Genomic DNA, 67,591 nt, shown 5'->3' with positions numbered 1-67,591 from the left:
TCCCATCTCTTGAAGAATTTTCCACAGTTTATCCACTACCTTTTAGAGAAATACAAATCACAACTACAGTGAGGTACCACCTCCCACCAGTCAGAATGGCTGTCACTCTAAAGTCTACAAATAGCAAATGCTGGAGAGGGTGTGGAGAGAGGGGAACACTCCTGAACTATTGGTGGGGTTGCAAATTGGTACAATCACTGTAGAAAACAGTAGGGAGATTCCTTAGAAAACTAAAAATAGAATTTCCATATGATCCAGCAAACTCACTCCTTGGAATTTACCCAGACAAAACTATAATTCAAAAAAATGCATGCACCCTTGCATTCAGAGCAGCACTGCTCACAGCAGCCAAAACATGGAAACAACATAAAAGCCCATCAATAGAGGAATGGATAAAGAAGATATATATACATATGTGTAAATATATATGAATACTACTCAGCCACAAAAAAGAATGAAATAATGGAAATAGTGTAGCAACATGAATTCAACTAGAGATTATCATACTAAGTGAACCCAGTCAGACAGAGAAAGACAAATACCATATAATTTCATATATGTGTAATCTAACATATGGCACAAAAGAACCTATCTACAAAACAGAAACAGACTCACAGTCATGGAGATCAGACTTGTGGTTACCAAGAGGAGCAAGACGGAGAAGGAGGGACTGGGAGTGTGGGGTTGATAGATGCAAACTATTACATTTAGAATGGACAGACAAGGTCCTAATGTATAGTACAGGGAACCGTATTCAGTGTCCTTTGATAAACCATATAGGAAAAGAATATTAAAAAAGAATGTGTATATATGTGTGTGTGTGTATGTATAACTGAGTCACAAGACTGTAAATCAACTATATGTCAATTAAAATATATATTTATATTTTTTATAATCCCATATATGAACATGTTAATCACTCTGTTGTGTCTGACTCTTTGTAATCCCATGGACTGTAACTCACCAGGCTACTCTGTCCATGGAATTCTCCAGCCAAGAATACTGGAGTGGGTTGCCATTTCCTCCTCCAAGGGATCTTCCCAGCCCAGCGATCAAACCTGGGTCTCCTGCCCCACAGGCAGATTCTTTACAGTCTGAGTCATCAGGGAAGCCCTATCCCATATATATATATATATATATATGTATATGTATGCCATATATATATATATGTAATATCATTTAAAAATATATATATGTCATATCATTAAAATATATATATGTCATATCATATATATATATGTCATATCATTAAAAAATATAGTTCCAGTCCTCATAAAAATCAGTCAACTTCAGTTTTCCTAGGATAAATCATTCAGAAGCTAAACCTACTGCACCCAGCTCTCAACTGAGTGAAATACCTCAAATTACCAGATGGACACAAGGGATTCTCAACATTCAACTGCCCATGATATATGTATGTTCAACCCAATTATTTGCACAAAAAGTAGTTGCTTATGATGGTAAGGAAAATATAAAATTAAGTTGGTAATATTTTTTTTAAAAAAAAGAATGCAATTAATGCTTCTACCTTCCCTTTCCATCACCCTTTGTTCAGGAGAGTCAAAAACCAACTTAAAACCAGCTATTTAGCAGAGAAGGAGCCTATTGATAGTATTTACAAAGGAGAGGCTAAACATGGTTACTCTTAGAAGAACGTCAATGAACTTTGTTTTCAAATTAGAAATCTCAGGTACCATGATTTGTATATTTAGAGCAAATATTTACACATAGGCAGGTAAGTACATCAGCGACTTGCTAAGCACCTGCTCAGTAAAAGTTGTTCAGGGGCAGTTAAACCATCTTCTGTGCGTTTTTAATTCTCCCGAGTTCAAAGTTTGAATCAGTCACTCCCAAATAATTGGCCAACATGTGTGAAATGATTTCCGGGAATGGGGAGCAAATTCAGTAAAGAGAAAGAGAAAATAATTGTGTAGTTTTTGTAATGTCCACTACGTGCCAAACACCGTGCTAGGGTTGTACAAAGGTTCATAGGTTTTTGGTCCTCTGAGGACTGACGCTGCACTTGCTGGTGGTTGACAGAGCTAAAGTATAACCCAGACTCTCACTCTAAGTCCTTGCTCTCTCTCCTACAGAGCCTGCCTTGTGTTTCCCAGCTGGTAGACTGCAGTAACATCCTAGGAGATAACAGGTCCTGGCACAGAGCTCTTGAAACCCTTGTAATGTCTTAAGTGATTAGAGTGTTGGGATGGGACTTCCCTGGTGGCCCAGTGGTTAAGACTTCACTTTCTAGTACAGGGGGCACAGGTTCGATCCCAGGTCAGGGAGCTAAGATCCCACATGCCTTGTAGCCAAAAAACAAAACATAAAACAGAAGCAATATTGTAACGAATTCAATAAAGGCTTTAAAAATGGTCCATGTCAAAGGGTGCTGAGAACATCTTTTGTTCTAATATTTGGCCTTTGACCCCAGCCCCGACACAACTCCTGAAAGCCCTGTCATTTGCTGGATGACAGGAGTGTCTTTTGTTCTAATAAGGCAACTCTGGGTGGGTCCTGGCTGAGGAACGGTCACTGGAAAGAATAAGCCATGATTAGACCCTTGGGGTTTTCAGCCCCACCCCCACAATTCTCTGGTGAAGGGAGCATGGCTGAGAATGGGCTTAAAGACGGATCTTGCCGGTGTGATGGAGCCTCCACATGCACCCCATAGTATGGCATCCAACGAGGCTGCAGGTCGGTGACTGAGGGGAGGTGCGGGGAGGTACTGAGAAAGTGGGGGACACTCAGAGGGCACAAGGGCTCTGCACCCCTCCCCACACACTGTGCCCGACACGCCTCTTCATCTGGCTGTTCATCTGTGTTTTTAAAAGAACTGGTAAATATAAGTAAGTGTGTCTCTGAGTTCTGTGAACTGCTCTAGCGAGTAATTGAACTGAGGAGGGGGGCATAGGAGTCTCCAATCTGTAGCCAAATCAGACAGAAGTTGTGGGTGACCAGAGGAACTATGATGGCAATTGGTGTCTGAGGGGTGGGGAGCAGGCCCATGGGGCTGAGTCTCAACCCGGGGAATCTGATGTGATCTCCAGGTAGACAGAGTCAGAATCCAGTTAAGTCGTAGGACAGACACCTGTTGGCGTCCAGTTTTCCTTTTCCTTCCTTGTGGGTGCTTTCTGTCCTTGCCCCTCTCATGGTTTTTGGGGGGAGCTCTTGGTGGTTTCTGCACCTGCTGCTCTGGGGCGGAGACCCTGCCTGTGAGGGCCACCGTCCGCAGCAGCCCCGTCTGGGGAAACAGCCTGGCCCCTGGCTGGTCACCTCCCTTCTGCTTAGTCTTCAGGTTAATTTGCTGCCCACCCTCTTTCTGCCCTGGCCCCACATCCAAGGTGGGGTTTGAAGTCTGCATTGGTGTAACACCAGTTATCAGTAATTCCAGAGGGAAAAAAGAGAACTGCTTGGCGTGGGGGGAAAACCTGTACACAGCTGGTGACGGGAAGTAAACTGCTCTGTGAAAAGTAAAGGACTCACAATAGGTGAAACCCTGAGTTTCTTTTTCTTTTTACATACCTTTACAGATTCTCCACTTTATCAAGGATCAGGTTCCATGTTTCTCATCTCTGTAAATCTAGGAATATCTTCAGTTATCTTATACTGTAAAGAAATCAGTTTTCATGATCATGATTTGCTGGCTTGACTTTGATTTTAACCTTGATCGTATTAATACTACATGATAAAATTGCAGTATCCAGAGTCTGACCTGTAAGGTAAGTTTATTAGTTTCTCCAGGAAGTAAGTCATGCTATTCTCTTTCACTAGTTCCAAATTTGCTTCAAGGCTTGAGTCTGTTTAAACAGCCAAATTAAAAGTAATGCATCCATGAGACAAGTGCTCAGGGCTGGTGCACTGGGAAGACCCAGAGGGATGGGGTGGGGAGGGAGGCGGGAGGGGGGATCGGGATGGGGAACACAGGTAAATCCATGGCTGATTCATGTCAATGTATAGCAAAAACCACTACAATATTGTAAAGTAATTAGCCTCCAACTAATAAAAATAAATTAAAAAATAAATAAATAAATAAAAGTAATTCATCCAAACTGAATGGGATGATCTATCACTAGGACACCCAAAGATTTACAGCTCTGGTGTAAAAACTCATGTGCAGTATTTTCTACACAGAATTTTTATCTCATAAAATCCTAGGTATTTAAAATACAGCCTGGGTTTCAAAAGTTAAAATCACTTAGTTTATCGTCTGTCCAACAGTGGAAAATCCTTTAAAATAGAAATAATCTTAAATGTTAACTAAAACTACCTTATTATAAGTTCATTTAAAATTATACTAAAAATTCATTCAATCAGAATAGTGAGCATGGTGACTATGTTATAAACAGTGTTCTAAGCTCAAGGGTTAAAGTGATGGGCAGAACAGAAAATATCTATGTAATAAGGTTAATACCCTTAGTAAGAAAAAATGACAATAAAAATTAAGACAAATTGATAAAGATGAAAATTTTAGATCACAATGGATAAAATAAAACAAGTTCATGAGACAAGGCTTGGAACACTTGATTGATAAGGGAAGGCCGTCCGAGAGGTGTCATCCATGAGCCCAAATGGTACCAAGGAGTCAGCCAGGCCCAGATCTGGGTGAACAAAATAAATGTAAGGATGCTTGAGTCTTGTATATTTTAACTCCAAAGCAAATCTATAAAAACTTACACATAAGACTGCTCATATCCAAAAAAGTTAAATTCACACAGGTAATTTAATATCTGTTGATAGCATGTGCTTGGCCCTAGGGTGACTGCCTACACTTGTTTCAAGGCAGGTCTTCCGAGTGTTGCTTGTCAACAGTGATGAGGCTGCGTGATGCCGCCATCCTTCCAACACTTCTGTCTGTTCACACAATTGGGAAAGATCTGTTCCAGCAGAGCACAGGGATGGCATTTTTTTTTTTTAGCTTTTACTCTTTTATTGGAGTCACACTTCTTACATAACTGTGTCTGTTGGCTTTTCACAACAACATGGTACAGTGTTCCAGGTGATTAGATGTCCACAGTGTTCAGAAGTGCTGTCTCCTATTCCATCACGGCCCTCTGCAGCTGCAGATGGCGTTGTAGCTAGCACCTCCACAGTGCCCTAATCACCAGGTAAGGAGGCTGGAACACTCTCTATGTGCCTGGTGTGAACAAGTAGATACCCATTCAGTTCACCTGCATTCTTGTCTCATTTGCCCAGGACAGATGTAAGGTTATGGATGATAACATGAATATAAACACGAATGCACAGCTCCCTGTATCATGGATGAGATGTGACCAGAGCCTTCCTCTGTTTGCATAGGAAGCATCTTCAAGGCTAGGATGGAGGGTTAAGAAGATTCCTCTCAAGCCTGACCTATCACAGTTGAATGTTCTCTCCATGAGCAGGTGCAGGACAGTTAGCTGGAATTCGGAACAGAAAGAATGCAAAACTATTGCCCTTTAATAGGAATAAATAACTTACTTTTCATAAACAGATTCTCAATCCTTTGGCATGCTATTTTCTGAGGAATTTAAGATATAGAAGTTTAATGAAAATGCCATTTTAAAACGAAAACTTTTTCGAAAGAATTTAAAAATCTATTTCAAACTACTCATTCCACTTCAGATGTTGGGACTGAATCATCAGTGAGTCTATGTTTAGAAACAATAATTCTGATTAAATGAAAATTTCTTCTTAACAGCTCTGTAAGAGATGTCTGTTTAAATGGCCACCACACTGCGAGCTAACTCCAGTTGTCCACGTGTCCTAGACCAGCACTATTTCTACACGACACCAGACAAAAGCCAGTGCCACTTCATTCTCTTCCTTCTCCAGAGGGCCGTGCAAGTTGCATTTTCCCTCTCAGTCAAACTCCTTGGCTTGCAGTTCTTAACCTAGGCCATTTATTTCTAACCATCTCACTTCACAGATGGGAAAATGAAGGCTCAGAGAATTCCAAAATATGGCTTAAATGCAACATCTACTTAGAGACAGGATTGAAGTAAAACCATTTAAAAATCTTCTGCCTCCAAGAAGGGAATAATCATTCTCCTGTGTTACATTGCTTCTCTAAAAGGAGACTGGGTTAACTAAACAAAACACATGCAGGAAGTGGAATAAAATCTAGTTATTTATTTATTATGTGTTTATACCTCTCATTCCAAAAGAAAAAAAACTTTCAGGCAATTTATAATATATGTTCAATGAGCATGAAAAAATAGCTAAAATTAGACAGAGAACAGGGCAAAAAGAGAATGAATGTAGGAAAACAAGATTAAGCCAGAAATGACAGTATCATAAGGCAAGCTGTAAGAATCTAGACAGGTTTTTTAAGAGAGGGAGCCAAAATTTACTTCTAAGTTTTCTAGCAGCCAATGCAAAGAAGGAAGTTAGATAAGTACACAAGTCACAGTTTTGTTAAAATGAAGATAAGTGAGTTATTTAGGAAATCCACAAACAGTCCTGGTAATGAAACAGAGAAACACCCTTTGTTCTAGTAAACAGAGGTTCCCCGGTGTAGGTAGGAAGCTGCGGGGGGCGGGGCTAAGCCAGGACTCATCTCGATCAGGAGATGTTTCATTGAGGGTTATGAGTCCCTGAACAGCATATGAAGCTGTATTAATACCTTGCAGTTTCAACCCATCACTTTAGTGGGCGTCTGGGACAGAATTGCCCTCACTGATTTCATGAGAGTCATCAAAATAAAGGTTTCGGTCATCAAATGCTGGCTGTACACACACAGGCTTAGATTCTGCAAGGCTTTTTTTTTTCCATCTGGACACATGGTGTGAAGGGAAAGGTTGGATGAACTGGGAGATTAGGTTTGACATAACTGCACTAGCATGTGTAAAATATTTACTATATAGCTAGTGGGAAAAGATACCACATGTCCAGAGACAAAGAAGAAGGGATGGGCACAACCAGGATAAAATCAAATCCCATTCAGACTGTAGAAAAACAATACCAAAGAAGTTCTCACACTGTTGTGAAGGTTCTGAACCCCATGTCAGGCTTCCCAGCCTGGGGATCTGACAAAGGGACTGGGAATCCCCAGGGAATCTGATCTTGAAGGTCAGCAGGATTTGATTAAAAGACTTCCACAGGCCTGGGAAAAACAGAGACTCCAATCTTGGAGAGCACAAATAAAACCTTGCACACCAAGACTCAGAGGAAAGGAGCAGTTACCCAACAGGAGACTGAACCAAAATTACCTGCTAATGTTGGAGAGAGTCTGCCGTGGAGGTGTGGGTCAGCAGGGCTCACCCCCGGAATGGGGGCATTGGTGGCAGCAGTCTGGGAAGGTCCCCTTGGCATAAACCCTCTTGGAGGTCACCATTAACCTGATCATAGAGCCCATAGACTCAAGGTCTGGGCCACCTCAGGCCAAAAATCTACCAGGGAGGGAGTGCAACTCACCTGTTGGCAGATAAATAGATTAAAGTCTTACTAAGAAAGGCCCTACCCACCAGAGCAAGTCCCAGTTTTTCCCACCTCTAGGCCTTTCCATCAGGAACTTTACACAAGCTTCTTAGCCTACTCCATCAGAGGGCAGACAGAAGAAGCAAAAAGAACCACAGTCTTACAACAACTAAAACAAAAACCACATTACAGAAAGTTAATCAGCATGGAAAAGCAGAAAGTTATGTCCCCAATGAAGGGACAAGATAAAACCCCAGAAACACAGCTAAATGAAGTGGAGATAAGCAGTCTTCCAGAAAAGAATTCAGAATAATGATAGTGAAGATGATTGAGAAGATGCAAGAAATGTTTACCAAAGACCTACAAGAACTAAAGAACAAACAAAGAGAGATAAATAATACACTAGAAGGAACTGATAACAGAATAACTGAGGCAGAATAATGGATAAATGATCTAGATGACAGAAAGGTGACAATCACTGCCACAGAACAGAATATAGAAAAAAGAAGGAAAAGTAATAAAGACAGCCTAAGAGACCTCTGGGACAACAATAAATCCAACAATATTCACATTATACGGGTCCCAGAAGGAAAAGAGAGAGAGAAAGGGCCTGAGAAAATATTTGAAGAGATAATAGCTGAAAACTTCCCTAACAAGGGAAAGGAAATAGTCAACCAAGTCCAGGAAGCACAGAGAGTCCCGGGCAGGATAAACCCAAGGAGGAACACACTGAGACACATAGTAATCAAACTGATAAAAATTAAAGACAGAGACAAAATATTAAAAGCAACGAGGGAAAAAAGATAAATAACGTACAAGGGAACCCCCATCAGGCTATCAGCTGATTTCTCAACAGAAACCCTACAAGCCAGAAGGGAATGGCATGCTATATTTAAAGTGATGAAAGGAAAGAAACTACAACCAAGAATTCCCTACCCAGCAAGACTCTCATTCAGATTTGATGGAGAAATCCAACAGCTTTCCAAACAAACAAAAGTTAAGAGAATTCAGCACCACCCAAGCATCTTTACAACAAATGGTAAAGGAACTTCTCTAGGCGGGAAGCAAGAGAAGGAAAAGACCTACTTATAGAAAATAAACCCAAAACAATTAAGAAAATGTAAGAGGATGGTACATGTCAATAGTTACCTTAAATATAAGTGGATTAATGCACCAACCAAAAGAAATAGATGGCTGAGCAGATGCAAACACATGCATGTATGCACTTCCACTTACCAGGTCACTCTGCTTGAACCCAAAAATAACAATGTAATTATATTACATTGTTAGAGCAATCACATTCCAAGCATGGCTTGCAATTGTAATTATCTTTTATTTTTTGTCTGGCTATTGACTGTGAGGATTCCTTGGTGGCTCAGAAGGTAAAGAGTCTGCCTGCAATGTGGGAGACCCGGAAACAATCCCTGGGTCTGGAAGATCCCCTGGAGAAGGAAATGGCAACCCACTCCAGTGTTCTTGCCTGGAAAATCCCATGGATGGAAGAGCCTGGCAGGCTACAGTCCATGGGGTCGCAAAGAGTCAGACATGACTGAGCCACTGAACTTTCTATTGACTGTGAAAACTGATAAATGTCTTTTACTATTGTGATTATGTAACTATTACTCACTTAATAACATTGTATCATGATTGGTCAACAGAAAAATAATAGAATTCTATATCACCAAAACTACCATTTAACAGAAAAACCTGCAATCACTTTTAAAATCCAGATTCATATCAGAATTATCTTGAAATTTTTTGAAAAATATAAATGCTCAGGTATTGCTTTTTTTCCTCCAGAGCTCCAGATATTTTTCTAATGAGCAGCTATGTTTAAAAACAACTGAAATATTTTAAAATCTTTTACTTTTATCTAGTTTTTTTCACTTTTTCTATTTCATATTCAGTGCTTCTATTTCATTTAGTTTATTTTTTCCAATTTTTCCATCTCTTTTTTTTTATGTTCTTTCTCAAGCCTTTATCAAGCATAGTAGAAAAGTTTTTGCATATATATATAATATGTATAATATATATTTTATAAAACATGAATTTTTGGCTAACTGAAAAATTTATGGCATTTTGATTCCACTTTGAGTTAGTATGAGTAGAATGCTAGCTTTCTAATTTAAAATAATAGATATGCAACAAGCAACAAAGGTTTACTGTACAGCATAGCAAACTATAGTCAATATCTTGTGATTGACTATTGAACTATAGTCATACCTTGTAATAACTATAATGGAAAATAATTTCAAAAATGGTATATGTGTATATGTATAACTGTATCACACAAAAAAGAATTCTACTTTTTGAAATTTTGTAATGTTTATCTTTTTCCTGTTTTTGTAAATGTCCTATGGAAATCTAATAACAACCTATGAGATATAAAATTTAAATTATATTTATGTAGGATATAAGATTAATATAAGTATAAACTATTATATTTAAATTATTAGTGACGTCATTCAAGATACTTCTGTTCTTATTTTTTCTGCACTTGATAAAATATTCTCAGGGGAATGCTAATATGTCTCACTATGATTATATTTTTTTCCTTATATTTCTTCTGATTTTTGCTTTACATACCTTTGTTTCTTTGCTGTTAGATGTCTAATGGTTTATGAGGTCTATATTCTTTGTTAATTGCACCTTTCACCATTAAAAATATTCATCTTTGTTACATTTTAAAATTAATTAGTTAATTAATTTTTCGAAAAGATACATGTACCCTTATGTTCATAGAAGCACTATTCACCATAGCCAAAATATGGAAACAACTTAAATGCCCATCAACAGATGAATGGATAAAGAAGATGTGGCATAAATATATCATACAGTGGAATATTACATAGCCATAAGAAGGGATGAAATAATGTCATATGCAGCAACATCTAGAGAGTGTACCAAGTGAAGTAAGTCATATAGAGAAAGACAGATATAATATGATATCTCATATATGGAACCTATAATATGACACAAATGAACTTATCTACAAAACAGAAATAGACTCACACACAGATTGTGGTTGCAATGGTGAGGAGGGTTGGAGGGGGATGAATTAGAAATTTGGGATTAGTAGATGTAAGCTATTATGTATATTATAGATAGGAGGCCTATACAACAAGATGTTACTCTATAGCACAGGAAACTGTGTTCGATATCCTGTGATGAACCATAATGAAAAAGAAAAAATACATTATTTATGTTGAAAAAATAATGGCAGCTTTAAACTTTTTGCTAAATTCAAATTATCATACAGACTTGAGTGCGTAGTGGCTCATTTTAAAGCTGTCAGTCACCTCAAGCTTAAAAGGCTACCGTAAAAAGCCATGGACCCTGCAAACCATGGCTGCTGCCCCCAGCCAAGGGTAGATCTCAGGTCACAGAAGGAAAGGAACCATGGTTGTCTCCTCAATTGTGAGATTAATTTAGCACATGGATAGAGATTCCTCAGCAGTCCTGAGCAAACACTGATCCCAACAGAGAACAGCTGTGGTCAGCCACCTGCTTTGGTGTTTTGTCTGTCCTGGTGAAGTCTGATTTAGCTCATGTACAAAGAATGCTCAGGATTGTTGCAGAAGGCAGGAAAAGCATGTTCCTTGACACTTTGAGGGTACCTGGCTGCTTCTGAAAATCAAACTGACAAAGACAGATTAATAGAAGAAAATTACACAAATGTTACAGAATTTATACATGTACACAGGAGCCTCCATAAGGGAGTGAAAACCTGGAAGGAATCATTTGTATTTTTTGGACCAAGAAACAACAAATTTGTGAAGAATTAACAAGACAAAGAGGTCTGGTGTAGTAAAGAGTGAAGAAGTAACTCAGGATATAAAGGCTAAGGGAAAAAGGTTTGTTTGCAGAGTCCTCAGCTGACTTTATCTGGGCTGATAAGAGTCTGACTCCAGCAAAAAGGGAAAATTCCTGCTTTATGCAGAAAAATAGGGAGCTTTTCCTGCATTTACTGCTTCTTAATTGCCTTCAACTCGACATAATTTTTATGTCAAAGAAGCATATTTGTGGGTGACACAGCCTGGGGTTTCCTTCTTTATTAAATACTTGCTAAGTGTGGCTCTCCTTTGTATTATCTAACACGGTATTATACACACACACAAACACACACAGAACAATGTTATTCAATTATTTTTTTAAAATCCCATGTTTTCTTCAGGAGAGAGATTATATAAAACTAAACGAACTCCAAGAAAAAAATAGGCCTTTGGATTTTTCTTTATTCCTACAAAAATGTACACATTGTGAAACATTATCAGTATAAAACAGCAGCAACTCAAAAATGAAGGCTACCAGGGCTCCACTTCCCAGAAAGAACCAATCTTTAACTTGAGTCAAATATTCCCGTATCTAGAAAAATAATTATTTTTAATATTATAAATTTAGTCAAATCTGTTTACCTATGTTGAAAAATGCAAATATGTGTGTATTTGACTAGTTTTATTATGAAATTTTTCAACCCCAGCAAAAACAAGCTCATCTCTTAACAGCTGTAAGCAAACCAGTGTCTCTTGATTTAACTGGTTCATTTCACTGTCCTGAAAATCTCCCCAAAGTTACTCATCCCCACAGAAGCCCTCTCCAATATGCCTGCTTCTTCTCTCTGCATCTCTTTCACCATGGCCAGGGATAGAAGTACTACTCACTTTTTTAAATTTAATTTTTATCTTATATTGTGGTATAGTTGAGTTACAATATTTTGTTAGTTTCAGGTGTATAGCAAACTGATTTAGTTTTTTTTTTTTTTTTCACTTTTCAATATTTTTTATTGTTTGACAGGCATTTACAACAAACCTTTTATGATTTAGTTTTATATATACAATAATATAGATATATATCTGTTCAGTTCAGTCACTCAGTCGTATGACTCTTTGTGATCCCATGGACGGCAGCACGCCAGGTTTCCCTGTCCATTACGGGCTCCTGGAGCTTACTCAAACTCATACCCATTGAGTCGGTGATGCCATCCAACCATCTCATCCTTTGCCATCCCCTTCTCCTCCTGCCTTCAATCTTTCCCAGCATCAGGGTCTTTTCCAGTGAGTCAGTTCTTTGCATCAGGTGGCCCAAGTACTGGAGTTTCAGCTTTAGCATTAGTCCTTCCAATGAATATTCAGGACTGATTTCCTTTAGGATTGACTGGTTTGATCTCTTTGCAGTCCAAGGGACTCTCAAGAGTCCTCCAACACCAAAGTTCAAAAGCATCAATTCTTTGGTGTTCAGCTTTCTTTATGGTTCAACTCTCACATCTACACGTGACTACTGGGAAAACCGTAGCGTTGACTATACAGACCTTTGTAGGTAAAGTAATGTCTCTGGCTTTTTAACATGCTGTCTAGGTTTGTCATAGCTTTTCTTCCAAGGTGCAAGGGTCTTTTAATTTCATGGTTGAGGTCACCATCTGCAGTGATTTTGGAGCCCAAGAAAATAAAGTCTGTCACTGTTTCCATTGTTTCCCCATATATTTGCCATAAAGTGATGGGACCAGAAGCCATGATCTTAGTTTTTTGAATGTTGAGTTTTAAGCCAGGTTTTTCCATTCTCCTCTTTCACTTTTATCAAGAGGCTGCTTAGTTCTTCAGTATCCTGTGATGAACCGTAATGGTCTCTGGGGCCTGGTAAGCACAAGGCTTGTTTTAGCCCTCTGAGTGTCTGTAGCAGGTATGGGGTTTGATTCTAAATGTGATTTTGCCCCTCCTACCATCTTGTTGGGGCTTCTCCTTTGCCTTTGGACATGGGGTCTCTTTTTTTGGTAGAATCCAGCTTTCTCCTGTTGATGGTTGTTCAGTGGTTAGTTGCAATTTTGGAATTCTCACAGGAGAAGATGAGCTCATGTCCTTCTATTCTGCCATCTTCTTTGAGGTCTTCCAGGTCACTCCTTATAAAAAGTCAAGGACTCAAGGAGAATGGAATCTTATGAAAAAAGGGTGAAGGCAAAGCCAGAAAGAAGGGAGTTTCCAAGGGCACCTCCTTGAAAGGATATATATATACACACATACACACATATTCTTTTTCAGAGTCCTTTACAGCCTATAACCTGTAATATAGGTTATTACAGAATGCTGAGTAGAGTTCCCTGTTCTATGAGTAGGTCCTTGTTCTTTATCTATTTCTTATACATATATTAATGTGTACAAGGTCTTTATAGTCAAAACTATGGTTTTCTAGTAGTCATGTACAGTTGAGAGAGTTGGACCATAAATAAGGCTAAGCACTGAAGAACTGATGTTTTCAAATTGTGGTGCTGGACAAGACTCTTGAGAGTCCCTTGGACTGCAAGGAGATCAAACCAGTCAATCCTAAGGAAAACCAACCCTGACTATTCATTGGAAGGACTAATGATGAAGCTGAAGCCCCAATACTTTGACCACCTAATGAGAAGAGCTCACTCATTGGAAAAGACCATGATGCTGGAAAAGACTGAAGGCAAAAGAAGACAGGAGCATCTGAGGATGAGCTGGCTAGATAACATCACCAATTCAATGAAGCTTGAGCAAATTCCAGGAGATGGTGGGGGACAGAGGAGCCTGATGTGCTGCAGTCCATGGGGTCTCTGAGAGTTGGACATGACTCAGTGAGCGAACAAGAACAACAGCAAAGTGTGTACATGTTAATCCCAATCTCCTAAATTACCTCCCCACACCCTTCCCCTTTGTTAACCATATGTTTGTTTTCTATGTCTGTGTGTCTATTTCTGTTTTGTAAATATGTTCATTTGTATCATCTTTTTAGATTCCATATATAAGTGAAATCATATTGCATTTTCTTTTTCTTTCTCTTTCTGACTTACTTCACTCAGTAGGTCCATCCATGTTGCTGCAAATGGTATTATTTCAATTCTTTTCTACAGCTGTCTACTCACTTCTTCTTGTTTCCAGACTATTCTTTGTTTCTCTCTGAAAACTACATCACTCCTCACTGTTGATAGGAAGGACAGAATCCTGCATAGTCCTTTCATGTTTCCCAGGGATTCTACCTACCTGCAGGTTGGCTTTCCCTTCAGAGGTTGTCCTTTGTTTATTCTTGAAACTTTGAGTGCATGTAGACTACCCTATGTGCAGCCTGTCCAATCTCTCCTCTGGTCTCTCCATCTCCTCTAAGAATCTTGAACTCCCTTTTCTCTCAGCCAGTCAGCCCCGGAGCCACCACCTGCCCTTGCACCACCCACACAGTAGCCATCAGATACATGTGGCTATTGACCACTTGAAGTGTTCTTGGTCCAAACAGAGATGTGACTATAAAATATACACCAGATTTTGAAGTTCAAGCACGAAGAGTGGGAAAATGTCTCTTTAATAATTATGTTGACAACAAGTCCAAATAATATACTAGTTATTTTGTTGCATGAGATATATGATTAAAACCAATTTCACCTGTTTCTCCTGTTTTAAAGCCTATAAGAAAATTTTAAAAGCTATACATGTGTTTTGTTCTTGTGTCATTCTACTGAACTCACTTTGAAATCATCACCATGAACCTCAGCTGGGCTGTTCACCTTATTTTCATCTTCTCTCTTCCCCAGCCCTAGAGCACAGAGTTAACACAAAAGGAACAGATTCAATATGGAGTCAGGTTTATTCTTTCCTGTTACACACTGACTGCCCCAGCATCATCCACACCATCTCCTCAGACTGAGGACCCTTGATCTCTCCTGCATGTTCTACCACTTTTTCTTCTCTAGCACAGTTCCTTCTCTAACTCATTATGTAATTTACTTACTGATTAGGTTTACTGTCATCTCCTGCTAAACTAGCACCTCCACAAAATCATCTCCATTTTGCCCACAGATGCCTCTTACAGAGCTGGGAGCAGCATCTGAACCACAGCAGGTGTCCAGACTTTGTTGAATTAAGACAACTATCCCCACAGATTTAATGCTAAACCCGAGTATGGTGTAAAAGTATTTCTCATTGTTCTTGACTTATTGAAAGCCTTGCAGAGATTTTGGTCTTTTGTTGTGACATAGTTTTCATGAAGCATTTATCAATATCTTCAATATCTTTCCTGGCATTCATCTGGATTGTCACATTTGTTTGCTATAGAGTTGCGAAGAGTTTCATCTCGCATACAAACTTACTGTTCACTTCTGAAAACTAGGCTTTATCATGAGGCTTAGTTGCCAAGGAATCTAACAACTTTTTTACAAATCCAGTTAGAAATCCACCAGATATCTCTTCATTGTGTGTATGAGTTTGTTCTTGTTGTTGCTGTTTAGTGGCTAAGTCGTGTCCAACTCCTTTGTGATTCCATGGACTGTAGCCTGCCAGGCTCCTCTGTCCATAGGATTTTCCAGGCAAGAATACTGGAGTGGGTTGCCATTTCTTTCTCCAGGGGATCTTCCTGACCCAAGGACACCCTACATCTCTGCCATTGGCAGGCAGATCTTTACCACTAAGCTACCAGGGAAGCCCACGAGTTTTTAGAACTGCTAAAATAATATACCACAAATACGGTGGCTTAAAAGAACAGAAACTTATTTTCACTCAATTCTCCCGGAATCCTAATTTAAGGTGCTGCCAGGATCAGGCTCCCACCAAAGCTCCAGGGAAGATTCCTTCCTGCCTCCTCCAGCTGCTGGAGGCTCCCAAAGATCCTCGGCAGAGGCACAGCGTCCCTCCAATCACTGCCTCCATCTCCCATGGCTTCCTTTCTGTGTCCAAAATCCTGATGATTTCATCTTGAGATCCTTAATGGATCACATCTATGAAGACTCTATTTCTAAATAAGGTCATATTGAAGTTTCCAGTGGACATGATTTTTTTTTTTTAGTTTACCTCCCTCTAGTGTGTGAAATTCACATGAGAAAAATTAAATCATTCCTATTATTCCTGACAATTTATGCCTGTTGAATGTTCAATTTTAAAAATTCACCATCTTTGAGTTTGTTTTGCCTTCTTTCTTGAAGATACTCTAAGCACACAACTTATGACCTTTTTTAGAATAGTTCCCAAATGTATGAAAATTGTGAGGAATCACTATTTTTCCTCTAAGTAGTTGGAAGGCAGGTAAATTTCTCCCAAATATGCCACTGCACAGAGATAAGAGATCAGAGTTGAGAAAAGAAACAGGGACATAAAATCCTCAGTAGAATGTTTGGATAAATTGACCCTATCCAGGTAACCTTGACCCCAGCATCATGAACTATATGGACACATAGTTTCACAACCTCCTGGGCCTGCAGGTTAAGCATTAGTAGAGTCCTTCCCCTAGTTTGGCCAATAACAGGAACATGTTCAGTGCTGTGAGGAAAACCCAGAGGTGTTTAAACAGAGACCGTTTCCCTTGTGGCGTGGCAGGGGCTGAGAGACAAACAAACCTCCCACAGACTGGACCAATGGCAGGCTGTAGCAGAGCTGGAGTCCCCAGAACCCTCCATTTTCAGAAGGCTGAGCATGCCAGCTGGGGGTGGGCTTTTTCAACATACAAATAATGAGGGTGTCATTGAGGCACATTTAATACACGTCTATTAACGATGGTATTACAGATATGTGACATTTTCCTGTCTATCTTACTGCTCTGTGTAGAAAACAGTAGCTTCCTCTATTTAAAAATTGAAGGATGGGCATTTCATTCAATCAAAGCACAAAATTGCAATTCAGAATTGTTTGGATAACAAGGTCAACATCTTATTAAGTGTCAAGAGATAAAGAAACAGGGAGTCTGTGATTCAATTTTGTGTTTAGCCAAGAGGCTTTGTTTCTAGTATATCTAGAAACAAAGATAAATAAATTTATTTATCTTTATTTATTGCAAAATAAAGACTGAAAGGAAATTGAGTTATTTAAAAGGAACACCCAAAAGTTAGTCTGTCTACATATTACCTTACCACTCTTTTGATAGCCACCCAAATAACTGAGTGCTAAAATAATTATGAATCCTATCTCTTTCCTAAAGCTAAGTATTTTGGTGCTTTAAATTAATTGATCTAAGTAGAAAACATCACAAGTTTTTATTCTCAGATTAACACTTTTTTGTCTAAAGTGTATTTTTTAATTTCTAATTTTTAATAGATACTTATGGAAGATGAGACAGTAGTAAATGCAGCAAACATATTTCAATTAGTCCTTCCAGAAAAGTCACTAATTTAAAGAATTTTTTAAAAAGTAGTAACCACAGAAATAAGTTTTAATGTATACAACAATTCAAAACTAATTTTAAAAAAATAAGGGAAATCACAAGATAAAGCTCTTCTTTATAGAAGAATAGTAACAAAAAATATAGCAAGAATAAAGAACGAGAATATCATCTTATAAACTCCATAGCTGTAATTAATTCAGATGAGACTCATTGATTTTTGCTAAAATCAGTGGGTGAACAGTTGGGAACAAGAATCTAACTTCCTTCGGGTTACTTATTAATTACAAAGGGAAAAGGTGCATTTACAAAGAAGGAATATGACTGGCATGCCTTAACCAGGCGATCAGCCTTCCTGCCGTCAGTGATACAAGAGACTGAGGTCACATGCTCCTTGATCTGATGCTTTGTGAGGAACACCAATCCCCAAGTGGTTCCCCAGGGACCTTAAGTACCTGACCTAAGACTAATTACGAAGGAGAAACTGTACAGTCCCGACCTGAGAGACATTATGCAAAACATCTGGAATGAATTCCTCAAAACAGCAATATAAGAAGACAAAAAAATAAACTAATGGCTAGGGAACTGTTCTGGATTAAAAGTGAATGAATAAAAATGATAAGGAAATAAGACCCATGATCCTTGAAGGGATTTTGGATTAAGAAATAGAATATTATAAAATTTGACTGGGGAAAAATTTGGAAATGTTCAGTATTGAGTGAGTATTAAATTATACTGTTGTGTCAAAATTAAGTTTCCTGAGTTTGATTTTTACATCGTATTTACACAGGAAGATGTCCTTTTTCTTAAGTAATAAGAGGATGGTTTAATTCACAAGGAAGAAAAAGCAAATGTGAGAAAATGTTAAAAATGAATGAGTAGAGTATATAGGTACTCATCGCACAATTTATGCAACTTTAAGTTTGTACTTTTCAAAATAAAAGTACAAAATTAAAGACAATAATTTTCTTGTATCATGATAGCATGTGCATAATGAAAAAAGTACAAGGCTAGGACAGACTTTGTATTCATTCAGCATATTCATTGAATATGTTGAATTCTTACTTACCAGTTATTTTTCTACCCAGTTGGGTAAACAACAACAGCAAAAAAAACAAAGAACCCTGCTATCATGGACTTTACTTCTCCTCTTGTCTGGGTGAGGGTAGGGGTAGCAATGAGGCTTGGACTTGGTGGTAACATAAGTTTCCTTTCTGCGACAAATGCTATCATTTTAAATCTGTGAATTTATTTGCTTTGAATAGATATGATACAGTAGCTAGTTACTTTCACTTAGTGTTTTATAAAAAAAACAATATACTGTAACAAATACAAAAACACTAACCCACAATGCTTACACACAGGGGGCAGCAGAAAATAGCAGCTCTGTTTTTGTGTTAATACAAAGCCGGAGCAAAACAGAATTATTTATTGTTGTTGTTCAGTCAGTCGAGTCTGATTCTTTGTGACCCCATGGACTGCTGCATGCCAGGTTTCCCTGTACTTCAGCATCTCCCTGAGTTTGCTCAAACTTACGTCCATTGAGTCGGTGATGACATCCAACCATCTCATCCTCTGTGGCCTCCTTCTCCTCCTGCCCTCAATCTTTCCCAGCATCAGAGTCTTTTCCAATGAGTCAGTTCTTTGCATTGGGTGGCCAAAATACTGGAGCTTCAGCTTCAGCATCAGTCCTTCCAATCAATATATAGGGTTCATTTTCTTTAGGATTGACTGGTTTGATCTCCTTGCAGTCCAAGGGACTCTCAAGAGTCTTCTTCAACACCACAGTTTGAAAACATCAGTTCTTCAGTGCTCAGCCTTCTTTATGGTCCAACTCTCACATCTGTACATGACTACTGGAAAAACCACAGCTTTGACTAGACGAAATTTCTTGGCAAAGTGATGTGTCTGCTTTTTAATATGCTATTAAGATTATCATAGCTTTTCTTCCAAAGAGCAAGCGTCTTAACATCATAGCTGAATTAACTATCTGCAGTGATTTTGGAGCCAAAGAAAATGAAATCTGTTTCTACTTTTTCCGCATGTATTTGCCATGAAGTGATGGGATCGGATGTCATAATCTTAGTTTTTTGAACGTTGAGTTTTAAGCCAGCTTTTTCACTCTCCTCTTTCACCCTCATCAAGAGGCTCTTTTGTTACTCTGCACTTTCTGCCATTAGAATGGTATCATCTGCATATCTGAGGTTGTTGATATTTCTCCCAGCAATCTTGATTCCAGCTGTGCTCCATCTAGCCTGGCATTCTGCATAATGTACTCTGCATTTAAGTTAAATAAGCAGGGTGATAATAAACAGCCTTGACATACTCCTTTCCCAATTTGGAACCAGCCAGTTGTTCCATGTCTGGTTCAAACTTTCGCTTCTTGACCTACATACAAGTTGGTCAGGAGGCAAGTAAACTGGTCTGGTACTCCCATTTCTTGAAGAATTTTCCACAGTTTGTTGTGATCCACCCAGTCAAAGTCTTTAGTGTAGTCAGTGAAGCAGATGTTTTTCTGGAATTCCTTTGCTTTTTCTGTGATCTCAAGAATGTTTGCAATTCCATCTCTGGTTCCTCTGCCTTTTGTAAATCCAGCTTATACATTTGGAAGTTCTCTCTTCACATACTGCTAAAGCCTACTTTGAAGGATTTTGAGCATTACCTTGCTAGCATGTGAAATGAGTGCAATTATGTGGTAGTTTGAACATTCTTTGGCATTGTCTTTCTTTAGGATTGGAATGAAAACTGACCTTTCCTAGTCCTGTGCCCACTGCTGAGTTTTCCAAATTTGCTGTCATATTGAATGCAGCATTTTAAAAGCATCACCTTCTAGGATTTTAAATAGCTCAGCTGGAATTCCATCTGCTCCACTAACTTGGTTTATAGTAATGCTTCCTAAGGCTTCCCTGGTGGCTCAGATGGTAAAGCGTCTGCCTGCAATGCGCGAGACCCGGGTTTGACCCCTGGGTCAGGAAGATCCCCTGGAGAAGGAAATGGCAGCCCACTCCAGTATTCTTGCCTAGAGAATTCCATGGACAGAGAAGCCTGGTGCAGGCTACACTCCATGGGTAGCAAAGAGTCAGACATGACTGAGCCACTTTACTTTCACTTTCTCTCAATGCTTCCTAAGGCCCACTTGACTTCACACTCCAGGTTGTCTGGCTCTAGGTGAGTGACTATATCATCGTGGTTATCTGGGTCATTAAGACTTTCTTGAATAGTTCTTCTGTGTATTCTTGCTACGTCTTCTTAACCTTTTCTGCTTCTGTTAGGTCCTTGCCATTTCTGTTCTTTATTGTGCCCGTCTTTGCATGAAATGTTCACTTGTTATCTCCAGTTTTCTTGAGGAGATCTTTTTTTTTTCTTTTTTATTTTATTTTATTTTTTTCAATTAGTTGGAGGCTAATTACTTCACAACATTTCAGTGGGTTTTGTCATACATTGATATGAATCAGCCATAGATTTACACGTATTCCCCATCCCGATCCCCCCTCCCACCTCCCTCTCCACCCGATTCCTCTGGGTCTTCCCAGTGCACCAGGCCCGAGCATTTGTCTCATGCATCCAACCTGGGCTGGTGATCTGTTTCACCGTAGATAGTATACATGCTGTTCTTTTGAAACATCCCACCCTCACCTTCTCCCACAGAGTTCAAAAGTCTGTTCTGTATTTCTGTGTCTCTTTCTCTGTTTTGCATATAGGGTTATCGTTACCATCTTTCTAAATTCCATATATATGTGTTAGTATGCTGTAATGTTCTTTATCTTTCTGGCTTACTTCACTCTGTATAATGGGCTCCAGTTTCATCCATCTCATTAGGACTGATTCAAATGAATTCTTTTTAACGGCTGAGTAATATTCCATGGTGTATATGTACCACAGCTTCCTTATCCATTCATCTGCTGATGGGCATCTAGGTTGCTTCCATGTCCTGGCTATTATAAACAGTGCTGCAATGAACATTGGGGTGCACGTGTCTCTTTCAGATCTGGTTTCCTCAGTGTGTATGCCCAGAAGTGGGATTGCTGGGTCATATGGCAGTTCTATTTCCAGTTTTTTAAGAAATCTCCACACTGTTTTCCAGAGCGGCTGTACTAGTTTGCATTCCCACCAACAGTGTAAGAGGGTTCCCTTTTCTCCACACCCTCTCCAGCATTTATTGCTTGTAGACTTTTGGATAGCAGCCATCCTGACTGGCGTGTAATGGTACCTCATTGTGGTTTTGATTTGCATTTCTCTAATAATGAGTGATGTTGAGCATCTTTTCATGTGTTTTTCCCATTCTATGGTTTTCCTCTATTTATTTGCAGTGTTCACTTCAGAAAGCTTTCTTATCTCTCCTTACTATTCTCTAGAACTCCACATTCAGGTGAGTATATCTTTCTTTTGTCCTTTGCCTTTCACTTCTCTTCTTTGCTCAGCTGTTTTTAAGGACTCCTCAGACAACCACTTTGCCTTCTTGCATTTCTTTTTCTTTGAGAAAGTTTTGGTCACCACCTCCGGTACAATGTTACAAAGTTCTGTCCATAGTTTCTCTGGCTGTCTGTCTACCAGATCTAATCTCTTGAATCTATCCTCACCTCCAGTGTATAATCATAAAGGATTTTATTTAGGTCATACCTGAATGATATTTTCCCTACTTTCTTCAATTTAAGCCCGAATTTTGCAACAAGGAGCTGATGATCTGAGCCAGAGTCAGCTCCAGGTCTTATTTTTCCTGACTATATAGAGCTTCTTCACCTTCAGCTGCAAAGAATATAATCAACCTGATTTCATTATCAACCATTTAGTGATGTCAATATGTAGAGTCATCTCTTGTGTTGTTGAAAGAAGGTGTCTGCTATGACCAGTGTGTTCTCTTGGCAAAACTCTGTTAGCATTTGCCCTGCTTCACTTTGTACTCCAAGGCCAAACTTGCCTTTTACTCCAGGTATCTCTTGAATTCTTACTTTCGCCTTCCAATTCCCTATGATGAAAAGGACATCTTTTTTTGTCTTAATTTTAGAAGGTCTGGTAGGTCTTCATAGAACCATTCAACTTCAGCTTCTTTGGCATTAGTGGTTGGGGCATAGACTTGGGCATAGACTTACTGTGATGCAGAATGGTTTCCCTTGGAAATGAACCAAGATAATTCTGTCTTTTTTGAGACTGCACCCAAGTACTGCATTTTGGACTCTTTTTTTACTAAGGGGGCTATTCCATTTCTTCTAAGGGATTCTTACCCTCAATAATAGATATAATGAGAGAAAGTAATTGTTAAGAAATGCTAAGCTGTTAGTTAGCTTAATTTTTTTCTTTCCAAGATTATTAGGAAGAGTGTCTTAAAATAATACAAGAAAAGGTATTTTTTACATTGTCTTCCTTTTCAGAACGTATAGTCATTATCAGATCTGTCTAAATCTAAAAAAGTTGTGCTTTACTATTAATGGTTATGCATTTCCCTAAAGAGAAAGTAAAAGTTTTAATTCAAAGGTAAATTTAAAAGTAGTAGCTAAACATGATCTTTTTGATACCTTTAGATGTAGGTCGATTCAATGAGATCAAAAATTTCATTAGAAACACATAAGATTTGGGGCTTCTCTGGCGGTCCACCAGTTAAGACTCCACGCTTCCCATGCAGGGGGTTCAGGTTCAATCCCCGGCCAAGAAACTAAGACCCCACATGCTGTGTGGCCAAAAAACAAACAACAACAACAACAAAACCACATAAGATATTTTTTAAAAATAGAATAAAAATGTGTCTGTACAACGAATGTGGTGCCAGAATATACTTCTCTAGACACTGCATAAAAATTTTAATGTTGCTTATGCTCTGAATTCAAATGCAAGGGCAGAGAAAATATTCCACCCATCCACTCTCTTTATTTCACCTTTTGTGTTTATTAGTAGTAATGAATGGTTTTCTGCTGCTGATACTATTGGTGCAAGTGTGGTAGATAACAATAATTTAGAAACCTCTGGACTCGCCCTGAATTTGATTTTGTCTGTTTGTGAACATGTTAAGGGGCAGTGATGGGAGAAATCTGGAGATTGATCTTTTGCCAAAGGCCCTTGCTCTGCAAATCAAGGGTAGTGAGCAGGGCAAGCAGAAAGGAGGGAGTGGGAAGTTCTGTGTGTTTACTGAGCTGCTTAAAGAGGTACATTAATTAACAAAGGAGAAACCAGAGGCACTTGTGAGATGGATGGTGGGCTTAGATTTCACACAGGGGTGTGATGAAGCAAATGGTGGCATTTCCTCACCAAAGACTGAGTTCAAATTTACTACCAGCTGCTCATAGAGGAAAGTGACAGTGAAATATTTTTAAAACTGAGCAGTCTTCCCAGTGCACCAGCCCTGAGCACTTGTCTCGTGCATCCAACCTGGGCTGGTGATCTGTTTTGAGGGATCGGATGGGGAAGGGGGCGGGAGGGGGGGTCGGGATGGGGAACACATGTAAATCCATGGCTGATTCATGTCAATGTATGGCAAAAACCACTACAATATTGTAAAGTAATTAGCCTTCAACTAATAAAAATAAATGAAAATAAATAAATTTTAAAAAAATAAATAAAATAAAATAAAACTGAGCAGAGAAGGAGAAAACGAAGCAATGTTGGAAAGGCGATCCTAAAGTAGAAGAGAGAGGAGGAGGTGTCAGAGCAGGCAGGCCAGAGCAAACACAGTCTTCAATTGTGTCACATGTGAGGAATACACATGAAGATAAGAGGCTTTTAAAATGCTATTCTCTATCAAGTAAAAAGTAGGCAAGACAGGCAAGGTCTTGCCAACCTTCTTTCCTTCCTATCTGTTCCACTCTTCTTTCCTCTTTGCACTAAGCTCTTATGTTGAAGTAACCAGAAGTTGTGAGGAAGAGGGAGAGGAAGTGAATACATGAAAGGGACTTTAGGAACGTTCTAGTGGGGATTTCCCTGGTGGTCCAGTTGTTAAGACTGTGTCTTCCAATGCAAGAGGTGAAGGTTTGATCCCTGATCAGGGAACTAAGGTCTCACATTGCCGGGCCTGCCGGCTAGATGAACAGGTCAAGGACGCAATCACCAGTGCACCTGAGAAATAAAAGACTAAGAAAGATGGGGTTGAGAGGGACGGAGTCAGCTTGTGACTGATTCCGACGACTTTATTGAGGGGTAACATACATATATATACTAACAGGATTCACCAAATTTTAGATCAAAGACTTGCATACGTGCAGAACTGCAGATACTAGTTTTAGGAGTTTTATCTTAACTCCAGCAGAGCATGGCACCAGCGTCTTACAATCAGGTAAAGACTACCTAGACATAAGCCATTCACAGGAGCCCGATAATCTTATCAGAGTCAGGAAAATGGGCAAATGGTGGCTGCAGCGATTTCCTTGAGGGAGGTGAGAAAGGCCAATTTGCACTTTAACAAATCAGGGGTGGCGGGACAGAGAGGGACCTTTTGATCTCTCTCAGGGCCGAGAAGGGGCCTGAGCAGTCAGGCCCGGCTCCCCGCATCACATGTCTTGGGATCAAAAAAAAAAAAAAAGAAACAGAAGCAATATTATAAAAAATTCAATAAAGACTTGAAAAAAATGTTCCACGTCAAAAAATTTTAAAAATAAAAAAAAAAAAAAAAATTTCTACTTATGCCTGTGTGCAAGCTCAGTCACTTCAGTTCTGTCTGACTCCTTGCTGCCCCATGGACTGTAGTCCCCCAGGCTTCTCGGTCCATGGGATTCTCCAGACAAGAATACTGGAGCTGGTTGCCATGTCCTCCTTCAGGGGATCTTCCTGACCCAGGGGTTGAAGGCATGGCCCCTGTGTCTCTTGCATTGGCAGGAAGATTCTTTCCTGCTGAGCCACCAGGGAAGCCCTGGTTATGCCTGAGCCTTTGTTAAATTATGATGCAGATAAAATGTGGCTTTGGAGGCTCTCTTTCTCTCTCTTGATTTCCCTTCCAGCATTTCCCCCTTCCAGGGCACCCGCGCCCATTTTTATTACTGCCCCCCACCTGGCCTGCCCTTTTCATGTTGGCCCCATCACCTACCAGGCTGTTCCCAAACTGAAATCACCCAGTGAGTCTGTCCCTAAAAGTTCAGACAGTGAGCAACTGACAGGATATGAACAGGTAACCTCCAGGAATCCTGCGGAAAGATGCTCAGAAGAAGAAAAGGAGGAGGACATGCAGGGGAAGGAAGAGTGATCAGGTTAAGTGAGGAGCACCTGGATTTTAACAGACTGTAACTGAAGCTGTCATTAACCCCAAAGGAAGCCCTCTAAGGGAGAAATTCATACATTAAGATTGACCCTCTTCCTGAAATCTTTAATTTCATGGTTAGGGAAGTCTTCCCAGGAGTTTTATTTACATCTCTTGAAATTTCTTAGTTTGCTTCCATATAAGAATAGTTTCCAGAAGGAAAAACACCAATACAGTATACTAATGCATATATATGGAATTTAGAAAGAAGGTAATGATAACCCTATATGAGAGACAGCAAAAGAGACACAGATGTATTGAACAGTTTTTTGGACTCTGTGGGAGAGGGTGAGGGTGGGATGATATGGGAGAATGGCATTGAAACATGTAAAATATCATATGTGAAACGAATTGCCAGTCCAGGTTTGATGCATGATATAGGGTGCTCTGGGCTGGTGCACTGGGATGACCCAGAGGGGTGGGATGGGGAGGGAGGTGGGAGGGGGGTTCAGGATGGGGAACACATGTAAATCCATGGCTGATTCATGTCAATGTATGGCAAAACCAATGCAATATTGTAAAGTAAAATAAACTAATTAATTAATTTAAAAAAACTCAAAAAAAAAGAATGGTTTCAACTTAGAGTCCTGAGCTTCCAAAAAAATACATGTAGCACATATCTAACTATGTTAAAGGTTGGTGATCATATGAAATGTTACCATGGCAACTCTAAAAGACTTTAAGTAGTGATACAGGCAGTTCCTCAGTTCTATCAAGAGATGGTGCCGTTTAAACACAACAATGCATAGTCTCCAGTTTATTATTTAATATAATAAATTCTTATAATTTCTCAGAATTGTTCCTATGAACATATAACCAGCTTTGTGCTCAATTGAGTTTGAATGCTTTCAACAACCATTTCCTGTCAAGGAGATATTTTTCTGGAGTTTTATTTTGTCATTTTCATTTGATTACTATTTCTGTTCAAAACCTTCATCTGTTATTTAGAAAGAAAATTCAACAAAGAAAAGACATCTTTATCCCCACAAATTTCACTCTAACTGCATTTTGATTCAAAGCGATGTAAAGAGAGGTGGAAATAAAGACCAAGGAGACTTTCTCCCAGGTGCGTCTTCAGAGTCACTTAGCCTGTTCAGGGGGATTCTAAAACCACAAATATTTGTAGGGATCATCCCTTTAGTTCTGAGAAAATGGTTTCCTTAATTATGTTTTTTGGTTTCACTCTGACAGCTTCTCATGAGTCCATGGAGGCCCATAGCTGGTTCTGCCACTGTGTTCAGTTTGCAGATTATGCACTTTATTAGGCAAAACATAGCAACACAAACATTTAAATTGCTCCCACGTTTTATAGCCTCAACTGCTGTATTTTATATAAAGGCCACAAAATGAGTAAGGTTGATGGGAATTGGTTAGACCTCAAGGACTCCTGCTTATTGAAATTGGAGATGGAGCAGTTTGAGAAATCAGACACCCAGGCTAAGAAAGGTGGGTAAGGAGTAAAATCCTCAGAACAGGTAGAATTTTTATCTCTAAAAGCCAGAAATTAACAAAGGAAAAGGAGGTTATATTTTCATTGGGGAAATTTGATTTCCAATATTACTTGGATATACTATAAGTAATACAGTTTCTGTTACTTAGGAAAAGTGTTATTTTGTATGCAGGAGTCAAATATATGTGGCTTTAAAATATCCTTGTACATCAGAATCTGTTTTTGTAGTTTTATTTGGTTTTGTTTCTGTTTATCATGTGCCTACAATTTTTATATTAAAATACAGCAAAACTTGTTTGATGTTCTTTAGAATGCTTCTGTCAAGATCACTATTCAATGCAAGGGCCACTTGAAATAATTACAAAGTATCCATTTCAGTGGGAAAGTAAGAAGTTTCTTGCTTTGTGCTCTAATTAAACAAATTCTAATCTTCCTCACAGTAATACATGACCTTGTTGCTTCACTATCCATCCAAAAATATTTTTAAGAATTCTTTTTAAACCCTAGCAAATGATGGAGAGTCAGAGCAGTTGTCAAGAAGTAGATTTATAATAAATGAGCTGAGCTTTGGCAGAGCTACTTAAAACTCACATTTTTCAGAGTAATGTTTACAGCCATAAACACTGCAGTTGGCCAATTACCGATTTCTAGATCACTCTTCCCTTGTGGATGGAAGGGCATCAGATTCCCTGAGACTGAGTTGTCCTGTCAGTCAATTCTCCACATGTATTGTAGCTAATGGATAAATAGTATGTAAACAAGCATTATTAAATTTATTTTGCTCATGAATTGTTGGTCCTTTAATGGACCGGAACCTGGTGGTCTGGAGTCGATGATAAGAAAGTAAGAGAGAGAAAGAGGCTGATAGCGCTTGTTGGTCCTTTAATGGACCAGAACCTGGTGGCCCGGAGAGTAAGAAAAAGAGAGAGAGAGAGAGAGAGAGAGAAGGAATAGAAAGAAAGAAAGAAAGAAAGGCACGGGGACCAAAGCTCTGATGGAGCAAAGGTGTTTTAATCAACATGGCGTGGGCATATATACTGTCTTACAAGGTGGTTATTCTCAGCAAAGACAAAGATTAAAATTCCAGACTTACAAAGCGTAAGATGATCCCTATCAAAGAGAGAGAGTTGCAAACAATCACCTTTTACCATTTGGCTCATAAAAAGGAAGAGGGTACTTATCACTGTAATGAGAAATGCCTGGATTCCTCAGCCCCGGGAAAGGCGTGCCTCTCCTCTTAATTCCTGAATATTCAGGAATCAATAAGGGCCAGAGGGTTCCTGACAGATCCAAAACAGCACACAGGAAGCCTCTTGTTAAATGCTTCCTGACAATGAATAATAATAACAAAAGCTTTTCATATATTTCTGATTTGCTCTGGAGCTGTGCAGTTACTCTAAATACATATATTTAGGGACTTCCCTGGCAGTCCTGGAAGTTAAAATTCTGTGGTTCCACTGCAGGTGGCATGAGTTTGATCCCTTGTCAGGAAGCCGAGATTCCACATGTAGGAATATATATATACATAAAGAAAATGTGAAAAGAAAAAGAAAATGTGTTGTGCTTAGTAGTCAGTCATGTCCAACTCTTTGCGACCTGTGAACTGTAGCCTGCCGGGCTCCTCTGTCCATTGGATTCTCCCGGCAAGAATACTGGAGAGTGTTGCTGTGCCCTCCTCCAGGGGATCTTCCTGACCCAAGAATTGAACCCATATCTCCAGTGCCTCCTGCACCACAAGCAGGTTCTTTAGCCACTGACACCTGGGAACCCCCATATATATATATAATAAGTATGTGTTAATATAGAACCACATGACAGGATATGTATATTATATATGTGTATACATAACCTGTTTAAAATTCAAACAATTTTATTTTTATTTTTTATTTATTTATTTATTTATTTTATTAGTTGGAGGCTAATTACTTCACAACAAAATTCAAACAAGTTTAAAAAACTGTTCATGGAGATACTATAAAATCTTAGTACAAAATCAAGCTAATCAGACTAATACATAATTTCCTGATCAGTGTACAATATGTGTAAAACAATCATAAAATAATTTGTAATTGTGCCCTAATGCTTTGCAGATGAGACAGAGTCCCTTAAAAAATGTTCATTGGTGTCTTTATGTATCATTGTACATCCCATAACTTAAACTTAGTTAATTGATTAGAGACCTGGGGAATATTAACTAATGATTTAATGAAACCTTTTGGAAGTAAATTAATGCTGATTAGTTGACAGAAAGAATACTTCCTGAATTGAAACAAAGGATATAAAAGTGAATTCAGCTAATCATGAGCATTTGCGAGACTTAGAACTCATCTCTCTTGATTTATTTCTTTATTTTTGGCTGCCCTGGGTCTTTGTTGCTGTCTGGCCTTTTCTCTAGTTGCAGTACGTGGGCTTCTCATTGCAGCAGTTTCTCTTGTTGTGAAGCATGGGCTCTAGCGTGCGCAGCATGTTGAGTTCAGGAGTCACATGTCCCAGACTCCGGAGCGCGGGCTCAGTAGTTGTGACAGAAGGGCTTAGTTGCTCCGCGGCATGTAGCCTCTTCTCAGATCAGGACTGTGCCCATGTGTCCTGCACTGACAGGCAGATTCTTTACCACTGAGCCACCAGGGAAGCCCCAAGAACTCATTTCTTAAATGAGAGTTTTAGACATGAAACTTTTCCATCTACCACATCACTACCAAATAAATAGAAAAACACAAGTTGCTAACATGAATTGAGTACTTATCATGGTCTGGGTGAGGTGCCAAGCTATCCCCAGTTGCTATTTTATTTAAGACAACCAACTCATGAGGCAGAGAATGTTTTTCCCATTTGACTAAAGAGAAACACACTATTAGAGTAAGAAATGGGCTAAAGTAGGTTTGCATTAACTAGAAGCATTCTCTCATGAGAGGCCTCACATACTTATTAGATCTCTGTAGTAGACACGTGTTGACTCCTGAAGAATCTGTGCAACTCAAGATGAATTTTGAGTCCTTATGTGTCCACATAAAAGGGAAGCATGTTTAAAGTCATGTGAGTTGTGTTTTTCACATACAGTGTTAGGTTTTCCTAACTCATTGCTTGTTTTGTCTTTGGTTGAATTTAAGGACTCTTGGAAAAGATCAAGCTCTACCTTTCAAAGAGAACTTCGCCACCTCACACTGACCGTAGGAAGTTTGACCATGACTTTGCCGTCTCCACCTCCTTCCACGGAGTCCACAACATTGTCCGGAATCCGAGTAGGATTCGCAAGGTGGTCTGGTTGCTGGTGGTCCTGGGCTCCATCAGCCTCCTTGTCTGGCAGGTATATAGCCGTCTCGTCAACTACTTCAGATGGCCCACCACGACATCTATGGAGGTACAGTATGTGGAGAGGATAGAGTTTCCGGCTGTGACCTTCTGCAATTTAAACAGGTAAAAACTACACTTTTAGTAATAAATCTCTGTAACTTTGCTAGGTATAAACTTTCTTGGATGACTGAAATAGTTTATTGTGTGCTATTTAATATACACAAAACCACTCGTGGTCTTAAATTGTCTTAAAAACAGAAATGTTGGGGGCTAAGAAGCTTATTGATTTCTTCTCTATTTTCCTTTTGTCTTCCTTTTTTCCTTCCTTTTTTTCCTCCACAATTATATGCTAGGCTAAGCACCAAACCCTGTGGCTACATAGATGTACAAGTCTTTATCCTTGCATTTAAAAAGTTTGTTTCAATCAGCCAAAAAGAGAGAAACATCAGCAATCACAATGCAATATATATGGTGACTGTAGATTACATGAAAGGTATGTGCAAGGACTCTGCGAGCACAGAGGACAGACAGGTGATGGTCCCTGTCTAGGTCTCAGGGAGTGTGATTGTCAAAATGTGGCCAGGCTGTTTGTAGGGGGAGAAAAGGAATAACTTGAAGATATAGGAAAGCACTGTGCTAAAGTTGGAGGTGTGAAATGTTCCCATGTGTTCAGGATGAGATGTTTACTGTAATAGGAATGTGCCCGGCTCCATGGGCATGTGACCTGTGCGCACAATTGGTTTAGCACTCTGTTCCTATTGCACCCTTGTCCAAACCTCCCTCCAGAGATCCGCAAATCCCTGTCTGTGTACCAGGTCTCCTGTGGGGGGTAGGGAGGGAACTTCCCCATGAGGCCATCCATGAAAACCCTTGTTATTGCCTGTGGTCAAGCCTGAAATCCTGTACATGGGATTTTCACCTAGCGGGTGGGGGAGGTGGCTTCCTTCAGATCCACCACTAATCAGCTATTTGGCCATGGACAAATCACTTCACCTTTTAAAGTTTCAACTCCTGTGTGTACAAAATGATATAATATCTATTTAATGTATTTTCGGTTGCATTAGTTCAGGAAGCATATACACCATTTTGTCTCATCCCTGGGGTGGTTCTTTGGACAGGTGTTCAATGTGTGTGTGTCAGTCACTCAGTTGTGTCTGACTCTTTGCGACTCCATGGACTGTAGCCTGCCAGACTCCTCTGTCCATGGACTTCTCCAGGCACAAAGGAGGGTTGCCATTCCCTTCTCCAGGGGATCTTCCCAACCCAGGGATTGAACCTGGGTCTCCCACATTGCAGGCAGATTCCTTACCATCTGAGCCACAGGGGAAGCACAGGGGTTCAATATGTAGTTGATATTATAGCATATATAGTAACTATTACAGCATGTGTAATTGTTAGACTTATTTCAAGATATGTGTCAAGGTTCCAAAGAGTAAAAATCAATCAAATACCCCACAAAGGTATTCAATACAGTTACACCATACTATTTTAAAGGGCATGTGTTTTTTTAAAAAATGTTATTTATTTGAAAATTTTTTAATTTATCTACTTATTTTTGGTGGCACCAGGTCTTCATTGCTGTGTGTGGGTTTTCCCTAGTTGCAGCCAATGGGAGGCTATTCTCTAGTTGTGGTGCACAGACTTCTCATTGTTGTGTCTTCTCTTGTTGTGAAGCACAGGCTCTAGGGTGAATGTGCTCAGTGGTTACATCTTGTGGGCTCCAGAGCGTGGCCTCAGTAGTTGTGATGCATGGGCTTAGCTGTCCTCCAGCATGTGGGATCTTCCTGGAACAAGAATTGAATTCACGTCTTCTGCATTGGCAGGCAGTTTTTAAACCATTGGACCACCAGGGAAGTCTAAATGGTATATATTCTAACAAAAGCAAAGGCTGGTTGAAGATGGTCATTATTAAAAAGAAATTGCCTATATCATTTTGAGTATGCCAGTGTGAGGACCCTCACAGAAATTTTCCCCAGAGAAAATTTTACTCAAAAAATCTATGCTGTAATGTTCTTTATCTTTCTGGCTTACTTCACTCTGTATAAGGGGCTCCAGCTTCATCCATCTCATTAGGACTGGTTCAAATGAATTCTTTTTAATGGCTGAGTAATATTCCATGGTGTATATGTACCACAGCTTCCTTATCCATTCATCTGCTGATGGGCATCTAGGTTGCTTCCATGTCCTGGCTATTATAAACAGTGCTGCGATGAACATTGGGGTGCACGTGTCTCTTTCAGATCTGGTTTCCTCAGTGTGTATTCCCAGAAGTGGGATTGTTGGGTCATATGGCAGTTCTATTTCCAGTTTTTTAAGAAATCTCCACACTGTTTTCCAGAGCGGCTGTACTAGTTTGCATTCCCACCAACAGTGTAAGAGGATTCCCTTTTCTCCACACCCTCTCCAGCATTTATTGCTTGTAGACTTTTGGATAGCAGCCATCCTGACTGGCGTGTAATGGTACCTCATTGTGGTTTTGATTTGCATTTCTCTAATAATGAGTGATGTTGAGCATCTTTTCATGTGTTTGTTAGCCATCTGTATGTCTTCTTTGGAGAAATGTCTGTTTAGTTCTTTGGCCCATTTTTTGATTGGGTCATTTATTTTTCTGGAATTGAGCTGCAGGAGTTGCTTGTATATTTTTGAGATTAATCCTTTGTCTGTTTCTTCATTTGCTATTATTTTCTCCCAATCTGAGGGCTGTCTTTTCACCTTACTTATAGTTTCCTTTGTAGTGCAAAAGCTTTTAAGTTCATCGCAGCACTGTTTATAATAGCCAGGACATGGAAGCAACCTAGATGCCCATCAGCAGATGAATGGATAAGGAAGCTGTGGTACATATACACCATGGAATATTACTCAGCCGTTAAAAAGAATTCATTTGAACCAGTCCTAATGAGATGGATGAAGCTGGAGCCCCTTATACAGAGTGAAGTAAGCCAGAAAGATAAAGAACATTACAGCATACTAACACATATATATGGAATTTAGAAAGATGGTAACAATAACCCTATATGCAAAACAGAAAAAGAAACACAGAGATACAGAACAGACTTTTGAACTCTGTGGGAGAATGTGAGGGTGGGATATTTCAAAAGAACAGCATGTATACTATCTATGGTGAAACAGATCACCAGCCCAGGTGGGATGCATGAGACAAGTGCTCGGGCCTGGTGCACTGGGAATACCCAGAGGAATCGGGTGGAGAGGGAGGTGGGAGCGGGGATCGGGATGGGGAATACGTGTAAATCCATGGCTGATTCATATCAATGTTTAACAAAACCCAAAAAAAAAATAAATAAATAAAAAAAATCAACCATTCACAAGCTAATCACCAAAATACAGAAGGAACTCTTACAACTCAGTGAAATATTATTTAATGGTAAAAAAAAAAAATGAGCTATCAAGTCATAAAAAGATGGAGGAATCTTAAATCACAGTCAACAGAAGTTTCCCAACTTAGATATCAGACATCAGAGCAGCTATTATAAAGAACTGAAGAAACTGTGGTTAAAAACATAAGGGAATTATGGCAGTTCTATTTCCAGTTTTTTAAGAAATCTCCACACTGTTTTCCATAGCGGCTGTACCAGTTTGCATTCCCACCAACAGTGTAAGAGGGTTCCCTTTTCTCCACACCCTCTCCAGCATAATGTCTCATCAAGCAAACAATATCAATAAGGACAGAAATTATACAAAGAACCAAAGGGGCATACTGATTTTGAAAAGTGTAATAGTTGAAGTGAAAAACTCACTACATCCACTAAAGGGACTCAGCAGTAGGTTTGAAGTGGCTGAGGAAAGAATCAGTGAGTTTGAAGATAAATTAACAAAGTATGTGATCTGAGAAACAGAGAGAAAAACTAATGAAGGAAAATGAAAAGAGCCTCGGAGAAATGGGAGATACTAAAAAACATAAAAATATATGTAAAATGGGAGTACCGGAAGAGGAGAGAAAATAAAGTAGAAAAATATTTTTTTAATATAATGTGTCAAAACTCACCAAATTTGCACAAAAATGTTCTTTAAAATGAAGATAAAATAAAAACATTCAGAGAGAATTCATTCTAGCAGACCCATCATACAAGAAACACTAAAAAGTTCTTCAGACTTAAAACAAGTGAACTCAGAGAGTTTTCAAATCCATATGAAAAACTAAAAGCACCTGTAAATATACTTCTGCAATTTTAAAAGACATTATAAATGTGTGTTTATTTTTCTTTCTTCTCTTGCTTGTTTTAAAATGCAACTGTATAATACTTAGGCCCATAATACCTATAGATCACTCTACGTAACAGCAGATTACACACTCTTCACATGAGCACATGGAACACTTTCTAGGGCAAGTTGTAGCAAGACCATAAAGCAAGCTTCAATACAGTTAGAATATTTGCAATCATTCAGAGTATGTTTATCAACTACAACAGAGTGAAATAAGCAGTCAATAATAGGAAGAAATTTGGGATATTAACAAATATATAGATATTAAACAGCACACACTAAATAACCAGCGAAAGAAAAAAGTCACATGGTATTAGACAACACTCTGAGATGAATGAAAAAACACACAGCGTACCTAAACTTACATTTGCAACTCAAGCAGTGCTGACATAGAAATGCATGAATTAAAATAGAAGAATGATCTCAAGGAAAATATTTAATACCCTATAATTTAAGTACTTTCATGTTTTCATTGAATTTTGATTTGTATAAAAGTTTATTTTGCATAATTCAAATCTCAAATCAATGATTTAAACTCTGGTGTCAGATGGTGGCATTAAGAAAAAACTGATAGTGTACCCTGAAGTTAGATATAGTTAATATCCAGATGAGAAATGAGATTCAATAGTGTAGAAACTAAAATTGTAGAAGAGGAAAATTATTAATTATAAGGAAATTACTCTTTCTTAGGTAACATCTAATACATCATTAATACTGTGGTGGTTAGAGACATCTTCAACTCTCAAAGTCTGATTTTACAAATAGATACTTTGAATGTCAGTTCACCAGCATCTCACGAACATTGTTTAGCAAATGACTGATGGATCATGAAAAGAACTTAGGTTGTCCACTCCCCTGTTCTCACAGCCAGTAGTCTTCAAACATTTTCCTTCATGTTCCATATAAAGGAAGTTTAAAAAACTATGTATTTCAGTTGCATTTTTTAAACTGGCAGCTAAAATATAAACTATAGCTTTAAATAACTTTATGTCTTAGTTTTAGGAGATCAAAAATAAATATTATGAGATAAAATATGATAAGGATTGACTATTAGGAATAAATATTTATTATTTTATAATGGGAGGGGGGATCGGGATGGGGAATACATGTAAATCCATGGCTGATTCATGTCAATGTATGACGAAAACCACTACAATATTGTAATTAGCCTCCAACTAATAAAAATAAATGGAAAAAAAATTTAATTACTTCATTGATAAAAATCATGTAAATTTTAACCTGTGTACATTTTTTAATTGGAGAAGGAAATGGCAACCCACTCCAGTACTCATGCCTGGAAAATCCCATGGATGGAGGAGCCTGGTAGGCTACAGTTCATGGGGTTGCAAAGAGTCAGACACGACTGAGTGTGTTCACTTCACTTCACTCACATGTTTTAATATTGCAATAATCTGGAATTTGCACACAACAACCCAGTTTCATTTAAAATAATGTGCAGGAAAACCAAAAAAGAAGCAGTATGTATATACACATACAGGTAATTTGCTTTTGTGTACAGTAGAAATTAACAAAATGTTATAAAGCAACTGTACTTCAATAAAAATTTTAAAACCCTATTTTTTAACAACTCAGAAAAATAAAAATGAAATGACAAATTTTATCGTATTACTTCAACTTTTCTCAATTCAGAGGGTCCAGTAGGGGCTCAAATACCCTATGTTTAATGCCAAGCTTCACCCTAGCCAGAAAGATGTGCGTAACAGGAAAAGACAAAGTTTGAGGAGTTTTGATTAATACTTAGATGAGTCTTCCATTAGTGTTTGCCTTTGCTAGGGGCCTTGAGATTGCTATACACCAGGTGCATTATATGCTAAGATTTGTAATGATTGACAGGTAAAAACTCTTTCATAAATTGGAGAAGAATCCTTGTGGGTGTTTCTTTTTAAATGCTGAGTTAAGGCAGAGGATCTGGAAATTGATTCCAACACACATACACTTGGATCTATTTTGATGGAGCTCAGCAAAGGACTGAGTGAGGCATCAACATGGACTTGAAATGAAGCTTACTCATTTGGGTCATATAATTAGGGAAAATGTACTTAGAGGTACTAACACACCTAAGAAAGACGGGCTTAGTAATTGGTTATCAGTTATTAAGCTGTTTAAATATATCAATGCATTTTTATTATTTTGTTTTACTAGACTTATCAGTATAGGAAATGAAAGAGTAAGACAAGCTATCACTAAACAAGGTTTCTGAAAAATCATATTTGGAAGAGTTTTGGAGCTTGAATTAAAGTTGAAAGTAAACTTGGAGCAAAACAGTTAGATTTTATGCTAAACAAAAATGTCTCACAAAATTTATCACTTCCTTTGTTCCAAATACTGTTGGACTTTATTCACAAAGTTTAATCCATCCACCTAAATTACCCCATGGTCTAACTATTAATAGTATAAAAACAAAAGTTCTAAAATAATATTCTAAAATACTCTCCTCTTTAACCTTTTAATGTATTGTGCTCAGACCTCCTACACCTGTAATAATTTCTTCATTTCTCTGCATAATCATCATGAAAAGAATCCAGTGAACATTGGTATGAGATGGTGTGGGTTCAATCTGTGTAGGATTCCAAGGTCGCAGGGCTTTGGAGCAGACCCTTGGTCCCCTGTTGGTCAAAGAGTTAGAAACCTGAAGTCAACTAAAAGTTCATCCCTCAGTTTAGAGCAAACACTTCTTCTTCACAAAATCTGTTACTAGTGTAAGTTTTTAACTCCCCAAAAGATCACTAAAAACACTTTTGCCCAAGAAAATCAAAGTTGTTAAATATATTCCAATTAGATAAAATACCACGAGGGTGGAGGTTTAATAGTGTCTCTGAAGAAAAAGGAGGTCAAAGAGAATATTTACAGGGTTCTGGGACCTGGGTCAGTGGTTTTAAGAGAGGTCTTGCAAGGCTTAGAGCTAGTTACATAAGGTATTCTATTAATCACTGGTCCAAAAAAGCTGTTTTGCATCTCTAAAAGGATATGGTGTTGGTTTGTTTTTTTTTCCCTGTTTTTGGTTTTGTGTATGTCCCACCTTGACTGAAAAAGGGTTTAATGTGACTGTCATGAGAATAAAAAGTTACATTACAGATAATACAAAAGGAAAATGAAAATAAAATACAGAATTTGTGACATAGAGGAAGTCCAGTAGCAAATTCACACACAAACCATGCACCGCATAGTCCTGTATGATCACCAAGAATGAAATGAAAGTCGCTCTCTGCGACCCCATGGATTATACAGTTCATGGAATTCTCCAGGCCAGAATACTGGAGTGGGTAGCTGTTCCCTGCACCAGGGGATCTTCCCAACCCAGGGATCGAACCCAGGTCTCCCACATTGCCGGCAGATTCTTTACCAGCTGGGTATGTAATATTCTATGCTGCCTGGCATCTGATTTGAGGAGAGGAAGTTTGTACCATTTCAAATTGTATAATAATATAATATCCAAAATATAAAAATCACATTTTGAAAGAAGTTAAAGTATGAAAATAAAGAACCATACAGAATGCAAAACAGAAATTGCTCAGCAAAATAAAAGAATTACGAGGCACTTATCAAGAAAGAGGCAAACACATTACTTCTGCTTTGATTGCCAGCAAGTTGCTTTGCAATAATGAGGCATTTATTTAATAAATATTTACCTTACACTCTTCCAAATATGTTAGGAAAAACAGTATAATCACCAAAATGATTGTTTGATGTAAGTGGTATTAAAATATATCAATATATTAACCTTCATCATTGGTGTATTAACAAATACCAGTTTCATAATTCAGGAAACTGTGTGACAGTGAGATGAAGAATTGCACTGTCATAGCCTTAATTGGCTGTGACAATCAGGGCTCCATCCAAGAAGCAGAACCACTGAATGACAGAGAACAAGGGATTGATCATAGGGATTCAGCCCATTGAATCACAGGAGCTGGGTAAGCAGTCTCTGTAGGGCTGTTGCCTCTGTTTCTGGTGCTGGATCTGAAGTCAGCAGGATCCATGATTAGAAACGAAGATAGATTTGAAACGAAGGAAACAAATATGAGCAGGGAATGCATGTTTCAGCTCCGATCCTGGTGGCGCTGGTGACCTGCAGGGGGACTTGGCATCTTTTTCAGGTTGCACCCTTGCTTGACCCAGGAGCAGAAGCTGTCTGAGCAGACTGGACAGGGCTGGGGGAACTGCCCAGTGCAGACAAGCTGGGGTCACAGATGCATATACACAACGTACAGAACAACCACAACTCCACTCTGCAATGAACTGCAGGTTGTAACCAGATCCAGACAAGAGGGAGGGGTTTAGCAACGCAGCTGAGGCAGCCACACGGATTCAGCATAAAGCACAGCAGGGCTTGGATGTGAACCCTGGAAATCTGGGTCCTATAGTGTTAACAATTCCTAACACCTCTCTCTCAGAGTTGGGTTGTGAAGATCCATTTGGATGTATCCAGAGCAAGGTCTGGAAGGTATTCTAGGTAAATGAAACTGTATGTAGAAATTCAAAGTAGAGTGCAGCAGGTGACAAAGACCTCTTAGTAATCCAATTTTGCTTGAATGTATTACAAATGAGGGAAAATATAGGAGATAGGAGGAGAGGATGATAGAGTTCAGATCCCATCTTCGAGATAACAACAAGTGTTTATTATTCTAAATAGTGCCTTTATTTCCGCAAATAGGTTCCAAGCAGAAGCTGCAGCCACATTTAGTGTTATTTTTTTCTTATGGAATATTGTATCCAAAGTCCTTCATCTTCAGGAAATCAGTACCAATTCCACCAGCTCTAAAGAGGCTATTGATTTCCTCGCAAGTGAGCGAAACTTCAGCATTACAGAGTTTGTCAAGGAAAATGGTTTTTATCTCAACAGCAGCACATTGTTAGAATGTGAATTTTTTGGAAAGCCATGTGGCCCAGAGGTAATGTTGCAATATTTCTTCAAATTTCATCAATATAACAAGCTACTTCTTTGTATCATTTTGCATTGAGGTAAAGTTTACTCCCATGAGTAATCAGTTTAAATTTGCTCCAAGATCACATGTCCTTAGCTCAGCCTTATGGTATCAAGAGGTGTGAATACACATGGGACATGCCTCCTTTTTCATACAGTTAGATAAGGAAAGATAGAAGACAGAAACCTTTGGTGATATTTCTTTCAGGATTGTCCTTAAAGGGAAAACCCCTATCTGTGGTTCCAAGTCCCAGCTAAGGATTCCAGCAACCACAGGTTGAGCTGTACTGTGGTGGGTATTTATTTTAAAACAATGAGTCTATGCAGTTCAAATCCCTGTTGTTCAAGGGTCAACTGCATATGAAAATGTCTCAACTAGATCATCAGATACAAATTGGCAAGTGCATTTTACCAAAAAAAATGAAAACTGCTTTTGGAATACAGACTAAAATCGCCAGATTTCTATTCTCCCTGCTGTTTTTGCCTTCTCACTCAGCACTATGATTAAGCAAAGAAAGTTATAGGCATTTAAACTTTGAAAGGATCAAAATACTCACCTGATTGTGTTTTCTTTGGTTTATTTTCATATTGGAGGATTTTGCACATGTCTTCACTGAATATGGAAACTGTTTTACCTTTAATCATGGTGAAACTATCCAAGCGAAGGAAAAAGTGAGTGTTTCTGGAAGAGGCTTACACTTGCTCTTCAATGTCAAACAGGTATTGAATTTCTTCAAACTTCACCAGGGTTCAAGGCAAACAAGAATGCACAGGAGTTTCAGGACGCTGTGCCCTGTTGAATCGTTCCCACATATTTGTCTGTTTGTTTGTTTGTTTTTTAACTAATTTAGTCAAGACTCCCATGATGAAACTACGGACTTGGATATTGAAAAGGCACAGTTTAGAGGAATAACCTGGACATTTTTAGCTATATTACTTACTGTCATTTTTATGATGCTGGAAATATTCATGTCACAAAACAAGGAAACTAAAGATTTCTAAATCTCAATGTATATAGTAATTTAAGAAGACCTATGAACTTTTAATGTTCAGATAATGTTTAGATTTTCATGAAAATAGGCAATATGTTTTAGAAAGAAGCCATACAGAAATATTTGACAAACCATAGAAATCTATAGTCTGAAAAGGTGATGAAAAATATTGTTATGCAGAAATATTGTATCAGTGGGCTTTGCCTAAGCCAGTTTTGTAAATCTGTAATTGACGTAAGTAGATTCTAAGTGTTTAGACCTAGGTGGCAGCTGTCCAGGCTCCTAAGAAATTCAGAGGTGTTCCTTCAAGACTACCTAGTGTAACTCTCACCCAAGGCTAATCCTCACCCTCTGTCTTGCACAATCATTTGTAGTGTTACACAGAGGTATTCTACTCTGTTGTTATGATTTTGTAAATGAAGAATAGCATTTTGAAATGCTATTGAATGAAGTATTCAGAATCACACAATTAATGGCAGAGATGAGAAATAAAAGTAGCATCCCCGAATTTCACCAAACTACTTCCCAATCCAAGTGAACAAGGCGATTGGTTACTTTTCAGGAACTTCTCCTAAGCCACGCTTCATGGTTTCCCCTGTATTCCATTCAAGAGTCCACAGCACTGCACATTGAGATACACACAGCCAGGCTTGTATATCTAGTTCATTGATAGTTTCAAGTTATTTAAATATAAGCCATATGTTCACTTCAAATATTATATAATAGCTTTTACAAGCTAGAATTTCCCCCAGTGTTTTTAGAGTGCAGTTAAAATCTGCAAATTCAGTGCAAAGTTCAGTAAGTAAATAGAGCTGAGATATTTCTCCAGACTAACAGTTAAGTGTTCCTTAGAGAGTTACAGAGGGGCTAGGAGAAATAGGGTCCTGAGCATCAAACGCAAGACCGTTTGTTTATTGTTGTTACATGTGCAGTTAACCCATTCACAAGAAAAACCATCCTAGTACCTCATCAAGGCCACCCCTTCTCCTTATAGCCTGAAATTATAACTAATAAAGTCACCAGAAGTTTGATCTTAAATTTCATGTGCCTCTCTGACAAACTGGCTGCTTCGGGTCCTGCCTTTTGGAAGTGGAACTGCGTCTGGTGTTCATGTCTGCACTGCTGGAGTTCCTTCCAGCTGTGCTCACCGCTGCGGGTTGGGGAAACAGGCTCACTCTGACCCCTCCCTGGGAGTGTGCTCTTCCTGCCTCAGAGTCGCAGGAATAAACGCAGCATGCCTCCAAAGGCCCTTTCTGATCCTGATCATGAAGAACTACTGGCTTCTCAGGAAAAAAAAGAGAAACGATAAATCAGAAATTTGGTTTTGTGATAATGTATGAAAGTCAACCAAGAAACTCAACCAGTAAAGCAAAACTTGAGCTCCTGAAATGTATGCTTTTATGTAATGAACAATTATATATATATATATATATATATATATTTGTTTTCTTGTAAAAAATTCTTTATCTGACACAAGAGTTACAAAAGAAAAGCACTAGTGCTAAAGAAGTAGTGCAAATCTTCACTTTTAGGAGAAAATAAATTTGAATTTTAAGTCAGGCCGAATATTTTAATTGCAAAGAGAAGCAGAGGGCCAAAGGATTTTCTGAGACAAATAAGTAAAGAGAATAGCCAAGGAGAAAGAAACTAAAGAGGCAGATGAGGAGAGGGCCAGGGGAATCAGGTGGCTGACAGTCAGGGTACGATCCATATTTCTACTCAAATTGCCTCAGGCAAGAGGTGACCCGGAGAAAATGGTCCAGGCCTTGATGTGTAGTTTAACCGTGAAAAGTAGGTCTTTAGGTGTTTAATTTTCACAGCTTTTATGTAAAAAGAGATCTCATATTGATATGAAGTATTTGATTTTTAAGTTATTCAAATGCTATCATGAGATGATAAAAATCAGTCTTAAACTCTGCACAAAATTCTGCACAATCTCATCTTGTGCATAATTGACATCAATTCATAATCTGGGAATAAATACTTGTTTATTTCAGGAGGAATTTACAGATGACCCAACCCTTGGCTTTGTCGACGCTGGGATCACCTTTGTTATCCATTCGCCCATGAAGGTGCCGCAGTTTGATGGTCTGGGCTTGTCCTCACCAGTGGGAATGCATACACGGGTGACCATCCGCCAGGTGAAGGTAAATATCAAATAAAGACACACATATAATCACAAAATTCAGAATCTGAGGGAACTCTGACCTCCAGCTGCTTGGAGGAATGCAAAACTTGGCACATCAAGAAGCAGGGCGGATGTCTGCCGTTCCTTCTTCCTGGTAAACAGAGGCTGTGTCCCTCAGTGGGGTAATGATCCCATAAATACATAATAACACATTTCACTAGACACTCTTTTCTCTCCTGCATTTCAAACATCACCAGAAATTCAACAGTTTCAGTTCAGATACTTTTCCATTACTGGGAGGCTCAAAAACAGCAAATTCACAAATACAGTGTGAGTGAGTGCTGAGAAGCCCAGCAAACCCAAGTCAACTTTGAATTTTATTTGAGTTGAAAATGGACATTAAGAAGGAAGTCCATGTGGCTGAACTGTGCTTTTTCTCAACAGGACTTTCTAGGAAGGATAAAGTCAGTGGGCAGAGCAGTCTTAGAATCCCAGTGTCTGACAGGTTTCCACTTGGCAGCCCCTTGCTCTGTAATTTTCTGGATTAACTTTCTGAATTTCCACCTCCTGAGGACCAGGGGCTAATACTTCCTTTCAGTTATTCTGTTGTTCAGTCCCTCAGTCGTGTCTGACTCTTTGTGACCCCATGCATTGCAGCATTCCAGGCTGTCCTTCACCATCTCTCGGAGCTTGCTCAAACTCATGTCCATTGAGTTGGTGGTGCCATCCAACCATCTCAACCTCTGATACCATCCAACCATCTTCTCCTGGCCTCAATCTTTTCCAGCATCAGGGTCTTTTCCAATGAGTCGGCTCTTCGCATCATGTGGCCAAATCACAGTTACTCTGAGGTTTAAGTGAAATAATATAAAGAAAACATTACCATATTGCCTGGCACATAATAGGTCCTTAGTAAAGGATCTTTTCTTAATTGAGGTTTAGTTGATTTACAATGTTGTGTTAATTTCTGCTGTAAAGTGATTCAGTTATACATATATATCTATATACATTATTTTTTGCATTCTTTTCCATTATGATATATCATGGGATATTGAATATAGTTCTCTGCATTGCACAGTGGGACCTTGTTGTTTATCCATCCTATATATACTACTTTGTATCTGCTAATCCCAAGCTCTCAGCCCATTTTCCCCACAACCTTGGCAACCACAAGTCTGTTCTCATGTTTTGATTCTGATTTAAAGGATCTTTTTGTGTGTGTAATTTTGGTTGCTGTTTTGTGACTGGGTTGATGAATATGCTACAATATGTCAATAAATGATATTTTTTTCCTTGTAGGAGTTCAGTTTTAGAGCACCTTGTCTGATTTTATTGATTCACTACAGGTACAGGCATCACTGACTCAGTTGACACAAGTTTGAGCACACTCCAGGAGATGGTGAAGGACAGGGAAGCTTGTTCTGCTGCAGTCCATGAGGTCGCAGAGTCAGACAGGACTGAAAAATTGAACGACACAGAGCATTTGAGATGGATATTAAAGGCCAAAGAGTAGATTTAACTTCGGGGGTTTTCAGGTTAATAGAGTAGGCATAGTAGACAAATGTAGTCAGCTAAAGAATATCAAAGGCTTGAGAGAAAAGGAAACGGATATATTGAGTCAGACAGATCTTCTGACCCAGGTGTTTATTTTGTCTTAAGACAGTCCATCAGGAATACCCGTGGGGAGAATGTAATCCCCACATGAAACTGCAGAACTTCAGGACCTACAGCACCTCCGGCTGCTTGCAGGAATGCAAAGCTTGGCACATCAAGAAGCAGTGCGGATGTCTGCCTTTCCTTCTTCCTGGTAAATAGAGGCTGTGTCCCATTCTGTAACTCTTTACTTAATCTGAAACATGGAAATAAATGTATCAGAAAGCTGTTTCACATTCTTAAGAAATTCTATGCTGGAAAACCATCCACCTGACAAATAAACCTCCTAGCAGAGATGTCTGGAAAAGAAAAGAGCCTTGTGTTGTGTGAGCCGGTCCCCAAATCTGATTTCAACATTTTCAACTGGGTGCTCTTAAGCTGCTCATCAAGATTTTCTCAGTTTGAAAGAAACAGTAGATCTTCTTACCAATGCTTAATATTTCTTTATTGAGACCTTTTTGTTGTTGTTAGAAAGACTCTGTAGTCTCCCTTTGCATCCGGTCTGAAATGCTTTCAGAACCACAGATGTCTGAGCCAAGCCCTGGACAGGGCATTGGAGCAGGGTGGATGCAGCTGGCCTTGCACTTAACTTCTGCAGCTCCTGGAAAGAAAGGAGCATCACGTGTATCCAACCCACGTGGCCTGACACGTTATAACAGGGCTGGAGTGAGCATGCAGGTGGTCTCAAAACTGCTTGATGCAGAACTCACTCCATGTAACAGCTGGATATTTCTATTCAGATTTCCTTCACCCCATTCTCCAGTGTATTTATGAAGAAGTGTAGAGTGATTTAAGGGATGAAACCAGTCTGGTCCTACAAGTTTACCAGTTCCACACATGATGGTCCATCACACATCACATGCGCACACACACATAGACACTCATGCACACCACACACACACTCACACATGGATATGCTGATGTTGCCCCTATAACAAAGGTTGCAACTTGGCAAACTGCTCCTCAGAAATTTTGAGCATCATCACTTCCTTCTTTCTAGAATTTTTATTTTTGGTCTGTGGCTCCTGCAAAACTGGCATTCTGTAAAGCTGCTAACTCTGGCTCTGATTCTCATTCCTAATTACAGAAAATTCCAAAGTTACAGGAAAGGGTCTAAACTGATATACGAAAAATAATGTTACAGTTTTAAAATGTATCATTTCTGACAAAATAAAAAAAAAATGAAATAACTAATAAGAACCAGACACTAGGCAAAATGAAATGTGAAACACAAAGCAAGACATTTGCACAAACTTTGGGGTGCTTATAGAAATATATCTTATTTGATTTGATCCTTAGTTATCCCTGTAAGTCTGCTTACAGATGAGGAAACTGAGATTTATACACATTAAACGAACTAGCTGAAGAACTCCCTCTAGCAAATTGTAGAGGCAGTTTTAAAAACCAGCCTTTCAGAAGTGGGTCATTTCCAAAATTTCATCGTTCTTGATGTGTGTATGCTCAGCCGCTTGAGTCATGTCTGACTCTTTGCGACCCTATGGACTGTAGCCTGCCAGGCTCCTCAGTCCATGGGATTTCCCAGGCAAGAATACTGGAATGGGTTGCTGTGCCTTCCTCCAGGGGATCTTCCCCACCTGGGGATTGAACCCGCGTCTCCTGCATCGCAGGCAGACTCTTTACCACTGAGCCACCTGGGAAGCACATTGTTCTTGGGATTAAGAAATATCATTCAAGAAGTAAGACACAGTGTGGTAAAAGACACTTCTTGCAGACTCAGTGTTCAAGGTAGAGTTTTCTTTTTCATTTTCACTTCACAAAGCACGCTTCCCCCTTGTCAGCTGAACTTCTCCACAAACTGTAAGTGACACTCTCTCTTGTTTTCAGGACCATTGAATAAACATTGAGCTCACCCCAGAGATACATGGATTATAGCAAGAGGCAAGTGCTGCATTAAGGTGCAAAGACTGAAGTTTTAGAATCAGCCTGGGATGAAACCCAGCTCTGAACGAGATTGATTTTGTCCCAAGGTTCACAGCAGGTGCTCCACAGAGAGTGCTACTTCCCTGCCCCATCCTACCGCTAGATAGGCAGCCCCACCAGGTGCATGGGTTTATGTATATTTAAATCAATGGATATAAGGAATTGGATAGAAGATGAAGAGATCAATCTAAGCTCCCTAACTGCTTAGGCAAGCCACTTTCTGAAACTTGGTTTCTCCATCTGTAAAATGGTGGTTGGCACATCTTAAAATTACCATAGAAAAAAATGAGATGACAAATGTAAAAGTGAGTTCAAATTCCAAAGATATGAACAGTTGAAAATTATTATTCTTACTTTCAGTTCAGTTCAGTTGCTCAGTCACATCCAATTCTTTGTGACCCCATAGACTGCAGCACGCCAGGCTTCCCTACCCGTCGCCAACTCCTGGAACTTGCTCAAACTCATGTCCATCGAGTCAGTGATGCCATCCAACCATCTCATCCTCTGTCATCCCCTTCTCCTCCTGCCTTCAGTCTTTTCCAGCATCAGGGTCTTAAGATTTTAAATGATATGGACAAATGGAACGAAACATGGAAGGATACAAAAACATTATTTTCTTCCTCCCAGTGTGCATTTTCATTGGGTATTGTGTTTTCATACTAGTTTTTGCAAAAGGATAGATGGAGAGTGTTTTTGTCATTATTTCACTCATTTCATAAAATGGAAAGTCTCTATATTTACCCTTTTTATTTTTAAGGAAACGGGATAGAGTGTGACCTACAAAAGTTTTACAACTGTGTGTCTCCTATACTCGGTAAGTGGCTTAATTTATTTCTCTATTTTCAAGACTTATATGAAAGTTGCTCAGAATCACACAAGACTTTAAATCATACTATAGACAGTTCAGAAATGAAACAAGAGAGACTATAAGAGGTAGTTTTTCAATGTTCTTAAATTTAATAACGATAGCTTACACAGTAAAACACAACGAAAAGCCTTTCTTATTTCACGATACATCTGAATCAAAGATATGCACTATCAAAGTGACAATAAGAGAGTTGTAGTTTTTACTTCTAATTTTTTTAAACTGTAAACATTTTTATAATGAAAGTAGCTTTGTTGGTTTTTCTTATTACATACATGAAACACACTTGTTGTGATTAGTTCAAACATTACAGAATAGGAAAGAATCACTTGAAAATCAATAGAAATAGCATCACTTTGAAAATTACTGTCACAATTTAGGTGACCATTCTTTTCCTCATTCATTTCATTATATGTAACTTATATATAAATGTGTATGGATAGTTTTTACATAAGTGAAATCACAACATACATGACACATATACTGGGGACAACTTCCTCTTAAACAGTGTTTTTCACTTATTTATCTCTTACCTTAACTCTCAAACAATGTTAACACTCCAGTATGTTCTACAATAATTCTTTCCACAAATATAGCTTTCTATTTATGATTTTAAGTCATTGGTTATTTTATTAAAATGGAATCATACTATATACCTTTCTATGAAACTTGCTTATCTAACCCGTTGCAGAAATATCTCTAGGACAACAGGACTAGATTTCAGAGACTCCTTTTAATGGCTATAAAATATTTCGTGGAATGGGCATGGGTAGAAAAGATCTGATATTTTTAAACAGATTTACAAGCTGAATATGCAGAAGTCACATTACTAAGTGAGGAGTTAAAGTTAAATTGTCAAATTTCTTGTCATTTTCTATCCCTGAAAAAGGATGAATGTGAAGTTTGGGGAAACATCATGCATGCAGTTACTTCTTGGGGGAGTTTTATGGGAAAATGGGATCAGAAGAGTGCATGGGTGTGTGTATGTGCATGTATGTATCTATGCATGTATATGTGTGTGTGTGCATGTGTGTGTAAGGAAAACGTGGAGGTTATTGCCAGTCATCTTTCAGAACCAGGGAATGCCTACAAAAGTCATGCCCAGAGGAGTATCAACAGGAGAATCTAGAAAACAGGCCCAAAGTTGGTCCTTATTCAAGGTCTTGGTGAAAAAAGGGTTCACAGGAAAGAGTTTCAGTAACAAAACCACAAAGAAAACAAGAAGTGGAACATTTGCTGAAAGCAAAGAGCAGTGAGATGTGTCCAGGCACTGACTGGTCCAAAAGTGCCTGTGGGCAAACACCACTCCCTTCCCAAGACTCACTCACATGGGTGGTGTGTTGCTGAGAAGCCAGAGGACAGGCTGAAAGTCACTGCATCTCCAGACCCGAGGACCTCAGCACCCCACGGCACATTGCGCACCATCTTTATTGAGACAGGCCCGAGAATACATTTGGTTTAAACCTGTGTCACTCACTTTCAAGATGATGTTTCTAAGTTCCTCTCGAGGTGACGTAAGGTCACAAAAACTTCCCATCTTTTATCCAAATGTCTAATATCTTATGAAAATAAGCCCAGAGACTTTCTGGTAAAAAATTCTTACTTCTAACAAAGATATGAATCCAGTGACACCATGAATTCAAGATTAACCCCTAAGATTTCCATTGTCTTCTTTGCTGTATTTGTACTAAAATGTAAACAGAATATAAATACCACTTGTTAAGGAAGCAGTGATTGAACTTGTTAACCACTGTTTTAAACATAGGGGTTTCCCTAAAGGCTCTGACTGTAAAGAATCCGCCTTCAAGCAGGAGATGTGGGTTCATTCCCTGGGTCAGAAAGATCCCCTTGAGAAGGAAATGGCAACCCACCCCAGTATTCTTGCACATTGAAAGTGAAATGATAAGAGTTTTAAAAGCTCTGTTGTCTCCACTGTGAAATAATTTTTTTCTCCAAATATCTTGTCCTAATTTTCATCTCAGACCACATTGAAGTTAAGGGATTGTGTACGGTGGGAACACACAATTCCAGCTGCCCTGTACCTTGTGAAGAAACAGAATACCCTGCGTCCATTTCTTATTCTACTTTTCCGAGCCAAAAAGCTTTGAAATATCTTTCCAAGAAGTTGAATCAAAGCCAGCAATATATCAGGTATTTGTTTCAGCCTTGTACATTATTTCTAATTAACATACATATTTTCTTTACTTTCAAAGACTCCAGGAATGAAATTCTGATCAGTCACAGGAAGCAAGGGCTGACAGCAGTGAATCATCAATGAAAGCCTAGAATTTTAAAGGTAGAAAAGAGCTTGTCTTTCAATCCCTTAACTTAATTGAGTGAAAAGTGAAATGAGGACTGAATAATTTGCTTATAATCTTACACTTTTGGCCCAACTGGGGAAGAATGCTAACATGACTGAAAACATGAAAATCCATTACCTATACATTATAAGTGCTTCCCTGGCAACTCACTGGTAAAGAATCCGCCTGCAATGCAGGAGACCCCAGTTCAATTCCTGGGTCGGGAAGTTCCCCTGGAGAAGGGATAGGCTACCCACTCCAGTATTCTTGGGCTTCCCTGGTAGTTCAGATGGTAAAGAATCCACCTGCAATGCAGGAGACCTGAGTTTGATCCCTGGGCTGGGAAGATTCCCTGGAGAAGGGAATGGCTACACACTCCAGTATTCTTGCTTGGAGAATCCCCATAGACAGAGGAGCCTGGCAGGTTACAGTCCATGGGGTCATAAAGAGCCGAGCGACTAAGCACCACCACATATATTATAAAGTTTGGGTCTACTAACAACTGTATTAATTAAAGGGAATACAAATTACCCTCATTTTACAGATGAGGGGAGTGAAGTTACTGCATTTCAAGTGAACTGTCCTGTGAAGGTCATTAGTGGCACGCAGAGAATTTATGCCCCAAACCTATAACTCTGGTCTCTATATATTTTCCACAGAGACACATCACTACAATTTTGATGAATTAAAGATTATATTAGGTCTCCATCTGCCATATCACTCTCCTATCAGAAATAACAAATCAAACTTCATAAAAAATATTTTAAAAATCAGGCAACATCATAACATTTATCTTTGTATTTTATTTATATTTTTAAGCTGAGGACCTGACATATCAACACAGTATGTTTGGTGTTTGTATTTAAGTCTATTATAATAAAATATATTAACTAATTAAAAGCAGATTTACTTTTGCACAGCCAAGTATCTGACTTTGAAAGCATATTTCAGGTTTTAAGCTGGTATGTATTTTAATGAAACAAATAAAAAAGCATTCTCCTAGTATAAATTCCTAGACAATGAAATGATCTTTCAAATCAGGAAGAAAAAGTCTTTTGATTAAGGTGGGGTTGATAGATTATCACTTTAAATACTTGGATAAAAAGATAGAAAGCTAGAAAATTTGCAGCTATATCTTTGTCAGCACTCCTGTCTCTAGTATAGATGCCTCTATTTCATTTTAACATGGAAAACTGATGTATTTGTAATATTGTTCCTATTATACTTAGCTGTGCCTGAGAAGAGCACTTCATGTGATTTTTTGGCTAGAAAAAAATCCCCTGGGCTCCCTGTTTATCATGCAGAGGATGTAGACTTTATTTTAGAGACATATTGGTGAAGTCAGAAAAGAAACTCATTGTTATACAAAATGACTCTAGAGAACATTGTTGCTTTTTCTCCTAAAATTTATATTGTTGTAAGTAGCTACCCATTAACCTCATCCTATAACTGACACAGGGGGACCTTGCAGGCTTGTGACTAGCAGAGGCCAGTGCCAGGAGGGCTAAGGCGAGTGGCTGAATACAGCTGGACTCAGGGCTGTCCAAATCCTAGACAGAGCCAGGGGTTAGAAATCACACATATAATTATAAATTTGCCTTGTGCACAGAGATCAAAAATCGAAGAGTGGTTAATCAGAAAACATGAAGAGTTTGTTGTTTAGTTGCTAAGTTGTGTCCGATTCTTTCGCCACCCCATGAACTGTAGCCCACCAGGCTCCTTTGTTTATGGGACTTCCCAGGCAAGAATACTGGAGTGGGTTGCCATTTCCTTCTCCAGGGGATCTTCCTGACCCAGGGATCGAGGCTGCATCTCCTGCATTGGCAGGTGGATTCTTTACCACTGAGCCATCAGGAAAGACCATACAGTTCATTAGGAAAGCAGATATAAAAGCTTAGCATCAGTAGAACTTAAAGCACTCTTAATTTAATCATGAAGTGTGATGGAGGTGGCACAAACCAGCCCCAGACTATGACCAGCCTGGAGCCCCAAGTGGCAGTTGCCGGATTCCATCAAGAAGGAGGTGAAAAGATTAGCCTGATTGAAGCAGGCACTATGGAAGTGAATTGTGGCTGAATTTAGGCCAATTTCATTAGCAAAATAATTTTTTGTGTGTTTAATTGAATGAATTTTCAAGTAAAATTTGTAAAAAATGATTTGGTTTATAGAAAAAATTATTCCCCTTAATTAATCCAGCACTAAAACTTAGTGGAAGCATTTTTTAGTGTTTTATAAATGCAATATCCACTATTTTTTCTTTGATCTTCTTACCCTCATTAAAATCCAGATTTTATTTTATAATTGTGCTTCTTGACATAAACAAATATTCTTGGATCTAAATTCTGAAAATTTTCCCTATCACCATGAAAGGTAGATTCAACGAGACCCAAATTACCAGCAAGTTACTCACTTTGGAGGAGCTGAGTAAACCTTGTGATATTTTTATAGGGATTTAATTTATCTTCTCTCAAAAACACAAATGGATAATTCTGGAAAATGGCTCTAAGGTTTGTGCTTGGGAAATTAAACAGTACTATCAGTTTACACGCAAATTTGGATCTCAAAACGATTGCAATATTGCTAAAATTTCTCAACTTCCAAAACAACTTTATTATTTGCTTCGCTTTGGCTGCTGTTTTATTATTGGCAAATATCATGATACCCCCCTTGCTTAGCTGCTTAAACACAGTGCATTCCCCTGTCACCCAGGGTTAAGCCAATGGAAATTCAGTAAACATATTAATGATACATTTCGAATTAATTCTATTTGGGAATATTGATTTCTAAATGGTAAACAATAAGGAGAGTGATTTACAACCATGCCTCTCAGATATTAAAAATACCACATAATTCCAGGAATCACTGCTAATAGGACCTATTCTTTTTTCTTTTTCTTTTAACTTTTTATTTTATATTGGACTATAGCTGATTTATAATGTTGTGTTAGTGTCAGATGTACAACTGTTCCAGTTACACATATACACGTATCTATTCTTTTCCAAAATCTTTTCACATTTACATATTATATTACATAATAGGATCTTTCTTTTTTTTTTTCCATTCATTTTTATTAGTTGGAGGCTAATTACTTTACAATATTGTAGTGGTTTTTGTCATACATTGACATGAATTAGCCATGGATTTACATGTATTCCCCATTCCGCTCCCCCCTCCCACCTCCCTCTCTACCCGATCCCTCTGGGTCTTCCCAGTGCACCAGGTCCGAGCATTTGTCTCATGCATCCAACCTGGGCTGGTGATCTGTTTCACCCTAGATAATATACATGTTTCGATGCTGTTCTCTTGAAACATCCCACCCTCACCTTCTCCCACAGAGTCCAAAAGTCTGTTCTGTACATCTGTGTCTCTTTTTCTGTTTTGCATATAGGGTTATCATTACCATCTTTCTAAATTCCTTATATATGTGTTAGTATACTGTAATGGTCTTAATCTTTCTGGCTTACTTCACTCTGTATAATGGGCTCCAGTTTCATCCATCTCATTAGAACTAATTCAAATGAATTCTTTTTAATGGCTGAGTAATAGTCCATTGTGTATATGTACCACAGCTTCCTTATCCATTCATCTGCTGATGGGCATCTAGGTTGCTTCCATGTCCTGGCTATTATAAACAGTGCTGCGATGAACATTGGGGTGCACGTGTCTCTTTCAGATCTGGTTTCCTCGGTGTGTATGCCCAGAAGTGGGATTGCTGGATCATATGGCAGTTCTATTTCCAGTTTTTTAAGAAATCTCCACACTGTTTTCCATAGTGGCTGTACTAGTTTGCATTCCCACCAACAGTGTAAGAGGGTTCCCTTTTCTCCACACCCACTCCAGCATTTATTGCTTGTAGACTTTTGGATAGCAGCCATCCTGACTGGCGTGTAATGGTACCTCATTGTGGTTTTGATTTGCATTTCTCTGATAATGAGTGATGTTGAGCATCTTTTCATGTGTTTGTTAGCCATCTGTATGTCTTCTTTGGAGAAATGTCTGTTTAGTTCTTTGGCCCACTTTTTGATTGGGTCATTTATTTTTCTGGAATTGAGCTGCAGGAGTTGCTTGTATATTTTTGAGATTAATCCTTTGTCTGTTTCTTCATTTGCTATTATTTTCTCCCAATCTGAGGGCTGTCTTTTCACCTTGCTTATAGTTTCCTTTGTTGTGCAAAAGCTTTTAAGTTTCATTAGGTCCCATTTATTTAGTTTTGCTTTTGTTTCTAATATTCTGGGATGTGGGTCATAGAGGATCCTGCTGTGATTCACGTGGGAGAGTGTTTTGCCTATGTTCTCCTCTAGGAGTTTTATAGTTTCTGGTCTTACATTTAGATCTTTAATCCATTTTGAGTTTATTTTTGTGTATGATGTTAGAAAGTGTTCTAGTTTCATTCTTTTACAGGTGGTTGACCAGTTTTCCCAGCACCACTTGTTAAAGAGGTTGTCTTTTTTCCATTGTATATCTTTGCCTCCTTTGTCGAAGATAAGGTGTCCATAGGTTCGTGGATTTTTCTCTGGGCTTTCTATTCTGTTCCATTGATCTATATTTCTGTCTTTGTGCCAGTACCATACTGTCTTGATGACTGTGGCTTTGTAGTAGAGTCTGAAGTCAGGCAGGTTGATTCCTCCAGTTCCATTCTTCTTTCTCAAGATTACTTTGGCTATTTGAGGTTTTTTGTATTTCCATACAAATTGTGAAATTATTTGTTGTAGTTCTGTGAAAAATACCATTGGTAGCTTGATAGGGATTGCATTGAATCTATAGATTGCTTTGGGTAGAATAGCCATTTTGACAATATTGATTCTTCCAATCCATGAACACGGTATGTTTCTCCATCTGTTTGTGTCCTCTTTGATTTCTTTCATCAGTGTTTCATAGTTTTCTATGTATAGGTCTTTTGTTTCTTTAGGTAGATATACTCCTAAGTATTTTATTCTTTTTGTTGCAATGGTGAATGGTATTGTTTCCTTAATTTCTCTTTCTGTTTTCTCATTGTTAGTATATAGGAATGCAAGGGATTTCTGTGTGTTAATTTTATATCCTGCAACTTTACTATATTCATTGATTAGCTCTAGTAATTTTCTGGTAGAGTCTTTAGGGTTTTCTATGTAGAGGATCATGTCATCTGCAAACAGAGAGAGTGTCACTTCTTCTTTTCCTATCTGGATTCCTTTTACTTCTTTTTCTGCTCTGATTGCTGTGGCCAAAACTTCCAACACTATGTTGAATAGTAGTGGTGAGAGTGGGCACCCTTGTCTTGTCCCTGATTTTAGGGGAAATGTTTTCAATTTTTCACCATTGAGGGTGATGCTTGCTGTGGGTTTGTCATATATAGCTTTTATTATGTTGAGGTATGTTCCTTCTATTCCTGCTTTCTGGAGAGTTCTAATCATAAATGAGTGTTGAATTTTGTCAAAGGCTTTTGCTGCATCTATTGAGATAATTATATGGTTTTTATCTTTCAATTTGTTAATGTGGTGTATTACATTGATTGATTTGCAGATATTAAAGAATCCTTGCATTCCTGGGATAAAGCCCACTTGGTCACAGTGTATGATTTTTTTAATATGTTGTTGGATTCTGTTTGCTAGAATTTTGTTAAGGATTTTTGCATCTATGTTCATCAGTGATATTGGCCTGTAGTTTTCTTTTTTTGTGGCATCTTTGTCTGGTTTTGGAATTAGGGTGATGGTGGCCTCATAGAATAAGTTTGGAAGTTTACCTTCTTCTGCAATTTTCTGGAAGAGTTTGAGTAAGATAGGTGTTAGCTCTTCTCTAAATTTTTGGTAGAATTCAGCTGTGAAGCCATCTGGTCCTGGGCTTTTGTTTGCTGGAAGATTTTTGATTACAGTTTCGATTTCCTTGCTTGTGATGGCTCTGTTAAGATCTTCTATTTCTTCCTGGTTCAGTTTTGGAAAGTTATACTTTTCTAGAAACTTGTCCATTTCTTCCAAGTTGTCCATTTTATTGGCATAGAGCTGCTGGTAGTAGTCTCTTATGATCCTTTGTATTTCAGTGTTGTCTGTTGTGATCTCTCCATTTTTGTTTCTAATTTTGTTAATTTGGTTCTTCTCTCTTTGTTTCTTAATGAGTCTTGCTAATGGTTTGTCAATTTTGTTTATTTTTTCAAAAAACCAACTTTTAGCTTTGTTGATTTTTGCCATGGTCACTTTAGTTTCTATTGCATTTATTTCTGCCTTAATTTTTAAGATTTCTTTCCTTCTGCTAACCCTGGGGTTCTTCATTTCTTCCTTCTCTAGTTGCTTTAGGTGTAGAGTTAGGTTATTTATTTGACTTTTTTCTTGTTTCTTGAGGTAGGCCTGTAGTGCTATGAATCTTCCCCTTAGCACTGCTTTTACAGTGTCCCATAGGTTTTGGGTTGTTGTGTTTTCATTTTCATTCATTTCTATGCATATTTTGATTTCTTTTTTTATTTCTTCTATGATTTGTTGGTTATTCAGAAGCGTGTTGTTTAGCCTCCATATGTTTGAATTTTTAATAATTTTTTTCCTGTAATTGAAATCTAATCTTACTGCACTGTGCTCAGAAAAGATGACTGGAATGATTTCAATTTTTTTGAATTTACCAAGACTAGACTTATGGCCCAGGATGTGATCTATTCTGGAGAAGGTTCTGTGTGCACTTGAGAAAAAGGTGAAGTTGATTGTTTTGGGGTGAAATGTCCTATAGATGTCAATTAGGTCTAGCTGGTCCATTGTGTCATTTAAAGTTTGTGTTTCCTTGTTAATTTTCTGTTTAGTTGATCTATCCATAGTTGTGAGTGGGGTATTATTGTGTTACTATTAATTTCCTCTTTCATACTCATTAGCATTTGCCTTACATATTGCAGTGCTCCTATGTTGGGTACATATATATTTATAATTGTTATATCTTCTTCTTGGATTGATTCTTTGATCATTATGTAGTGTCCTTCTTTGTCTCTTTTCACAGCCTTTATTTGAAAGTCTATTTTATCTGATATGAGTATTGTGACTCCTGCTTTCTTTTGGTCTCCGTTTGCGTGAAATATTTTTTTCCAGCCCTTCACTTTTAGTCTGTATGTGTCTCTTGCTTTGAGGTGGGTCTCTTGTAGACAGCATATATAGGGGTCTTGTTTTTGTATTCATTCAGCCAGTCTTTGTCTTTTGGTTGGGGCATTCAACCCATTTACATTTAAGGTAATTATTGATGGGTATGGTCCCATTGCCATTTACTTTGTTGTTTTGAGTTCATGTTTATACACCCTTTCTGTGTTTCCTGTCTAGAGAAGATCCTTTAGCATTTGTTGAAGAGCTGGTTTGGTGGTGCTGAATTCTCTTAGCTTTTGCTTGTCTGTAAAGCTTTTGAGTTCTCCTTCATATCTGAATGAGATCCTTGCTGGGTACAGTAATCTAGGTTGTAGGTTATTCTCTTTCATTACTCTAAGTATGTCCTGCCATTCCCTTCTGGCCTGAAGGGTTTCTATTGATAGACAAGCTGTTATCCTTATGGGAATCCCTTTGTGTGTTATTTGTTGTTTCTCCCTTGCTGCTTTTAATATTTGTTCTTTGTGTTTGATCTTTGTTAATTTGATTAATATGTGCCTTGGGGTGTTTCACCTTGGGTTTATCCTGTTTGGGACTCTCTGGGTTTCTTGGACTTGGGTGGCTATTTCCTTCCCCATATTAGGGAAGTTTCCAGCTATTATCTCCTCAAGTATCTTCTCATGGCCTTTCTTTTTGTCTTCTTCTTCTGGGACTCCTATGATTTGAATGTTGGGGCGTTTCACATTGTCCCAGAGGTCCCTGAGGTTGTCCTCATTTCTCTTGATTCTTTTTACTTTTTTCCTCTCCACTTCATTTATTTCCAATAATAGGATCTTTCTTAATGAAACTATTGTTGCATATGAAAACCAACAGGTAGTTGGTTTTTACCTCAGTTTATAAGACAGAGGGGTTAACTATTTATATATCTATTAATTCATTGTTTTCTTCTTTGATTTGTTCCCTTATTTGTCCATTTCACAAATTGGAAATGAGTGCCTTTTGTGTGTCAGCATTTCAGAGTGCTCTAAAAACTAGAGATACTTCTGTGCATAAAAGACAAACCCCTGCCTTGCTGCACGCATGCCCTGTGGAGTGAAGATGGTCAATAAATATGTGGGGCAACCAGCCACGGTGCTGAGTGCCTGGGAGGGGAAGGGACAGAACAGAAGAAGTCAGAGTTGGGGAGGGCTGGTCTCAGCATGAAGGCCTGAGATCAAGTAAGATTGTCCTAGCGGGATGATAGCTGAGCAAAGACCCAGTGCTTCTCAAACTTGTCAGTGTCAAGGTCCCTTTACAGTCTTCAGAATCACTGAGGAGCCCAATGAGTTCTCCTTCATGTGAGTTTTAAGTATCAACATCTGCCATATTAGGAAAGTAAGGTGTGACTTCTTAAATTTATTGATTCACTTAAAACAACAATAATGAATGTGCTATACAGCAACAGAAGTAAAACTTTTTATAAAGATTAACTATTTTCAAAAAAGTTTAGGAAGAGGAGTGGTATTGTCTTAGGATGTGGTAGGTTTCTTCTCGTTTTTGCATTTACTCTGTTGGGTTATGTTGTTTGTTTGGAGAACATGAAGGAAACCTCTCATGAAACAGATGTATAGTTCAAAAAGGGAGGCCTGTTTTAAATGCCTTTATGGATAATTGTGATATTTTTCTTTGATGACACATCAAAAATCAACAAGACTAGCTTATTTCATGTTAACCGCAGTATTTATCTTGTGATTTGTCCAGAGGAACTGAGGTCAACTCTTGACTCAACATTTGTTGGCACTGTTGAGATTCATGCTGCCATACATGCATCAAGAGGGTATGAAAAAGGTACTTATTGTTCACACAATGACACTTTCTGTAAACAGAAGGGCAGTCTCCCAGGCACAACTTTTCCTGGTTTGTGAGAGAACAAGGAAAGGCATCTGGCTCTGCCTGACCTTATGGTTTTGGGGGTAGGACTTGGACAAACGATCTGAGATGAGGGACAGGGTCTGTGTAATTGAACTTTCCCAGGTGCCAAAGGGGGAAGAGCATGGCTTTCTCATCAGTTTAACTCTTTGAGGACAAGAAAGGGGCGGGGTGGCATTTGAAAGCTGTCAGCTCTGAAATGTCAAAACATATCAGTGAATTTTTCATATTCATTTCTATTTATATTCACTGAACTTGCACTTTGAATGGGTCTTTTACTTGTGCATGGTTTGGAACATCATTTATTGGATGTTAGAAAAATTCTTTTAGCTATGCATATTTTCCAAATATCAATCCACTTTATTATATAATACACATTGCAATGTAATATCATTACTTTTCCTACCATAAAAGTCTTTAAAAATTGAGTTATCAAGCTCATCATAGCAGACATAAATTTTCCAAAATTTTAACTTTAGCATAAAAGTTAAAAGCTTAAAATTTATTACTGACCTCAAGTCTTATCAGTTATTCTCCTTGATGCAACAGGCTCATTTTGTTTATTATTGTGAAAATCTCTGCAAAATTTCACATTTTTAAGAACCATAGTTTGTCAGTCATTCTTTCAAGTGAAAATGGTGCTCTGTATCAAAAGTGGCTACTGCAGCTTTCTTTAAATAATCATCATAGTGGAAATGTTAAATAATAAGTCAGTATTTTATGAAAATAATTTTGACTTTGTGAACTTCCAAAAGAGATAACAGGGACCCCTAGGAATCTGTGTGGGCTTCCCTGATGGCTCAAGTGGCAAAGAATCTACCTGCAATCCATGAGGTGTGGGTTCCATCCCCTGGGTCAGGAAGATCCCCTGGAGGATGGCATGGCAACCTACTCCAGTATTCTGGCCTGGAGATTCCCATGGACAGAGGAACCTGGCAGGCTACAGTTTATGAGGTTGCAAAGAGTCTGATACGACTAAGCAGGCATGCACACTAGGGATCTATGACCACACTTTGAAAATTGCTAGGCTTTAAGGCGATGTAAGAGCTGGTCTCAATATTTATGGGGAAAAGGCACTTCAGGAAGAAAAATCACATGTCAAAAAAAGTCCTAGACTGACAGCACACCTTGTACATGGGTAGAATAGCCTGGAAATTGGTGTGGCAGGAGGCAGAGTAGATGATAGCCAAGGATGGCCAAGAATCAGTCACCATGAACAGGTCAGTGGTAGACAGAAATCTCATAACACCGCAGAAGGTGAGTCTCTGGGGAGCTCTCAGCAGGAAAGTGATATAATTTACAAGTTGCAGAAGCATTGCCTTGGTTCTTGTGTGAAGAGCATAGGGTGAGTATCTGTTGAGATGGAGTACACTAAGTTCAGAAGCAGAAGGAGAAACCAGAAAGCGATTGGAAAAGTCCAGGTGAGATGATGGAGGTTTAGGCAAAGGTGGTCTCAGTGGATGGGTGAGAGGTTGGATTCTGGGCATATTTGAAGGTAAAGCAAGTACTTACTGATAGATTAGCTGTGCAGTGTTATTGCATTACAAATGAGGAAATATCTAAAGTTTGACTTGGAATATTTGAAATATCTGTTGAACATCACATAGAATACCAAGAGACAATTTGAAGTATTAATGAAGTTCAAGGTGGTGTCTGGGCTGAAGATGGTGAGGGTACATAAGAGTTATTTCAAAATAGTTATTTAGCCACTCTGGCCGCATATAAAGATTTCCAGAAAACACTGAGAAAACAGTCTCTGCTCAAAATACTAGTGATGCAGGGTAAATGACTACCATTTATTAAAAGCACAATATATGCAGGTTCTGTGCCAGTTCTTTGCATATATTATTTAATTGCTTCTTGGCACAGCACTGAAATCCTGACTACAGAAGAAGCAACCAAGACTCGGGAAAAGCAGGTGGTTTCTCCAGGACCACATAAGTCACAAAGAACAGGACCCAGATTTGAATTAAAGTTAGACACACACTCAAACATTTGTAAATCATATACTCAGTAGATATTTACATTTAATGTGTTTTTTCAGTTTCTCAGGAATGAAGCACAGAAAAGTTCTTAGGTCAGGAGAAAAATTATTTTCCCTAAATACCAACATGACATGAATGAGTTCAAACTGAAGCTATTGTGATTAGTACTGCACACAATGTCATGTCTAATTCAATACTAAACAACCTCTGAGACAAAAATAAATACTACCTTTATCAAATGGGAATTAAAAGACCATTTACCAAACCTCTGTCTGTGCCTGTGAGGGCTACCATGTCAGATAAAGGCTGGGAATAGAAAAAGTCAGCTAAGACTGTCAAAAAAGGTGCTCAGAACCTCTCCTAACATGGGGGGAGCCCAGGGCAACAGAGGGCAACATCAGTTCAGTTCAGTGCAGTCACTCAGTCATGTCCAACTCTTTGTGACCCCGCAGCATGCCAGGCCTCTCTGTCCATCACCAATTCCTGGAGTTTACCCAAACTTATGTCCATTGAGTCGGTGATGCCATCCAACCATCTCATCCTCTGTCGTCCCCTTCTCCTCCTGCCTTCAATCTTTCCCAGCATCAGGGTCTTTTCAATGAGTCAGCTCTTCGCATCAGGTGGCCAAAGTATTGGAGTTTCAGCTTCAGCATCAGTCTTAATGAACACTCAGGACTGATCTCCTCTAGGAAGGACTGGTTGGATCTCCTTGCAGTCCAAGACTCTCAAGAATCTTCTCCAACACCGCAGTTCAAAAGCATCAATTCTTCAGTGCTCAGCTGTCTTTATAGTCCAACTCTCACATCCATCCATATATGACTACTGGAAAAACCATAGCCTTGATGAGATGGACCTTTGTTGGCAAAGTAATGTCTCTACTTTTTAATATGCTGTCTAGGTTGGTCATAACTTTCCTTCCAAGGAGTAAGTGTCTTTTAATTTCATGGCTGCAGTCACCAGCTGCAGGGATTTTGGAGCCCAGAAAAATAAAGTCAGCCACCGTTTCCACTGTTTCCCCATCTATATGCCATGAAGTGATGGGACCAGATGCCATGATCTTTGTTTTCTGAATGTTGAGCTTTAAGCCAACTTTTTCACTCTCCTCTTTCACTTTCATCAAGAAGCTCTTTATTTCTTTCTCACTTTCTGCCTTAAGGATGGTGTCATCTGCATATCTGAGGTTATTGATATTTCTCCCAGCAATCTTGATTTCAGCTTGTGCTTCTTCCAGCCCAGCATTTCTCATGATGTATTCTGCATATCAGTTAAATAAGCAGGGTGACAATATACAGCCTTGATGTACTCCTTTCCCTATTTGGAACCAGACTGTTGGCCCATGTCCAGTTCTAACTGTTGCTTCCTGGCCTGTATACAGATTTCTCAAGAAGCAGGTCAGGTGATCTGGTATTCCCATCTCTTTCAGAATTTTCCACAGTTCATTATGATCCACACAGTCATAATGTCTGTGTCAATAAAGCAGAAATAGACGTTTTTCTGGAACTCTCTTGCTTTTTCAATGATCCAGTGGATTTTGGCAATTTCGTCTCTAGTTTTTCTGCCTTTGCTAAAACCAGCTTGAACATCTGGGAAGTTCACAGTTCATGTATTGCTGAACCCTGGCTTAGAGAATTTTGAGCATTACTTTACTAGTGTGTGAAATGAGTATAATTGTGCAATAGTTTGAGCATTCTTTGGCATTGCCTTTCTCCGGGATTGGAATTAAAACTGACCCTTTCCAGTCCTGTGGCCACTGCTGAGTTTTCCAAATTTGCTGGCATATTGAGTGGAGCACTTTCACAGCATCATCTTTCAGGATTTGAAATAGCTCAACTGGAATTCCATCACCTCCACTAGCTTTGTTCATAGTGATACTTCCTAAGGCCCACTTGACTTCAAATTTCAGGATGTCTGGCTCTAGGTGAATGATCACACCATCGAGATTAACTGGGTCGTGAAGATCTTTTTTGTGCAGTTCTTCTGTGTATTCTTGCCACCTCTTCTTAATTTTGTCTGCTTCTGTTAGGTCCATACCATTTCTGTCCCTTATTGAGCCCATCTTTTCATGAAATGTTCCCTTGGTATCTCTAGTTTTCTTGAGGAGCTCTCTAGTCTTTCCCATTCTATTGTTTTCCTCTATTTCTTTGCACTGATCAGTGAGGAAGGCTTTCTTATCCTTCCTTGCTATTCTTTGGAGCTCTGCATTCAAATGGAAATCTTTCCTTTTCTCCTTTGCTTTTCTTTTCTCTTATTTTCTCAGCTATTTGTAAGGCCTCCTCAGACAGCCATTTTGCTTTTTTGCATTTCTTTTTCTTAGGGATGGTCATGATCCCTGTCTCCTGTACAATGTCATGAACCTCCATCCATAGTTCATCAGGCACTCTGTCTATCAGATCTAGACCCTTAAATCCATTTCTCACTTCCACTGTATAATTGTAAGAGATATGATTTAGGTCATACCTGAATGGTCTAGTGGTTTTCCCTACTTTCTTCAATTTAAGTCTGAATTTGGCAATAAGGGGTTCATGATCTGAACCACAGTCAGCTCCTGGTCTTGTTTCTGCTGACTGTATAGAGCTTTTCCATCTTTGGGTGCAAAAAATATAATCAATCTGATTTCGAATGTGGTCCATTGGAGAAGGGAATGGCAAACCACTTCAGTATTCTTGCCTTGAGAACCCCATGAACAGTATGAAAAGGCAAAATGATAGGATACTGAAAGATGAACTCCCCAGGTCAGTAGATGCCCAATATGCTACTAGAGATCAGTGGAGGAATAACTCCAGAAAGAATGAAGAGACAGAGGCAAAGCAAAAACAACACCCAATTGTGGATGTGACTGGTGATAGAAGCAAGGTCCGATGTTGTAAAGAGGGCAACATACTTTAGGTCTAAATATTTTAAAGGTACAAAATAAGATACCAAACTGTTTGGTAAAATATGGTTGCCCACCTACCTTAAGTACACAGTCAAAATGACAAAGTCAAAAATATCAGTGGAAAACACAGATTTCTTTTCATATGATTGAAAGTTGGCACATATCAAAGATAGATAAATTTAATTATATTGCACATGTTTGAGTGTGGACAATGTTTATATGAGTAACCAAAAAAGAGGAAGTAATTAAAAAACTGAAAAAAAAAAATTGGGCTGACAATCTTGAGCTCAATTAACTCTGCTTTATCCCCAGGGAGAATCTTGTGAACATTGAAATAAACTATAGTGACTTAAACTATAAGATAACCCAGCAGCAAAAAGCAGTGAGTGTCTCTGAGTTACTTGGTAAGTATTATCTAGCTGTTCCTCAATTTTTTTTTAATTTCTCTGTTTTAATTGGACGCTAATTACTTTACAATATTGTGGTGGTTTTTGACATACACTGACATGAATCAGCCATGGGAGTACACCTGTCCCCCATCCCTCTGGGTTGTCATGGCAGACCAGCTTTGAGTGCCCTGTTTCATGCATCAAAGTCAGACTGGTGATTTATTTCACATATGGTAATATACATGTTTCAATGCTGTTCTGTCAAATCATCCCACCCTCCCCTTCTCTCACGGAGTGCAACAGTCTGTTCTTTATATCTGTGTCTCTTTTGTCATCTTGCATATAGGGTCTTCGTTACCATCTTTCTAAATTCCATATATATGCATTAATATACTGTATCAGTGTTTTTCTTTCTGACTGACTTCACTGTATAGTAGGCTCCAGTTTCATCCACCTCATTAGAACTGACTCAAATGCATTCTTTTTAATAACTGAGTAATATCCCATTGTGTATATGTACCACAGCTTTCTTATCCATCTGTCTGCCGATGGACATCTAGATTGCTTCCATGTCCAAGCTATTGTAAACAGTGCTACAATGAACACGGGGGTACACGTGTCTCTATCAGTTCTGGTTTCCTTGGTGTGTATGCCTAGCAGTGGGATTGCTGGGTCATATGGCAGTTCTGTTTCCAGTTTTTTAAGGAATCTACACTCTGTTCTCCATAGTGACTCTACTAGTTTGCATTCCCACCAACAGTGTAAGAGGGTTCCCTTTTCTCCACACCCTCCCCAGCACTTATCGTTTGTAAACTTTTTGATGGCAGCCATTCTGACCAGCGTGAGATGGTATCTCATTGTGGTTTAATTTTCATTTCTCTGAAAATGAGTGATGTTGAGTATCTTTTCATGTGTTTGTTAGCCATCTGTATGTCTTCTTTGGAGAAATGTCTGTTCCTCAACTTTTAAAAAATTTCTATCAGTTTATTTTCCTTTCATATTTAAGGTTTAGCTTATCAACAGAGAAAAATAATCCATGGTGCTTGTCACTCACTTGTCATGTAAATTTGACACTTTTCCAGTTCCTGGACATGTCTCCAGCAAATGCACCAGGGTGCTCACAAATGAGGCAGGGTTCACGGGCTTCCCAGGAGGCGTAGTGGTAAAGAATCGCCTGCCAATGTAGGAGACTCAAGAGACATGAGTTCCATCCCTGGGTCCAAAAGATCCCCTGGAGAAGGAAATGGCAACCCATTCCAGTATTCTTGCCTGGAAAACTCTGTGGACAACAGAGGAACCTGATGGGCCACAGTCCATGGGGTTGCAGAGTCAGACATGGGCTCATGGTCACTCAGCATCTTCCTTCACTCAGATGTATCTAACCTGATGTTTGGGTCGAACACCAGTGTCACTGACCTCTGCACCAAATTCCACCCAGACTGGTCTGCAAAGAATTTGAACAAGTAAAATCTGCATTTAAGTTACAACCACCACCTGCTCACGCTCCTCCATCATTCAGTCCTTGGCAAACTTAACTGCTGAATTCCAGATCTCACTGTCTCTCAGAGGAGGTTGTGGAACAGACAGAATAGGAATCAGAGTCAGGTTAAGCAACCACGGTCAAGCCCTAGTGGCTGAGCCAATCTCCTCAACACAATGCAGAATCCTCAGCGTTCTTGGATGGGCTACTCTGGTAGCTCAGCTGGTAAAGAATCCGCCTACAATGTGGGAGACCTGGGTTCAATCCCTGGGATGGGAAGATCCCCTGGAGAAGGGAAGGGCTACCCACTCGAGTATTCCGGCCTGGAGAATTCCCTGGACTATCCATGGAGTCACATAGAGTTGGACTTGACTAAGCAACTTTCACTTTCACTTTCATACTCAATCCATCTCCAGGCCTTACAAAAATAACATTGTCCTAAGAATGGTTCAGGGCAAGGAGGAAAACATTAGTAATATACTCTATTTACAAAGCCAGTGCTTGAGGAGTCAGATTCACAGAGACAAAAAATAGGGTGGTGGGTGCAAGGGACTGGGGAAGGGGGCAGTAATGAGTCAGTATTTAATGAGGACAGAGTTTCTGCTGGGGAAGATGAGAAAGCTCTGGAGACAGATGCTGGTGATGATTTTATGACAATGGGAATATACTTAATGCCACAGAATTGTACACCTAAAACTGACTAACTTGGCTAATTTTATTCTATATACATTTTACCACAAAAAAAAAAACCAAGCAATAAAGATTTACAGATGCTTAAAAACTTGTTAAAAAGAAGGCAGTACTGTGTTCATACATCTTAGTTCAATGAAATACTGCAAATGCTTACAAAGAAATTGTTTGGACACTTGAGGTCATAAACTGCTTGGAAATTTGTTTCTGGAAAATATCATTAACCAGTAAGGCTGTCCTAGTGTCCGATTTCTGTTCTCCATTCTGTTCTCCACTTAGAAATGAATTTGTGATTGTCTAGGATGTTTTATGAATTTGCTGAGATTTAATACCCTCCAAAGTCCTTGAGTTGTATTTTTGGAAATAGAATTTATGTTTTCTTTCACTCCCTTTTTTGAGATAATTATGTGAATTTTACTTTAAGGTATTATTTATTGCTACCACATTATTTATGCTAAACTTAATACCATTAGCTCATATTCATATATCAGCTATTATTAACTTTTTAGCCTCAAATAATTTAAAATCTAGCAATGTTTAATTTGCTTTCTATGGAATATGCATGATTTATTCACTTTCCTTATTGGCTTTATTACAGCAGATCTTGGTGGTCAGCTGGGCCTATTTTGTGGGGCCAGTGTGATTACAATTATAGAAATTATTGAGTATATATTCACCAATTTCTACTGGATATGCATCTTGTTCTTGCTGAAGATCCCTGAAATGGCCCAGGGCACTCCTGCACCTCAGAATCACCTGGTGAATAAGGACAGCATCGAGTTATGCTGATGTCCACTTAGGACAAAAGCATTTGTTCTTCTCTTCATGATATCTTCAGATTTACTCATGGCTTATTCACTGCTTTGTAACTTTATGTTATAGTCCTGGGGATATCTATCTTTTTACACATATTTCATCTCTGTCTGTGTCTTTAATTACACATACATATTGATTTCTATATTAAAAAAAGAAACAGACACTGTCTTGGGTTTTTTTCCACCATGGAATTAATCGATTAATTCCCAGCACCCAGAACAGTAGAGATTACATAGTAGGCATTTCAAAAATACTTCTTAATGATTGAAAGCTTGTGCAATAGAAAAAGACACTCTTTATGATTAACTACATAAGTTAGACATGATAGAAAAACTATATTTGAGGAGACAAGATACTTCTTTATTCAGGAAACAGCACATGTAATTTGTGCTTTATAAAATTGCTGAGAGATTTTATTTTGGGGAAAGTTCAACATGATTTCTTTTCTTTTGTCTGGAAAGTCCTATTATATAACTGACTTTTGGAGGGACAGTATCTATGTCTTGTACAGGTGGATACTTAGAATAAATCTATTTGAAAGTAAATTTGTAGTATATTGGGAGAACACAGTGTTTATCCCTAATATCTGTGTATAATTCTTTAATCCCTAATATCTGTGTATAATTCAAGATCTGCTGTGCTGTCACCACCTCTCAGGCAGTTATTCTACTCTTCTCTTTGTGAGTCTGTTACTAAATGCACCATCTAAATAGCATGTGGCGGGGGGGGGGAGTTGGGGGGGCACCCCTGGAGGCCCAGTGGTAAAGAATCTACCTTCCAAGGCAGGAGACTTGCATTTGATCCCTGGTCTGAGAAATTCCCACATACTCTGTAGCAGCTAAGCCAGTGCACCACAGCCGTTGAGCCTGTGCTCCAGAGCCCAGGAGTGGCAACTACTGAGTCCCAGAACCACAACTACTAAAGCCCGCACATCC

At 38.8% G+C, this 67,591-nt stretch overlaps 1 protein-coding gene across 1 annotated transcript; it reads left to right on the top strand.

Annotated features, from left to right (window-relative positions):
• Positions 1-27,108: 27,108 nt before the first annotated feature.
• ASIC5 (acid sensing ion channel subunit family member 5) lies at positions 27,109-66,629 on the top strand. Its single transcript, XM_043900834.1, has 10 exons — positions 27,109-27,148; positions 30,260-30,566; positions 39,340-39,577; positions 40,204-40,329; positions 42,599-42,748; positions 44,389-44,536; positions 47,081-47,137; positions 49,171-49,339; positions 63,594-63,685; positions 66,439-66,629. The coding sequence occupies exons 1-10, from the start codon at positions 27,109-27,111 to the stop codon at positions 66,627-66,629; spliced, it is 1,518 nt and encodes a 505-aa protein (XP_043756769.1).
• The last annotated feature ends 962 nt before the right edge of the window (positions 66,630-67,591 follow it).

Source organism: Cervus elaphus, chromosome 5, assembly GCF_910594005.1.
Source record: "Cervus elaphus chromosome 5, mCerEla1.1, whole genome shotgun sequence".
Taxonomy (NCBI): Eukaryota; Metazoa; Chordata; class Mammalia; order Artiodactyla; family Cervidae; genus Cervus; species Cervus elaphus.
This window is presented reverse-complemented; position numbering and strand designations above follow the sequence as displayed.

Coding starts and splice junctions, on each gene's coding strand:
- ASIC5 (XM_043900834.1), top strand. CDS start 27,109: ATGGAGCAGTTTGAGAAATCAGACACCCAGGCTAAGAAAG. Junction 47,138..49,170: donor CTGTGTGTCTCCTATACTCG/GTAAGTGGCTTA, acceptor TTTTCATCTCAG/ACCACATTGAAGTTAAGGGA. Junction 63,686..66,438: donor GAGTGTCTCTGAGTTACTTG/GTAAGTATTATC, acceptor GCTTTATTACAG/CAGATCTTGGTGGTCAGCTG.